General features: G+C 64.6%; 5 protein-coding genes across 15 annotated transcripts; 2 read left to right on the top strand and 3 right to left on the bottom strand.

Moving 5' to 3' along the window:
- Positions 1-2,081: 2,081 nt before the first annotated feature.
- Positions 2,082-9,338, bottom strand: LOC133762853 (uncharacterized). 8 transcript variants are annotated; one of them, XM_062195821.1, is made up of 5 exons: positions 9,226-9,338; positions 8,871-9,090; positions 8,525-8,595; positions 3,414-3,492; positions 2,082-2,884 (listed from the first exon to the last, which is right to left on the bottom strand). In XM_062195821.1, the coding sequence occupies exons 1-5, from the start codon at positions 9,228-9,230 to the stop codon at positions 2,657-2,659; spliced, it is 603 nt and encodes a 200-aa protein (XP_062051805.1). In that variant the 5' UTR covers positions 9,231-9,338; the 3' UTR covers positions 2,082-2,656. The 8 variants fall into 8 exon arrangements, 3 of the variants coding, with proteins under 3 accessions (XP_062051805.1, XP_062051806.1, XP_062051807.1); XM_062195822.1 differs by having other exon boundaries at positions 8,525-8,592; XM_062195823.1 differs by lacking the exon at positions 2,082-2,884 and having other exon boundaries at positions 2,999-3,492.
- A 245-nt stretch (positions 9,339-9,583) lies between these two features.
- KAT5 (lysine acetyltransferase 5) lies at positions 9,584-15,901 on the top strand. Of its 4 annotated transcripts, XM_062195817.1 has the most exons (14): positions 9,585-9,805; positions 9,905-9,971; positions 10,285-10,353; positions 10,444-10,580; positions 10,838-10,993; positions 11,081-11,155; positions 11,255-11,329; positions 11,603-11,851; positions 12,285-12,374; positions 13,880-14,020; positions 14,098-14,191; positions 15,239-15,398; positions 15,481-15,562; positions 15,682-15,901. In XM_062195817.1, the coding sequence occupies exons 1-14, from the start codon at positions 9,794-9,796 to the stop codon at positions 15,814-15,816; spliced, it is 1,542 nt and encodes a 513-aa protein (XP_062051801.1). In that variant the 5' UTR covers positions 9,585-9,793; the 3' UTR covers positions 15,817-15,901. The 4 variants fall into 4 exon arrangements, with proteins under 4 accessions (XP_062051800.1, XP_062051801.1, XP_062051802.1 ...); XM_062195816.1 differs by having other exon boundaries at positions 9,584-9,971; XM_062195819.1 differs by lacking the exon at positions 10,838-10,993 and having other exon boundaries at positions 9,587-9,805.
- Positions 15,902-16,148: 247 nt separating this feature from the next.
- RNASEH2C (ribonuclease H2 subunit C) lies at positions 16,149-16,933 on the bottom strand. Its single transcript, XM_062195820.1, has 4 exons — positions 16,748-16,933; positions 16,514-16,665; positions 16,324-16,443; positions 16,149-16,240 (listed from the first exon to the last, which is right to left on the bottom strand). The coding sequence occupies exons 1-4, from the start codon at positions 16,917-16,919 to the stop codon at positions 16,214-16,216; spliced, it is 471 nt and encodes a 156-aa protein (XP_062051804.1). The 5' UTR covers positions 16,920-16,933; the 3' UTR covers positions 16,149-16,213.
- Positions 16,934-24,987: 8,054 nt separating this feature from the next.
- Positions 24,988-31,971, bottom strand: AP5B1 (adaptor related protein complex 5 subunit beta 1). The gene is made up of 2 exons (XM_062195815.1): positions 31,741-31,971; positions 24,988-31,660 (listed from the first exon to the last, which is right to left on the bottom strand). The coding sequence occupies exons 1-2, from the start codon at positions 31,888-31,890 to the stop codon at positions 29,177-29,179; spliced, it is 2,634 nt and encodes an 877-aa protein (XP_062051799.1). The 5' UTR covers positions 31,891-31,971; the 3' UTR covers positions 24,988-29,176.
- Positions 31,972-38,570: 6,599 nt separating this feature from the next.
- Positions 38,571-45,231, top strand: OVOL1 (ovo like transcriptional repressor 1). Its single transcript, XM_062197763.1, has 4 exons — positions 38,571-38,670; positions 43,615-43,832; positions 44,566-44,755; positions 44,936-45,231. Exons 1-4 carry the CDS (start codon positions 38,571-38,573, stop codon positions 45,229-45,231), a joined length of 804 nt encoding a protein of 267 aa, XP_062053747.1.
- Positions 45,232-61,215: the final 15,984 nt, after the last annotated feature.

Raw genomic sequence — 61,215 nt, 5'->3', positions numbered from 1 at the left:
TTTTAATGCAAACCTGCTCTCCCGCGGCGTGGTCCCACCCCACGCACAGGGCTTATGCCCCAGCTCCCAGCAGCACTTCCTGAAGTGCTACCTCCTCACACCGCTGGCATTCCCCGTGCTGGACATTTCCTGTGGTCAGAGGAAGCTCAACACAGCTGCAGGCAGATGTGGGGGAGCTCTCCACCACGCAGAGGGGAGGGGGCCGTGGGAAGAGGGGGGCAGCACCTGCAGCGGACCTGTTGCATTTCTGCAACCACAGGCAGAGTGGGGTTTTAAGGACACTTGGGCCACGCTGTCGCGGCTGACGAGACCTGTGGGCTCCGCACGCTCACCTGTACAGAACAGCACGCCGGCCCGCACTCGCACCACCTCTGGGCGTTCCCCTCACTGTCCCCACGGTGTCTCCCATGGTCTCGCTCCTTCCGTCTGCACAGCCCTTCCGCGAGGGGCAGAATCAAGCAGGGACCTCTGTGCTGTGGTGTTTGTGAACCTCCTCTTTTTATTTAATTTGAAAGGCAGTGCGAGGGAGGAAGGGCTCCTCCGCCCGCTGTCCGCTCCCCACGTGGCCAGGATGTGGTGGGGGAGCGGAGCAGCCACAACTGGAACCAGTGCTCCTACAGGATGCCGGCACGGCGGCTGGTGGCCTAACCCACTGTGCCACAGAGCCCGCTCCTGTGCTGTGAGATTCAGAATGGAATTTGCTCAAATCAATACTTAATTAAAACCCTTCAAGCCCAAATTCTTGGAGCTAGTGTAGAAGGTGTGGGTGCTGGCTTTTTTCTCTGCTGGCCACCAAATATGTTGCCAACAGGGATGGTGACACTGTTGGGTGGATGGGGCTTTATAACGGTTGTGTATAATCAGAAAAAAAGATAAAAACATATTGTCTCTTTTTTTTTTTTGACAGGCAGAGTGGACAGTGAGAGAGCGAGAGACAGAGAAAGGACTTCCTTTTGCCGTTGGTTCACCCTCCAATGGCCGCCGCAGCCAGCACGCTGCGGCCGGCGCACCGCGCTGATCCGAAGGCAGGAGCCAGGTGCTTCTCCTGGTCTCCCATGGGGTGCAGGGCCCAAGGACTTGGGCCATCCTCCACTGCACTCCCTGGCCACAGCAGAGAGCTGGCCTGGAAGAGGGGCAACCAGGACAGGACTGGTGCCCCGACCGGGACTAGAACCCGGTGTGCCGGCACTGCAAGGCAGAGGATTAGCCTATTGAGTCGCGGCGCCAGCCATATTGTCTCTTTTTTAAAAAAGATTTATTTATTTGAAAGGCAGAGTTACAGAGAGGCAGAGGCAGAGAGGGCTTCCAGCTGCTGGTTCACTCCCCAAATGGCTGCAATGGCCGGAGCTGCACCAGTTCAAAGCCAGGAGCTTCTCCCACGTCTCCCACGTGGGTGCAGAGACCCAAGGACCTGGACCATCTTCCACTGCTTTCCCAGGCCATAGCAGAGAGTGAGATCGGAAGTGGAGCAGCCGGGACTCGAACTGGCGCCCATACAGGATGCTGGCACTGTAGGTGGCAGCTTTACCTGCTGTGCCACAGCACCAGCCCCAAAGGTATTTTCCAAAAGTGCTTGGTCCCATGTCCCTCTCGTGGGAGACCAGGATGGAGCTCCCAGCTCCTGGCTTTGGCCTGGCCCAGCCTTGACTGGCGCAGCCATTTGCAGAGGGAACCAGTGGAGGGAAGATGCTCTCACCCTCTCTGCCCTCAGCATTGAAATTAAAATTAAAAATAAAAATAAAGTTACCCATTCTTAAATGAAAAGCTGAAACCTAGAAGCCACCACTGCCTGACAGTCACGATCCGTGTTTCACAACAAGCACTTGAGACGCACACGTCTCATTGTCCACAACCCCGGCCAGGCGTCCGCAGACCGTCAGCCTGCAGCGTCCCAGACGCTCACTTCCCCCCCTTTTTTTTTGGTTAAGATTTATTTTTATTTACAGGAAGGCAGAGTCAGAGAGAGAGGAGGAGACAGAGAGGTTGCCCACCTGCTAGCGCACTCTCTCTGGCTCACAACTGTTGTAGCTGGGTTACAGCAAAGCCAGGAGCCCGGAACGCCCACAAGGCTCTCCCTGGGCGGCAGGGGTCCAAGGCCTTGGGGCACCTTCTGCTGCCTTCCCAGGTGCACTGGCGGAGAGCTGGGCGCGAAGTGCAACAGTGGCCACAGGAACTGGCACTCCGACGCGGCACGCCTGTGTCCCAGGTGGTGGCCTGAGCCACTGTGCCCCAAGGCTGGCCCCTCGCTCCCCTTCTCTAAAGAGGAAAACGCTTCGTCAGCCGGTCCTGACCCAGCTTCTGTCTTGAAGTCAGTTTTGGGAAGGCGGACCGCAGATCAACTCCTGGTTTCCGGCTGAAGCATTTCCTAACGGTCACAACTCCTCCTGGTACTCCTCCTGTCCAAGTGTTCACAAAGCATCGCCACCTATGGCGACCGCGGAGACGCTGTCGCGGGTCGCGGGTGGCAGCTCAGGGCCGGCATTTGTACTGCCAAGACTCGCGTGCTGCGCAGGATCTTGCGACAAGATGACCCACAGAAGGATTTATTTGGCTTCCAACTTTTTTTTTTTTTTTTTTAAATTTTATTTGTTTATTTGAGAAGCAGAGTTACAGACAGGGAGAAGGAGAGACAGAAAAACGTCTTCCATCTGCTGGTTCATTCCCCAAACAGCCACAATGGCCAGAGCTGTGCTGATCCAAAGCCAGGAGCCCAAGTTCTTGGGCCATCTTCTACCGCTTTCCCAGGCCATGGCAGAGAGCTGGATCGGAAGTGGAGCAGCCGGGACTCTAGCCAGCGCCCATATGGGATGCTGGCACTGCAGGCGGCTTTACCCGCTACGCCACAGCACCGGCCCCGAGACAACGAACTCTTGGACAAAAACTCCTGCAGCAAATGAGGTGTCCGGAGATCTTTTCCGGAACCCTCAGCTGTCCGCCCACACCCACCCCCCAACTTTGACTCTGCCATTCCCTCCCCAGGGAGCAGGCCTCCCAGCAGCCACCCCACCCCTCTCCAGCTGTAGCAGCCACGATGCAGGAAAGGCCCCTGGTCTGGTCCAGCCCTTGGCCACAGGACTGGCTGAGGCCGCGGCACACCCTCTAACACGGCTCAATCCCAGGGAGCCCCAGGACGCTCCCTCCACAGTGCGGGCAGGGAGAGGCCTCTCCTTGGACGTGGCCTTGGAACATGAAGGCCCCAGTGTTGTGGGGTGCAGGAGGAGACCCCAGGAGGCCCGAGCAGAGAGAGGGGGAGCCAGTGGTGACACTGCTGAGCCCCCAAGGTGTCCCGAAGCATCGCGTGTCTTCACACTAGGTGGCCGAGACCGTCCCTCATCAGCCAGCGAGTGTGGCGCTGGTGGGAAGCCTGCCGGCCGCCCTCAGAGGGCCCCACCCCGGCGGATCACGGTTCTCACCGTCGTCGCAGGGGGTCCTGAGCGCTGGGTTGCAGCCGCTTGCTGATGCGGGGGCTCATCTGTGCTTGTCCCTGTCGCCCTGGAAGGCAGTGTACATAGTTGGCGCTCAATTAATGTCGTTCAGTGGCCCCGTTTCTTTGCTCCTTTCTCTGCCTTTGCTGATGCTGGCGCCACCGCCTGGAAGGTCCCCAACCCCTCATGATTACCAACACTTCCCAGCCGCAGGGCAGACGTCAGAGGTGCCGACTCCCGCCGGCAGCCCCGCGCGGGCCTCCAGCTCCTCCCGGGGAAGCCCCGGCGCACATCCTGGGAACTGCGCTCCATCCACCTGGTGTTTTATTTATTTATTTATTTTTAAGATTTATCTATTTATTTGAAAGTCAGTTACACAGAGACAGAGTTCTTTCATCTGCTGGTTCTCTCCCCAGACAGCTGGTCAAGGCCAGGAGCCAAGAGCTTCATCCGGGTCTCCTACATGGTCGGCAGAGGCCTAAGCGCCTGGGCCGTCTTCTGCTGCTCTCCCAGGTCATTCGCAGGGAGCTGGATCGGAAGTGGAGCAGCCAGGATGGGCCGGCCCTGCAGGCGACAGCTTTCCCTGCTACTCCACCACGCCAGCCCCACCTGGAGGTCCTGCTATGAGCCAGACACTGCTCCAACAGCCCGGGACACAGCAGTGGACACAACGCCACAAATCCCAAATCCACAGATCTCACACTCAGGGAGGGAGGGGTCGTAACTCAGTGACTAAGGAAAGCACAGGGTCTGAGAGCCGGGCACGGAACCGGCAGAAAGGTGAAGGGAGCGGGGGAGCCGGGCGTGCAGGCTGTCAGGTGTGTGTGTGGGCAGGTCCAGTGGAAGGCCTCACCGGGCAGGAGACGCCGGAGCCAGGCACGGACGCACCGGGGAGGAGACGCCGGAGCCAGGCGCAGATACACCGGGGAGGAGATGCCGGAGCCAGGCGCGGACACACCGAGGAGGAGATGCCGGAGCCAGGCGCAGATACACTGGGGAGGAGACGCCGGAGCCAGGCGCGGACACACCGGGGAGGAGACGCCGGAGCCAGGTGCAGACGCGCCGGGGAGGAGATGCCGGAGCCAGGCGCGGACGCACCGGGGAGGAGATGCCGGAGCCAGGCGCGGACGCACCGGGGAGGAGATGCCGGAGCCAGGCGCAGATAGACCGGGGAGGAGACGCTGGAGCCAGGCGCGGACGCACCGGGGGAGGAGACGCCGGAGCCAGGCGCGGACGCCCCGGGGAGGAGATGCCGGAGCCAGGCGCGGACGCCCCGGGGAGGAGACGCCGGAGCCAGGCGCGGACGCACCGGGGAGGAGACGCCGGAGCCAGGCGCGGACGCACCGGGGAGGAGATGCCGGAGCCAGGCGCGGACGCCCCGGGGAGGAGATGCCGGAGCCAGGCGCGGATACACCGGGGAGGAGACGCCGGAGCCAGGCGCGGATACACAGAGAGCACTGCGGGCAGGAACTGGCATGGCCCTGGGCTAGCACAGGCCTGCCGTGTCCTCAGCCGGCAGGGAGGCCAGCCGGGAGCGAGGGGCAGTGGGAGAGGAGGCAGAGTGGCCGTGGTGGAGGTGGATTCGGATGACGCTGGGTGTCTGGGTAAACGAAAAACTACTGGTGGATTCGGGTCAGGGTGACCCGGTCTGCACAATGTTTTTAAAGGACCCCTCTCGTTCCTAAAGATTCGGCTACCGCGGTGGTTCTGGGAAGACGTGGAGTGCTCTGCCATGGAGTGCGGTGCCGAGGCAGGGAGAAGCGAGAGCTCAGGGCATTTGTTCCTGGATTTGAGGGAAACAGAGAAGTGAGAGCTGACTTTTCAAGACTTTTGGTCTCGGGGCTGGCATTGTGGCGCAGCGGGTCAAGCCACTGGCTGTGATGCTGGCCTGCTATATGAGCGCCAGTTCGAGTCCCGGCTGCTCCACTTCCAATCCAGCTCCTGCTAATGTGCCAGGGGGAGCAGCGGAGGACGGCCCAGGTGCTTGGGCCCCTGCACCCGCGTGGGAGACAGCGATGCAGTTCCAGGCTCCTGGCTTCAGTCTGGAACAGCTCCAACTGTAGCTCCCAACTGGGGAGTGAATCAGCGGATGGGAGATCTCCACCTCTCTCCCCTCTGCCTTTCAAGTAAAATAAAACGAATCTCTTAAAAAGATTTTCGGAGGCCAGTGCTGTGTCATAGCGGATGAAGCCGCCGTCTACAGTGCCAGCATCCCATGTGGGTGCCAATTCAGTCCGAGCTGCTCCACTTCCAATCCAGCTCTCTGCTGTGGTCTGGGAAAGCAGTAGAAGATGGCCCAAGTCCTTAGGCCCCTGCTCACGCATGGGAGACCTGGAAGAAGCTCCTGGCTCCTGGCTTCAGACCAGCCCAGCTCTGGCCATTGTGGCCATTTGGGGAGTGAGGAGCGGATGCCCTCCCTCTAATACATAAGTAAATCTTTTTTTTTTTTTAAGATTTTTGATCTAAGAAGCCAGCAGGCAGGAAGAAGCTGTTGCTGACAGAGGCAAGGAGGGGGGAGAAGCAGGGTGGAAGGACCCCGGGAGTTGGGTCTCAGACCCACGAGATGTCCCGACGGAGGCGCCGAGTGGGCAGCCAGGGTGCAGCTGAGAGATCGCGACTGAAGACGCACAGCAGAGAGCCCTCTCTCTCTGGGATGGAGCGGGCGTGGAGGGGAAGCTCAGACGGCATCTGGGCCTGCGCGCCAGCGGTCGGGGCCAGGAACAGGAAGCAGCGAGGAGAAGGAGCCAAGGAAGCCGGGAGGGAGGGGCTGACAGCCTGGAAGCCAAGGGCGTTTCAAGAAGAGAGCGTGGCCGGCCGTGCCAGAGCTACTGCCGTGGACGCACGGGTGCGTTGGGGGGGCTCACAGACGCCCTGGACAGGACGGGGGGCCATCACTGCTCACTGCACACTGCGCGGGCCTTGGATGAGCACTCACTGCTACTGTGAACGACGCATTCCAGAACCTTCTGATTGGTCTGTTCCGGTCTTACCTCCTGCTATCCAAGAACAACTGCCACCAAGGTGATCTCCTTAACATGCAGAACAGGGGCCAGCGCTGTGGTGTAGCGGGTAAAGCTGCTGCCTGCAGCACGGGCATCCCATATGGGCACTGGTTCAAGTCCTGGCTGCTCCACTTCCCATCCAGCTCTCTGCTGTGGCCTGGGAAAGCAGTGGAAGATGGCCCAAGGGGCCGGTGCTGTGGCGTAGCAGGTTAAGCCGTTGCCTGCAGGGCAAGCATCCCATATGGGCGCCAGTTCGAGACCCAGATGCTCCACTTCCAATCTAGCTCTCTGCTATGGCCTGGGAAAGCAATGGAAGATGGCCCAAGTCCTTGGGCCCCTGCACCCGCATGGGAGACCCAGAAGAAGCTCCTGGCTTCAGATCGGCTCAGCCCTGGCGGTTGCGGCCAATTGGGGAATGAACCACTGGATGGAAGACCTCTCCCCCTCCCTCCATCCCTCTCTTTCTCTTCTCACTGTGTAACTTGTATTTATTTCTTTAAAAAAAAAAAAAAAGAAGAAGATGGCCCAAGTCCTTGGGACCCTGCACCCACGTGGGAGACCTGGAAGAAGCTCCTGGCTTCAGACTGGCCCAGCTCCAGCTGTTGCAGCCATTTGGGGAGTGAATCAGTGTGAATCAGTGGATGGAAGACCTCTCTCTGTAACTCTGCCTTTCAAATAATAAATAAATCTTAAAAAATTCAGAACAGGTCTGCCCCACTTGTAGCTTCCACACAAATCAGACTAGGACAACTGTGCGGGAATCAAGAAAGCTCTCTGGAGCACTGTTGGAATCAGCTTATGGAGCAGCAAAGTGGCATAGCCGGCAAAGCCACTGCCTGTGACGCCGGCTACCATATGGCTGTGAGCTCGTGTCCCGGCTGCTCCACTTCCCACCCAGCTCCCTGCTAATGGCCTGGGAAAGCAGCAGCAGGTGGTCCAGCTGTGTGAGCCCTGCCACCCATGTGGGAGACCTGGATGAAGCTCCTGGCTCCTGGCTCCAGCCTGGCTCCACCCTGGCAGACAACTGGGCAGTGAACCAGCAGATGGGAGATCTCGCTGTCTCTCCACCTCTCTAACTTTCAAATGAATAAATCCATCAAAAATTTACCAATTTTGGTATTACCCAGTACATCGAAAGCAGGGACGGGAAACCTCATCTATAAAGCGCCAGTGGGGAACTGCTTCAGGCTCTGTAGACCAAACAGCCCTCCTGGGAACAGTCTTGCTGTTTTTTGATTTTTTTTATTTGGAAGGCAGAGGGGCAGTGAGGGGGTGAGACAGAGTCCTCCCATCCTCTGGTTCACACCCTAAATGTCTGCGCTGGCCACAAATGACCCACACCTGAAGCCTGGAGCCCGGAACTCCGCCCGGTCTCCCACACGGGAGGCCGGGCCAGGCGCTTGGGCCATGTTCAGCTGCCTTCCCAAGGACTTCAGCAGGAGCTGGATGGGACGGCTACGACGCTGGCCCCTCGCACCACAGGTTTCAATGTGAAAGGAGTGACGGACAATCTACAAACGAATGAGCGTGGCTACGTTCTAATAAAACTTTATGGCTGTGGCCTCCCCAGTTAACGCCGTGGCCTGCAGCACCAGCATCCCATACGGGCACCGGTTCGCATCCTGGCTGCTCCTCTTCCTATCCAGCTCCCTGCTAATGCTCCTTGGAAAGCAGTGGAGGATGGCCCAAGTCCTTGGGCCCCCGCACGGGAGACCGGGAAGAAGCTCCTGGCTCCTGGCTTCAGATTGGCCCAACTCTGGCCATTGTGGCCAATTAAGGAGTGAACCAGCGGATGGAAGACCTCTCTCTCTCTCTGCCTCTGTAACCTTCAAATAAATAAAATAAACCCTTAAAAAAATCCTTTATAGGCAATGAAATTTAAACTTCAAACAAGTCCTCCTGTTATGAAATTCTGTTTTGTTCCCCCCCAACCACTTCAACACGTCAACATCGCGGGGTTAGCAAAACGGCGCAGTCCCGACACCATCGCGGGAAGCAGGTGGCCCCCAGGCCCAGCCACCGCCGTCAGCCCCGCCCCGTCCCACGGGATTCGCTGCTCCTGCTTCCCTGCCCGCCCCGGCCAAGTTTTAAAAGGACCTGTTCCAGAACAGGCGGCTCTCCCTCCGTCTCCGGATCTCTCTCTCTCCTCTCTTCCTTCTTCGCAGCTGCTTTACAAAGACCAAGGGGGTGGGGGTCAGTAAAACGGCGCCGTCTTCCTAGCCCAGCCCGGCTCACCAGAGGTCGGGTTTCCCAAGGCCCAGCCGCGAGGGTCAGCTCCAGCCCACGCCGAGGGGCTCGGCCGGCCACGTCCTCCCTGCGCAGGGCCACGGAGGACCTGTTCGCCACAGGCCGCCCCCACAGTACCCCTGCCCCCTTACTCGGCGTCTGGTGTTCTGCGGTGGCCCACGGGCCGCGGGCCGCGCCGAGGCCCACACCTGCCTACCTGTCCATGACACCGGGCCAGCGCGTGCAGTGCGGCGGGAGACCCGCGGCTGTCGTCCTCCCCGTCCACCGTGGGAGGGACTTTCTGGAACTTTCTCTGGGTCCCTTCAAGCCTTCTTTCCAATAGTTCAGCTTTCAGCCGGTGCTGCCCCGCAACCCCAGCCCGATCGCCTGCGCCTGACCACCCTGCTCGGGTTTTCGGGGTTCCCCAACACTTAGCCCTGAAACAGAGGCAGCCACGGCCATTAACTCTCCCCTGCCCCCAGCTTGCGAGCTCCGCCTGGGGAGGGGTCTGTCCGCTCGCCCCCACGCACGCCAGGGCCGGCAGTGGAGCCCGGCACACGGCGGGAACTCACCGCATGTTTACAGGCCGCAAAAAAACGCACGCACCGGTTTTCAATCAGGAACTCAGGGTACGAGGTTAGACACCCGCGCCCCCGCGCCTCGAACTCGGCCCCGCAGCCGTCCCGCTACTCCCGCCCACTTGTCCAGCTTGGCCACGCCCACGGCCCGCCCCCAGGCCCGCCCCGCGCCCAGCACGCGCACCCGGCGCCGGGCGCCGCCTCCCGCCGCCACTAGGAGACTCCCGACCGCGGCCGCCCGTCCGAGCCCAAACACTAGTCCCACGTGACCCGCGCCGCAGCCACGTGACCGGCGTCGCACCCGGTGGGCGTCACGTGACGGACTCAGTTTTCCTCCAATCGCGGCGCACGTTGTGGAGGTTCCACCCAAGACCTGGCCCGAGGCTCCGAGCACCCCATTTTCGCGCCGGCCAAAAGGGCCAGCTCCCCGCTTCCAGCCGGGCGGCGGTGTCCCTCAAGGGTCCTTTACTAAACAGGCTCGGAGGGCCCGGGTCTGCAGCGATCTCGATCCCGGAAGTGACGTCTCCCAGAGGGGCCGGAAGTGGCAGTAGAGGGAGGGAAGATGGCGGAGGTGGTGAGTCCGGTGCCCGGGGCGGGGCGGCGGGAACCAGGGGAGGTGGGTAGAGCCCGCGGCCCCACAGTAGCCGACCCTGGCGCCGCGCTGTCTCCCCAGGGGGAGATAATCGAGGGCTGCCGCCTACCTGTGCTGCGGCGGAACCAGGACAACGAAGATGAGTGGCGTGAGTGACGTCGGGGGGCGGGGCTAAGAAATACGAGGCGGGAGGGAGTCAGCCGAATGGGGCGGGGCTTCTAGAATCCTGGTGCGGGCGGGGCGCTGGCGCTCCAAGGAGGGGCGTGGCTTCTAGCCGTTCCGACCTGGACAGGGCGGGGCCTGGAGAGTGGGCTGCACTTGGTGTCTGAAGGGGGCTTGGGCGCCAGCTGCCCAGTGCTGGGGCGCAGGGATCCGGCCGAGGGGTGGGGTTCGGGTCCTAGGAGGGTGGCGTCTCGGGGCCCTGCCCGTCTGAGGCCTCTCTGCCTGTGCCGTTCCCATAGCCCTGGCCGAGATCCTGAGCGTGAAGGACATTAGTGGCCGGAAGCTCTTCTACGTCCATTACATTGACTGTGAGTCCTGGGCCTGGCTGAGGTGGGGCTGCGGGGCGGGGGCGGGGGCAGCCTCTGGCATTCCGTCCTGAGCCATGCCCACCGCTGCAGTCAACAAACGCCTGGATGAATGGGTGACCCACGAGCGGCTGGACCTAAAGAAAATCCAGTTCCCCAAGAAAGAAGCCAAGACCCCGACCAAGAACGGACTGCCTGGGTCCCGCCCCGGATCTCCCGAGAGAGAGGTGGTGAGTAGGGCCCCACTTCACCTTTCCTGCCTGCTACTCTTCTCGTCTCTCGGCCTTAGGGGGCTCCTGGCTGGGCAGGAGGCAGCACCCCCCCCCCCGACTCCAGCTTGCAAAGGATGGGGCCAGGTTGCAGATGTAGCTTCCGGTCCAGTGGCCAGTCCTGTGGCCTTGAGAAGGCAGTGGGCGGGGCTCGGTCACTCCGCGCCCCCTGCGCCCCCCCCCCCCCCCAGAGGAAGACCCTGGCCCTATCTCTGCAGCCGGCCTCCGCCCCGGCCAGCGGGAAGACCTTGCCAATCCCGGTCCAGATCACGCTCCGCTTCAACCTGCCCAAGGAGCGGGAGGCCATTCCCGGTGGTGAGCCCGACCCGCCGCTGTCCTCCAGCTCCTGCCTGCAGCCCGGCCACCGCTCCACGGTACCCTCAGCACTTCAGGGACCTTCTTTCCTCTCAGGTCCCCCCTTCCCTACCTTCTCACCCACCGGCCTCGCTCTCCCTCCGCAGAAACGGAAGGTGGAGGTGGTGTCGCCAGCGACTCCCGTGCCCAGCGAGACAGCCCCGGCCTCCGTGTTCCCCCAGGTGAGCCCCGACCCGGCCCGTCTCACTTTCCCTTTCCTGCCCCCGACGGCGTCTCAGGCTCAGCTCATAGCCCCCCGCATTCCTGCTGTCTCTTCACAGAATGGGGCTGCCCGTAGGGCGGTGGCAGCTCAGCCAGGGCGGAAGCGGAAGTCAAACTGCTTGGGCACGGACGAGGTGGGTCTGGGGGGCACGGACAAGGCGGGTCTGGGGGCTGGGTGGGGACTGCCTGGGCACAGACGAGGCGGGTCTGGGGGCTGGGTGGGGACTGCCTGGGCACGGACGAGGCGGGCCTGGGGGCTGGGTGGGGAGGGGCCGTGGAGGTGGGTTAGCGGGCGTGCCCAGCCCTCGCTGCCTGGTCTCTGAGGAGTGGGGGTCACACAGCTCCTCCGGGGGCGCAGACGGGTGGTGCGTGGCTGCTGTAACTTGCCGTCTCCCCCGCCCCGGCAGGACTCCCAGGACAGCTCCGATGGAATCCCGTCGGCTCCGCGCATGACGGGCAGCCTGGTGTCTGACCGGAGCCACGACGACATCGTGACTCGGATGAAGAACATCGAGTGCATCGAGCTGGGCCGGCACCGCCTCAAGCCGTGGTACTTCTCCCCGTACCCGCAGGAGCTCACCGCGCTGCCGGTCCTCTACCTGTGCGAGTTCTGCCTCAAGTACGGCCGCAGCCTCAAGTGCCTGCAGCGCCACCTGGTAGGCGGAGTCCAGGAGCGCCCCCCCCACCCCTGCGCCCCCAGAATCCAGGAGCACCTCCCCCCCCAGCACAGCCATGGCCCGGAGTCCAGGAGCGCCGCCCCCACGGCCCGGAGTCCAGGAGCGCCCCCCCACCCCTGTTCCCCCAGAATCCAGGAGCGCCCCCCCGCCACGGCCACTGCCCGGAGTCCAGGAGCGCCCCCCCCACCCCCACAGAGTCCGGGAGCGCCCTCCCCACCCCCACGCCCCCAGAGTCCAGGAGCGCCCTCCCCACCCCCACGGCCCGGAGTCCAGGAGCGCCCTCCCCACCCCCACGGCCCGGAGTCCAGGAGCGCCCTCCCCACCCCCATGGCCCAGAGTCCAGGAGCGCCCCCCCACCCCCACAGAGTCCAGGAGCGCCCTTCTGCGCCCCTGACCCGTCTCTCTTCCCCAGACCAAGTGCGACCTGCGCCACCCCCCCGGCAACGAGATCTACCGCAAGGGCACCATCTCCTTCTTCGAGATCGACGGGCGTAAGAACAAGGTCAGTGGCTGCGGGCAGTGGGCCCGGCAGGTGAGCCGGGCAGTGGGCGGTTTCTTCTTGCTCGGGGACACACTGGCCTGTCCAGACAACAGCTTTGTTCAGCCCATGATTTTAAAAAAGATTTATTTGGCGGGCGCCGCGGCTCACTAGGCTAATCCTCCGCCTTGCGGCGCCGGCACACCGGGTTCTAGTTCCGGTTGGGGCGCCGGATTCTGTCCCGGTTGCCCTTCTTCCAGTCCAGCTCTCTGCTATGGCCCAGGAAGGCAGTGGAGGATGGCCCAAGTGCTTGGGCCCTGCACCCCATGGGAGACCAGGAGAAGCACCTGGCTCCTGGCTTCGGATCAGCGTGCCCCGGCGGCCATTGGAGGGTGAACCAACGGCAAAGGAAGACCTTTCTCTCTGTCTCTCTCTCTCACTGTCCACTCTGCCTGTCAAAAAAAAGGTTTATTTATTTGAAAAGCAGAGAGAGGGAGCGAGGCATCCACTGGTTCACTCCCCGGATGACCACAAGGCCAGGGCTGGGCCAGGCCAAAGCCGGGAGCCTGGAGCTCCATCTGGGTCCCCCGCGGGTGCAGGGCCCGAGCACTTGGACCCTCTTGTGCTTTCTCAGGCGCATTAGCAGGGAGCTGGGTTGGAAGCAGAGCAGCCAGGCGTGGCAGGAGACGGCCTGACCCGCTGTGCCAAGGCCAGCCCCGTGTTCGGCCTTGACCTCCTGCCGCAGGGTGGGCTTTGCCAGGGGATGGCAGACAGCAGCTCCTGAGAACTTGGGTTCTGGGAGGGCGACCGCCCTGCCACGGCCTCCCAGGGCCCAGCGTGTCAGGAGTCACCAGCAGAGCCTCCTCGAGGGGACGTGCAGGGGAAGGCGGGGAAGGGCCCCCCAGAGTGGGTTCAGAGGGACACAGGTCTTGTCATGGGGCAGAGAAGGGGGGAGGCGAGGCAGGAACGCAGGTGACAGGAGCAGGCTCAGCCCGGAGACAGGGTAACGAGCCTGGAGGGCGAGGCAGGGGCGGCCTGGCCTGCGTGCAGGGAGTTTGAGAGGAGGGTGCTGCCTAAGCACCCTTCCGCGTGCAGTGTGCACTGGGCCCCCGAGTGGCAGTGTGCAGGCGAGGTTTCTCCTGGAGTTGTGTGCAGAGGCAATCCCCTGAGGGTTGGGCCAGGGTGGGGTGAAGAGGCAGAGCCCCTCCCCTCCCTCAGGCACAGCCATGGGGTGGAGAGCTGGGTTTGCAGACAGACTCCCAGCACGCCACACAGGGGCTCCCTGTGTCCTGGCTGGAGACACTTCCTGTGTGCTATCCTATATACGGGTGTTCAGCGCAGCAGGGGCAGGGAGCCGCCCGGGCAGTGGGGGAGACCCTCGCAGTCCCAAGGGAGGCAGCTGGACGCTGTCACAGAGCGTGTCGGGCCCCAGGCAGGGATGACCTCCCCCACTGGCCGGGGGCAGGCGCTGGGCCAGAGGCCCCCCGGGTGGTACCGTAGTGGGAACGGCCCTCCCTCTCCCTCTGCAGAGTTACTCCCAGAACCTGTGTCTTCTGGCCAAGTGCTTCCTGGACCACAAGACGCTGTACTACGACACAGACCCCTTCCTCTTCTACGTCATGACGGAGTACGACTGCAAGGGCTTCCACATCGTGGGCTACTTCTCCAAGGTCAGTGCTCGCCCGGCTGTCCCCGGCCCTGGGGTGGACGCAGACCCTGCCCTCACACTCGCCCACCTCTCCTGCAGGAGAAGGAGTCCACGGAAGACTACAACGTGGCCTGCATCCTGACCCTGCCCCCGTACCAGCGCCGGGGCTACGGCAAGCTGCTAATTGAGTTCAGTGAGTATGTGGCCGCCCCCCAGGGCCCGTGCACTGCCGCACGCCCATGGCTGTCCCCCTGCTGTGCAGCTCGGCCAAGGGGGTCAGCCAGGAGCCAAGCTGGGACCCGCTGAGGTCTCTGCGTTCGCAGGTGACTGCTGGGCTCCCAAGTTCCCACCCCATCTTGGCCAGGGTCCCAAACCTCAGTCCACTCTTCCCAAATCCGGCTCACCTGCTGCTGCCCACGGCTGTGGCGTGAGCCTGCAAAGCTGAGCAGGAACCCAAGGGTGCCCACTCCCTCTGTGCGGGGTCCTTGTAGGCACAGCAGGTTGGGGGAGGCTGAGACTGGCCAACGTGCAGCAAGGGCAGGAGAGCAGGCAGCAGGACCAGCCCAGGGCCTTGCCACAGATGGGGAGCCACTCGGGGTCTGGTGGGGCCGAAGGGGCTTGCAAGGAGCTAACTTCTCGTGGTCAGCTGGAGGTGGGCAGGGGCAGGGTGGCCAAGGAGCCCCTGCCTGGTTCTGAGGAGCTGGAAGCGCTTGGTCAAGCTCCTTCCTCCTCACCACCACGCAGCCCGCTCCCTCCCAGGGCAGCTGACAAGCCGTGTTCCCAGCCAGAATGTCTGGGATGGAGGGTGGGGGTCTGCCCTGCCTCCCTCCACACCTGCAGCCCAGCCTCGGCCGACTGCAGGTGCACCCTCCCCCCAGCACCTAGGCAAAGAGCGAGTGCCTTGAGGAGGCGGGCAGAGAAGCCATGTGGCTCCAGTTCTTAAATGGTTTTCATTTTCATTTTATTTGAAAGGCAGAGAGGTCTCTGGTCAGGGGTTCACTCCCCAGATGCCCACAGCACACAGGGCTGGGCCCAGCTGAAGCCAGCAGCCTGGGGCTCCCCAGGGCCCCACTGGGCGGCAGGGCCCCAGGTCCCTGGTGCGTGCACCTGCCAGGCTGGTTAGCAGGGTGGAGCAGCGGGTGCCCGAGCCGGCCACCTGCTGCGGAATGTCCAAGCGTCCCCAGGGCCTGCGGTGCTGCTGTCTGACCACTCACCCACCTCTCCTGCTCCACTGCTTCAGGCTACGAGCTCTCCAAAGTGGAAGGAAAAACGGGGACCCCAGAGAAGCCCCTGTCGGACCTGGGCCTCCTGTCCTATCGAAGCTACTGGTCTCAGACCATCTTGGAGATCCTGATGGGGCTCAAGTCCGAGAGTGGGGAGCGGCCACAGATCACCATCAAGTGAGCCGCCCGCCCACCTGGGGGTGCATGGCTGTTCCCACCCCCGGGGCTGCTGGGAGACCTGACCTTTGCCCTCCCGCAGTGAGATCAGTGAGATCACCAGCATCAAGAAGGAGGACGTCATCTCCACACTGCAGTACCTCAACCTCATCAACTACTACAAGGTGGGGGCCGGGGGGGGTGAGGAGACGGCGGCCGGGGTGAGGGGTGGGAGACAGGCGGCTGGGGGGGGTGAGGGGCGCCCGGCCGGGCCGCTGACCCCTGCCGGCCCTCTCTCGCCCAGGGCCAGTACATCCTCACGCTGTCGGAGGACATCGTGGACGGACACGAGCGGGCAATGCTGAAGCGGCTGCTGCGCATCGACTCCAAGTGTCTGCACTTCACCCCCAAGGACTGGAGCAAGCGGGGGAAGTGGTGACCGGGCCTCCCGCGCAGTGCCGGCAAGCACGCGGAACTGGCGCTCCCAGCAGGCACCCCGCGGGAGGCGCGCAGGAAGCTCCAGACGGGGCGGCCCGGCAGGGGCCGCGGGCGCCCAGGCCAGCCAAGGGCTCAGGTTAACGCCCAGGCTGAGCTGGCTGCGGGCCCGGGCCTGCCCTGACCAGGGACCAGAGGAGCCGGGCGGCTTGTACAGTGCGGAGGGGCTGGGGCAACTGTACAGAACAGTCACTGTAAAAATGTCTTTTGTAAAGTGGGAGAGGGGGGTGGGGTGGCCCTGGCTGCGGGCCCCGCACCAGGCAATAAATCGTTTCCGTAGGCGGAGCCTCCAGGGTTCTCAGCGGGGTCTGCAGGTGCGGTGCGGTGCGGGGCTCCGGCTCTCAGTCCTCGGCCACCGGAGCGTGAATCTGCAAGAGCCGCCTGTAACCCTGCGGGGCCCGGCCGCCCCCACGGACCCCGTCCCGCGCCGCAGCCACCCCGCTGCACTCACCGCGGCCGCGAGGCTCGGCCAAGTCAGGGCCCCGCGCACTTTGGCGTCCGGGCCCGGCACGGTCTCCAGGCCCCACAGCGTGAAGCGGCCGAAGCTGGCGGCGGCGCCCAGAAAGCGGTCCTGGGGAGGGAGCCCGGCTCAGCCCCGGCCCGCCGCCGCGCCCGCCGCCGCCCGGGCCGCCCTGGCTCACCAAGTCCCGCTCCAGCGGCGCCTGCTCCGCGTCCCCGGGCCCCGCCAGCCCGTCTGCCTTCTCCTCGGCCGCCAGGACGTAGCCCGCGAAGCCGGCCGGCACCGCCACCTCCTCGCCCCGCAGGCCGCGTCCCCGGAACGACGCCTGGAGCCCTGGAGGGGGGAGGCGCAGGGCCCGCTCAGGACCGCCCGGGCCCGCCGCCACCGCCGCCGGGACTGCGGCTCCCAGGCTCACCGTCGGGGCCTCGCCGCACGGCGGGCGTGAAGAAGCGACGCACGGGGGCGGGCCGGCTCGCCAGGACCTCGCAGGGCAGCAGGTGCAGCGTGCCGGGGGCGGCGCTGCGCAGGGAGTCGGGGCGCAAGTGCACGCGGCGCCTCTCCACGGCCGCCTCGCCGGCGCCCTCCATTCCGCGCCGCTAGTCCGTCGCTCGCGGGCGGAGGCCAAAGCTGGCGCGTAAAGCGCGCGGGGCCTCTCGGGAGGTCGGGCGCCGCGGAGCGTCACGGGAAATGTAGTCCTTCCGGGGTCCCGCCACAAGCCCCGCCCCCCGGGGTTAACGTCCGGCTGGTTCATTCCGTCACGCAACAGGGCGGGCTCTGCGGGCAAACACGCGCACGCGCGACCTGCCGTGTGCGGGGCGCCCCCGCGGGACCCGCGAGCCGGCCGTGGAGAGTCTAACGGAAGCGGCGTCCAGGGCAGCGGCTGTGGCGGCGGGACACGCACGCCGCCCGCCCGTGGCCCTGTCCCCGCGGGCCTTGCTCCGCCAGGGGGCCCTGCGTGGGCTGTGTCGGGGCCGCCCGCCCGTGGCCCTGTCCCCGCGGGCCTTGCTCCGCCAGGGGGCCCTGCGTGGGCTGTGTCGGGGCCGCCCGCCCGTGGCCCTGTCCCCGCGGGCCTTGCTCCGCCAGGGGGCCCTGCGTGGGCTGTGTCGGGGCCGCCCGCCCGTGGCCCTGTCCCCGCGGGCCTTGCTCCGCCAGGGGGCCCTGCGTGGGCTGTGTCGGGGCCGCCCGCCCGTGGCCCTGTCCCCGCGGGCCTTGCTCCGCCAGGGGGCCCTGCGTGGGCTGTGTCGGGGCCGCCCGCCCGTGGCCCTGTCCCCGCGGGCCTTGCTCCGCCAGGGGGCCCTGCGTGGGCTGTGTCGGGGCCGCCGACGCCCGCGGTGCGTGATGGGGCGGCCGCTCCCGCCACCCCTGGGCCCGCCGTGCCCTGGACGATTCGCCGTGGAAACATCGGGAGACGCCCACGCGACGCCCACGCGCCTGTGCCAGTCAGACCGCCCACGCCCGCGGTGCGCTCGCAGACGTGAAGCTGCAGGGCTGACAGAGCGGCTGGGAAATGGGATTAAAGATGAGGGGTCAGGGCCGGCGCCGGGGCGCCCCGGGGAAGGCGGCCGCCCGCAGTGCCGGCATCCCGCGTGGGCGCCGGTTCGAGTCCCGGCTGCTCCACTTCCAGTCCGGCTCCCTGCTGATGCGCTTGTGCCCGGGCCCCTGCACCTGCGTGGGAGACCTGGAAGAAGCTCCTGGCTTCAAATGCAGCCATTTGGGGAGTGAGCCAGTGGATGGAAGTCTCTCTCTCTCTCTCTCTCTCTCTCTGTCTCTCTCTCTCTGTCTCTCTGTGCCTCTGCCTCACCCTGCCTGTAACTCTTTCAAAAACAAAGGTTATTTCTGGTGCAGATTTTTTTTTTTTTTTTGACAGGCAGAGTGGACAGAGAGAGAGACAGAGAGAAAGGTCTTCCTTTTTGCCGTTGGTTCACCCTTCAATGGCCACTGTAGCCGGCGCATCGCGCTGATCCGAAGCCAGGAGCCAGGAGCCAGGTGCTTCTCCTGGTCTCCCATGGGGTGCAGGGCCCAAGCACTTGGGCCATCCTCCACTGCACTCCTGGGCCACAGCAGAGAGCTGGCCTGGAAGAGGGGCAACCGGGATAGAATCCGGCGCCCCGACCGGGACTAGAACCCGGTGTGCCGGCGCCGCAAGCGGAGGATTAGCCTGTTAAGCCACGGCGCCGGCCTCTGGTGCAGATTTGAAACCCATACATTTTCTTTCCATAATACACATTCCCATGACCTTTTAAAGAACACGGCCCCAGCCCCCAGGCCAGACACTTACTAATTTTTTTTTTTGTTAAATTATTTTGCTGTTCCCAATAGTTTATTTTCTTGGTTTCCCCAAATTAGACATCTCTCTCTCAAATACAGATAACCGTGCTGCTTCGTTCCATCTTGCAGTTTCTTTACTTTTTTTTAAAGATTTATTTATTTTTACTTGAAAGAGTTACACACACACACACACACAGGTCTTCCATCTGCCTCACTCCCCAATGGTCTCAACGGCCAGAGCTGGGCTGATCTGGAGCCAGGAGCTTCTTCTGGGTCTCCCACGTGGGTGCAGGGGCCCAAGCACTTGGGCCATGTTCTGCTGCTTTCCCAGGCCATAGCAGAGAGCTGGATCGGAAGTGGAGCAGCCAGGACTAGAACTGGCGCCTACATGGGATGCTGGCACTGCAGGCGGCAGCTTTACCCACTAACCACAGCACCGGCCCCTTGCGGTTTCTTTTTGAATCGCCTCGGGCTGGGCTGGCGCTTCAGAACAATCCCAGGTGTTGCCGGCAGTGGGCAGGCTTCTCCCGGAGTCCTGCGGGTGGTTCTGCTGTGCCCCCGACCATCATCCGGCTGCCTTTTGATCTGTTACAGATGCCTCGCTAACACTACACTACGAAGGTTTCTTTTCTTTTCTTTTCTTTTCTTTTCTTTTTTTTTTTAACATTTTTGGTTTATTTGCGAGGTAGATTTACAGACAGTGAGAGGGAGAGACAGAGAGAAAGGTCTTCCTTTTGCCATTGGTTCACCCTCCAATGGCCGCCATGGCCAGCGCCTGATCCGAAGCCAGGAGCCAGGTGCTTCTCCTGGTCTCCCATGCGGGTGCAGGGCCCAAGCACTTGGGCCATCCTCCACTGCCCTCCCGGGCCACAGCAGAGAGCTGGCCTGGAAGAGGGGCAACCGGGACAGAATCCGGCGCCCCAACTGGGACTAGAACCCGGTGTGCCAGCGCCACAGGCAAAGGATTGATCCGTGGCGCTGGCCAATTACACATTTCTCTCTCTTTTTTTTTTTTTTGGACAGGCAGAGTGGACGGTGAGAGAGACAGAGAGAAAGGTCTTCCTTTGCCATTGGTTCACCCTCCAATGGCCGCCGCGGCTGATACGCTGCGGCCGGCGCACCACGCTGATCCGATGGCAGGAGCCAGGTGCTTCTCCTGGTCTCCCATGGGGTGCAGGGCCCAAGCACTTGGGCCATCCTCCACTGCACTCCCTGGCCACAGCAGAGAGCTGGACTGGAAGAGGGGCAACCGGGACAGAATCTGGTGCCCCGACTGGGACTAGAACCCGGTGTGCCGGCGCCGCAAGGTGGAGGATTAGCCTAGTGAGCCGTGGCGCCGGCCCAATTACACATTGCTAATCAATCTAGGTCCATTTCCGGATGCCAACACCACTTCTTGGGTACTGCAGGTGTCTTCTAATGAAATCCGGTCCGTGTGCTCTCCTGGCCGTTACTGTGGCCTGTGCCACTCAGTGCGCGGTTGGAGTGAGTGCGCAGTTACCTGATCAGCTAGGAATAATGAAGAGATTTTGTTGACCTGAATTTATTCATTCTCTGATGCGCTTCCTGTTTTATGTAGATCTGCGTTCCCGGCATTTATAATTTTCCTTCTTTATAAAATATAACTTTTTAAAGATTATTTATTTATTTGAAAGGCAGAGAGGAGAGAGAGAAGGAGGTCTTCCCTCTGCTGGTTCACTCCCAGTAGCCCAGGAGGGCCAGGCGGAAGCCAGGAGCCCTGCGCCTCGCTCTGGGCTCCCACAGGAGCAGATCTTCAGCCTCCTTCCCAGGGACGCTGGTAGGGAACTGGGCTAGAAGCAGAATCACTCGGACCCGGGACGCGGCATCTCAGGTGGCCGCTTAGCCCGCGGCTTAGCCCGCCGTACCCGTCCAGCCGCGCTTGCGAGGCGCGTCCACTGAGGACAGACACTCTCAGGGTGGGAAGGCCCCCATCACCTTGGGAGGTTAATTTTAATACACAGACAATTCTGCGTCGTCATTTTTCTTCTTTTCTTCATTTAATGCTTGAGAAATGTCCCTGCACTCGGACGAGATGAGGGCCTGGTGTGATTGCTGTCCTGTTCCTTGGCGGGGGGGGGGGGGGGTCCTTTCCCTCTGGCTTCTGTTAAGATTTTTCCAGCGGCGCCGCGGCTCACTAGGCTAATCCTCTGCCTGTGGCGCCGGCACACCGGGTTCTAATCCCACTCGCGGTGCCGGATTCTGTCCCGGTTGCCCCTCTTCCAGGCCAGCTCTCTGCTGTGGCCAGGAGTACAGTGGAGGATGGCCCAAGTGCTTGGGTCCTGCACCCCATGGGAGACCAGGAGAAGCACCTGGCTCTTGGCTCAGATCAGCGCGGTGCGCCGGCCATGGTGGCCATTTTGGGGTGAACCAACGGAAGGAAGACCTTTCTCTCTGTCTCTCTCTCACTGTCCACTCTGCCTGTCCAAAAAAAAAGATTTTTCCAGTGTGAATGCTCGGCCCGCAGCTAGGGTGGCCGCGGCCACGTCCGAGCGGCTGCATTTGAATCCCAGCACCTGCTCCTGACCGCGGCCTCCTGCCGGTGCAGTCCTGCGGGTGGCTGGAGTGCTGGGCCCTGCCACCCACACACGAGACCCCGGCTGCTTTCCCGGCTCCTGGCTTCGGCCCAGGTCTGGCTCTTACTGTTGCCGGCATTCGGAAGTGAACCAGTGCATGGGGATCTCCCTGTCTTGCCTTTCTGCCCCTCAAATAGTTTTTTAAAAGATTTATTTATTTGAAAGGCAGAGGGAGATCTTCCATCCGCTGGTTCTCTCCCCAAATGGCCACAACAATTTTTAATTTTTTTAAAAATATTTTCTCAGGGCCAGTGCTGTGGCATAGCAGGTAAAGCTGCTGCCTGTGGTGCCGGTATCCCACATGGGCGCCGGTTCGAGTCCTGGCTGCTCCTCTTCTGATCCAGCTCTCTGGGAAAGCAGTGGAAGATGGCCCAAGTCCTTAGGCCCCTGCCCCCACGTGGGAGACCTGGAAGAAGCTCCTGGCTCCTGGCTTCAGATCGGCGCAGCTCCAGCCATTGCGGCCATCTGGGGAGTGAACCAACGGAAGGAAGACCTCTCTCTGTCTCTTCCTCTCTTCTGTAACTCTACCTCTCAAATAAATAAATAAATAAAATCTTTAAAAAAAAAAAAAAAAAAAGGCCGGGGCACCAGATTCTGTCCTGGTTGCCCCTCTTCCAGGCCAGCTCTCTGCTGTGGCCAGGGAGTGCAGTGGAGGATGGCTCAGGTCCTTGGGCCCCTGCACCATAGAAATAAAAAGAATCATCAGAAATTACTACAAAGAGCTGTAGGCCAACAAACTGGGAAACCTAGAAGAAATGGAAAAAATCGGGCCAGCGCCGCAGCTTACTAGGCTAATCCTCCGCCTTGCATCGCCGGCAGTCCCGGTCGGGGCACTGATTCTGTCCCGGTTGCCCCTCTTCCAGTCCAGCTCTCTGCTGTGGCCCGGGAGTGCAGTGGAGGATGGCCCAAGTCCTTGGGCCCTGCACCCCATGGGAGACCAGGAGAAGCACCTGGCTCCTGGCTTCGGATCAGCGCGGTGCGCCAGCCGCAGCGCGCCAGCCGCAGCGGCCATTGGAGGGTGAACCAACGGCAAAAGGAAGACCTTCCTCTCTGTCTCTCTCTCTCACTGTCCACTCTGCCTGTCCAAAAAAAAAAAAAAAAAAAAAAAGGCCTTCGAGGTTTATCTGGTTTATCTATCTAATGTCCGAATGTCCTTCCTCTTTATGGGTGAATAATACTACATTTCCTGTGTACATGCCACTTTATCACCCAATCGTCTGTCAGTGGACAGTCTTGTGGTTGTTTTGCACTGTTTTTAAGTTGTGTTTATGTGAAAGGCACAGGAAGACGCCAGAGAGAGAGAGAGAGAGAGAGAGAGAGAGTCTTCCATCTGCTTCTTTACTCCCCAAATGTCCATGACAGCCAAGGCTGGGCCAGGCTGAACCCAGGGACTCAGACTCCTCCCGTCTCCCACGTGGGTGGCAGGGCCCACGGTACCTGAGCCTCACCTGCTGCCTCTCAGGGTGCGCATTAGTAGGGAGCTGGTTTGCATGGAGCCAGGACCCACACCCCCATTTTCATGCCAGCGTCCTGGATCAGAGCACCACCCGAGTCCCGGCTGCTCCACCTGCAACCCAGCTCCTCGCTAATGTGCCTGGGAAGGCCGTGGGTGATGGTCCAAGCACGATGCTGACGAGGTTAAAGGCACACAGAGTACGGCATCCAGGGGCTGGATTCCCAGGCACACGGGGGGCTATTTCTGCCATTTCTGTTCTAGTGCTCTGCTCTCTGTTCCCGCACCAGGTACAGCCTGGTGATTATGGAGGCCTTCCTGCCCCCACGACAGCGAGGGAAGGGGGACCGGGGAGTGGGTGAGGTCTGCGCTTCGCACACCGGTGTTTGTCGGGGGAGGGGGGTGGCTGAGCTCCCGCACCAGAGCGCAGGGGTGGGGTGGGGTGTGCGAAGATGGTTTTTTAAGATTACTTATTTGAAAGAGAGAGAGAGAGAAAGAGAGAGAAAGAGATAGAGAAAGAGATAGAGAAAGAGAAAGAGAGAAAGAGAGAGAGAGAAAGAGAGAAAGAGAGAGAGAGAGAGAAAGAGAGAGAAAGAGATAGAGAAAGAGAGAGAGAGAGAGAGAGAGAAAGAGAGAAAGAGAGAGAGAGAGAGAAAGAGAGAGAAAGAGAGAGAAAGAGATAGAGAAAGAGAGGGCCGGCGCCGCGGCTCACTAGGCTAATCCTCCGCCTTGCGGCGCCGGCACCCCGGGTTCTAGTCCTGGTCAGGGCACCCGATTCTGTCCCAGTTGCCCCTCTTCCAGGCCAGCTCTCTGCTATGGCCCAGGAAGGCAGTGGAGGATGGCCCAAGTCCTTGGGTCCTGCACCTGCATGGGAGACCAGGAGAAGCACCTGGCTCCTGCCATCGGATCAGCGCGGTGCGCTGGCCGCAGCGCGCCAGCTGCGGCGGCCATTGGAGGGTGAACCAACGGCAAAAAGGAAGACCTTTCTCTCTGTCTCTCTCTCACTGTCCACTCTGCCTGTCAAAAATAAAAAAAATAAAAAAATAAAAAAATAAAAAAGAGAAAGAGAGAGATCACTCTCCAATGAGCTGCAACAGCCAGAGCTGCGCCGATCTGAATCCAGGAGTCAGGAGCTTCCTCTGGGTCTCCCATTCAGTGCAGGGGCCCATAGACTTGGGCCATCTTCCACTGCTTTCCCAGGCCACAGCAGAGAGCTGGATCGGAAGTGGAGCAGCCGGGACTAGAATCGGCACCCATATAGGATGCCCGTGCTGCAGGCCAGGGCTTTAACCCGCTGCGCCACAGTGCTGGCTCCTTGCTTGGAATTTTTTAAAGATTTGGTTAGTATTTATTTGAAAGTCAGAGTTACAAAGAGAGAGAGAGAGAGAGAGAGAGAGAGAGAGAGAGGTCTTCCATCTGCTGGTTCACTCCCCAAATGCCCGCAATGGCAGCAGCTGGGTCAGGCTGAAGCCAGGAGCCAGGTGCTTCTTCCATGTCTCCTTCATGGGTGCAAAAGCCCAAAGGACTTGGGCCGTCTTCTGTTGCTTCCCCAGGCCACAGCAGTGAGCTGGACAGGAAGTGAAGCAGCCGGGACTCGAACCGGCACAAACATGGGATATGGGCGCTGCAGGCAGAAGCTTCACCTGCTGTGGCACAGCGCTGGCCCGTGGTCACCCCGCTTCTGATCCAGCCCAGGTGCGTGGACCCCTGCCACCCACGTGGGAGACCGGATGGAGTTCCAGGCTCCGGGCTTGGACCCGGCCAGCCCCCCGCTGTTGTGGCTACTTGGGGAGTGACCAGGAGATGGAAGACCTCTCACTGTCTTTCCCTGTCGCTCTGCCTCCCAAGTAAAGAAGAAATCTTTTTTAAAAACAGCAAGAAAGCAAGCACTCGTCGAGCTACTCTTGATTTTTTTTTTTCCACAAAAATGTATAACACTGTCTCCGTGTTTCTGGTGTTTGAAGTCAGCGTACTGAATAAGCAGGTCTCACCTTCCATTTAAATCTACCGCCACTGACAGAAGAAAGAGCTTTTAAAATTGTTGCAGGTCAGGGCCGGCGCTGTGGCACAGCAGGTTAATGCCCTGGCCTGAAGCGCCAGCATCCCATATGGGCACAGGTTTGAGACCCGGCTGCTCCACCTCTGATCCAGCTCTCTGCTGTGGCCTGAAAAAGCAGTAAGAGGACGGCCAGGTCCTTGGGCCCCTGCACCCATGTGGGAGACCTGGAGGAAGCTCCAGGCTCCTGGCTTCGGATCAGCACAGCTCCGGCCGTTGCAGCCAATTGGGGAGTGAACCAGCGATGGAAGACCTCTCTCTCTCTCTCTCTCTCTCTCCCTCTCTCTGCCTCTCCTCTCTGTGTAACTCTGGCTTTCAAATAAAATTTTTCCTACTTGTTATAACTATCGTTCTATGTGACTGCAGGTTGCACGGCCACTTTATAGTCGCACACAGCTGCGCAAACCTGAGTGAGTGTGTGTGTGCGTGTGTGCACGCGCGTCCATGTGGGTGCCGGCACTGCAGGCGGCAGCTTAGCCCGCTCTGCCGCAGCGCCAGCCGGTGCCTTACCTCCTGACTGAGCGTTGCATGTTGCCACATTTCACTCGGTCCTCACATGCATGACGTCGGTCTGTCGTTTTTGTCTGTCCTCCATCAGCTGTGTTACCAACATTGCATTTGCTTCCCTTCCCGTCCCATGAATGACTCTCGGCGCCCGGCGTGGCCTTTGTCAGAGCCCCCGTCTGGGCCTGGTGCCGGTTCTGCAGGGAGGTCCCTTGGTCATTCTGGCCGTATGCTGCGGGCGGCATGTTATCTTTCCCTGAGAAAGCAGTCGTGTCATGGAGGTTTTCAGGCTTCTTAATAACTTTCAGCATTAAAAAAACTGTTGGGGGGGGGGGGTGAGAGGCTGCTCGGGATGCCTGCAGCCCCCTCGGTGTCTGGGTTCGAGCCCCGGTTCTGGCACACCTGCGAGGCAGCAGGTGCTGGCTTGAGTGCAGGCCAAGCATTAACCAAACCTTGACATGGTTTAATTTTCTTCAAGAAGCCAGTTCTGTTTTGTTTGTTTTTAGGATTTACTTATTTGAAAGGCAGAGTTTTACATAGAGAGAGGTCTTCATCCACTGGTTCACCTTCAGATGGCCTCAACAGCCAGGACAAGACCAGGCCAAAGCCAGGAGCCAGGAGCTTCCTCCAGGTCTCCCACGTGGGTGCAGGAGCCCAAGGACTCGGGCCATCTTCCACTGCTTTCCCAGGCCATAGCAGAGCTGGATGCAAGTGGAGGAGCCAGGACTTGAACCGGCGCCCATGTGGGATGCCAGCACTGCAGGCGGTGGCTTTACCCGCTGCGCCACAGCGCCGGCCCCAGAGCTGTGCGTTCTTTATGTTGACTGAAGGGATCGGCACTTCGGAAGGCTGGCATTCTTCTTCTAGTGTCCCCCGGTGGTCTGTGAGCAGAGTGGGAGCCCAGCAGACGCTGGGGCCGTGGACGGAAGCAGCAGCACAGAACAGTGGCCCGGCTGTGTCCACAAAGGAAGCTCCCCTGTGGTGCTGAGCCGCCCGTGTGGACGGGGCCGTTCTGACCTCCAGCCAGGCCAGACAAACTGCAGGGTGTGACTCCACGGTGGTCTGGGCCGAGGGGCCGAGTGCAGCGCAGTCCAGACCAGTGTCTCCTGTAGGTTTTCTCAGTGGAACCAACAGCTCCACACGGCTGATCGCTGCCGACGCTCACGATGGAGACAGAGGAGTCCAGCGCGGCGCTGCGGGGTGAGCTGCTGCCTGCCAGGCAGGTGTCCCAGGTTCGAGTCCTGGCTGCTCCACTTGCTGGGAACACAGTCCCCCACTACTGCAAACCTCACAGGGGAGTTTCCCACGTTTGGGGAAGTCGCAGGGGTCAGCACGTCCCGAGTGCACCTGTGCCGGCCTGGCGTCTCCCCTGCCAGGTGAGTACGGAGGCCCCACACTGCCCACCCAGCTCCCTGCTAACGTGCCTGGGGAGTGCTTGGGCCTCTGCCACCCACGTGGGAGACCTGGATGGAGTCCCGGGCCCCTGGCTTCGGCCTGGCCCAGCCTGGCTGTTGTGCCGTTTGAGGAGAAAGCGGCAGATCTTTCTAACTCTGCCTTTCAGATCAAAAAGCCTTAAAAAGGTGGGGTGGGGGGTCCGCTGCCCCCTCGGGATCCTGACCACAGCTCTGGGGCAGCCAGGGATGCCAGGGGCCCACGAGAGGCAGGGGCCCAGACTGTGGGCATGAGGGAGGGCTCACCTCGCCAAGGACCCCTGAGGGCAGGACACAGAACGGGTGTGGGAGTTTTGAACACCAGGGCGGGGCTGACAGGCAGCACAGGATGCCGGGGGCGGTGTGAGTTTCGGGGGAGGAGTGATTTCCCATGCGGCACAGGTGCTCGCACAGACGCCCCAGGGGTCGCTTCGCTGGCCCTCGGGCACACGCCGTTCTTGTTTGCTGCATCCTACAGCCACCCTGGCAGAGAAGACCCGTCTTCTTCCTCCCGGTGAGACCGAGATCAGCCAACAGCCCCGCCCAGGGCTTCCCCTGGCTTCACACGAGCGGTCACTGCTGCTCAGCCTCCGTGGCAACAGGCGCCTGCCTCCCCCGCTGCCCGGGGCGTGCCGGCCTGGGAGTGCTCCTCCCAGCAGCCAGAGCTGGCCCCACGGCAGGCAGGACACCGGTGCACCTGCAAGTGTGCACTCAGCACGTCCACGCAGGTGGGCGAGTGACTGATGCGACCGCGGGTCCCCTGGGAGGACAGGCAGCCACGGGAGCACGCCGCGACTGCTGGGATCCCGGGAGTGAAGGGGCAGGCAGGTGGGCACCTCCGGCTGGCCACGCCCCCTCCATTCCCCAGAGTGCCTGTGCTGGGAACCTACTCATCAAAGCCCTGTCTTTGGGGGTGGGACTTGTGGGACTCGGGGTAGTGGATGGGCCAGGGGGTCACGGCCAGAGTGGCTGTCCGGGTGATGAGCGGGAGCCAGCACCGGTCTTGGACGTGCCAGGCTGTAGACCTAACCTACATTCTTCACAGGGACCCAGCCCGACTTCCTGCTACAGCAGTGGAACGTGGGCAAACAGCACCCCCAGTCGCTCAGAGACGCACGCGCCGACGCCGCCGTGCAGCCCAGGCCACAGGCCCCCTGGCCCCCTGGGGCGCTGCAGGAGCCGTCGCTGAGCCCAGTGCTGGCGTGGTGCTGCTCTCCAGTCCCCAGGGAGCAGGTGGATACAAGGGAAGCGGGGGTGGGGGGGGTTGTGGTCCATGCTTCTGGGGGTCTTCATTCCCAGCCAAAGGCTGCCACCACCTCTGTGTCTGCAGGCAAACAGAACACCAATCCATCTCCGGACTCTGCCATGAGTCTCGTGAGAAGTCGGCCCCCCAGCCAGGAGCCCTGCGAGGGCTGTGGGTGGAGGAGGGCAGGCGACGGCTGTTTGTCCTGCAAGCCCCGGCCGGGAGAGGTTCAGGCTCTGCGCAGCCCAGGCCCCCGGCTTTGTGGGTGTCTGGGCCACGGTACCAGCCCCCCCCCCTCCAGGGTCCAGCAGTTCCAGTGGTGGCCTCCAGGGGGCGGACTTCCCCAGCCCTCCCGGGAATGTGCCCTAACAGGCTGACACCCTTTTCTGGCCCCTCCCTCGCTTGGCAATGGCCTCCAGGTGACAGAGCAAGTTCCCGCCTGCCACCTTGACCTGGGACAGCTCCACAGGCCACCCGTGCAGGAGGGGCCGCTGGCAGCGGCAGAAGAGAACCTGCCCCTTGGAGCAGCAAGGGCCCAGCCGAGGTCTCGCTTCCGACCCAGTGCTGCTGACCGCAGCGTCCTGAGGGCTGCCCAGGCCAGAGAGGGCCGCCCACTGCTGCCAGGGGATGACAACACACCACTCCCTCCAGCCAGTGACCTTAGGAAAATCGCAGAGTTCCTCGTGGGCCGGACTGTCGCAAGGGTGCAGTGAGGCAACGCACGTGGACCCCGGCCAGCTGCCCGGCAGCAGAGCTGGCCGCGATCACCCAGCGTCCCGCCTGTCGGAAGAACTAGGGGGGCCAGTTCCCACCCAGCAAGACTCCTGAGCCCAGACTTCCTGGGGGCTGGCTCCAATCAGCACAGCCAGGGAGAGGCCTCCCTCCCTGAGACGGGGCCGCACGGTCTCCACGGCCTCCCCTCCAGAGTTCCGGCTGTCAGTCCGGCACCCCACCCGGCCCGAGCTCCTGAATCACCGAGGGGGCTTGGGCAAGGCCAGACCCTGCCTGGCCAGGGTCCCTGGAGAACCACAGCCTAACTGGGCAGCAAGGAACCGCGGATGGACGCTGGCAGTGCTGGCGTGCAGTCTGGAAGCTCTCCTGGGCCTCTCAGTCCCAGCCCAGAGGCCTGCTCCCAGCTCAGGCCCAGAGAGAAGCAGAGGCAGAGGGTCATCGGCAGAGGCAGGCTTTATGGGAAAGGGGCCCTCGGAGCACCCTGACGCTCAGCTGCCCTTAGGCAAGCCCCCTCTCCCCACCAAGCACCACAGTCCTGTCCCCCGACACGCGTCTCCCGGCAGCTTAGGCAGCAGCCGACAGGCCGCGGAGGTAGTCCCCGGCCAGGGGCAGCAAGGCCCAGTCGTCGGTCCGCAGGGCCACAGGCACCCCGTCCTCCTGGGGCGCCTCCAGCCGCAGCAGCAGCTTCGAGTCTGGGAGCAGGCGGATGGCTACGTGGTAGCTGGCAGGAGGCCGCGCCGCCACCACAAACGGCTCCAGGTGGCGAGACACCAAAGTCTCCAGCCCCTGCGGCCCCAGTGCACACCACACACGGCTCTCGGCACCCCCCGGCAGGCAGGAGTCCCAGAGCGCCTCGAAGAAGCCCGGCTCGGCACCCCTGGGGGACTGGGGGAAAGGCAGGAAGAGGTGGGAGAAGGTCACAGTCAGAGGCGGCAGGTGGGCGTGGCACGTGAGGCCAGCGGGCGTGGTGTACAGGGCCTGGACGTGCAGGCGAGCGGGGGCCGGGCGCCTGGGCCGCAGGGGCAGGAGCAGAGGGCTGGCCGGGCGGCTGGGGCACAGGCAGGGCACGTGGACGGCCCCCAAGGGTGCATAGAGCCGCCCTTCCACCCGGAAGCGCAGCTCCAGAGAGTAGGCGGGCTCCAGCGCCTCCACCTGCAGCTGCAGCACCGGGCACGGCCCCGTGACCACGCGCGGCCCCACGCTCAGCCGCATGGGGGCTGCGGCCTCCCGCACCATCAAGGCTGCCGCGAAGCCCTGGTTCTCGGCCACCAGTGAAGAGGCCATCGCTGGTGCAGCGAGTGAAGGGCCCAGGGCCACCCCCAGCTTGGGTCCTGCCAGGTGGGCCAGGAGGACGTAGTAGAGGCGGGCGTGTTCGCGCCCGTCGGGGTCCTCCAGCCGCCGGGCCAGCGCCTGCAGCAAGTCCGCCAGGCCGCCGCCGCCGCCGCTCCCCAGCAGGGCCCGGCACACCCGCAACAGCGCCTGCTGCAGGCCCCAGTCAGGGCAGTGGGCGGCCGCGGCCTGCAGGAAGCGGAGAGTGGTGCTCTGGGGACCCCCGCCCACCACCTTGGCCAGCACCTGCAGGTGCCAGCCAAGAGCTGCATCCCCGCCTGGCCGCGACACCACTTCCCGGCACAGCGCCACCCTCAGGGGCTCCCCCAGCTCAGGGCCTACCGTGTCCAGGAGGTCTACAAAGTGGGGAGCCAGCACAGGCCGGGCCCGGTACAGCTGCGCCAGCCCGCGCACCAGGGGCGTCAGCACCGCAGGCTGCCCCGCCAGGCAGCGGGCAACCAGGTACGAGGCCTGGAAGCAGAGCGTGGCCGAGGCCCGGGGGCCGCCGTCCAGGGCCGCCCGCTGCCGCAAGCCGGCCAGCAGCTCCTCCAGGTAGCGCTGCGGGCTCCCACCCTGGCCTTTGTCGTCCTCTTCGGTGTCCTCGGCACAGAGCAGGCACAGCAAGTGTAGGCGAGCCAGGAGGGCCGTGGGCTCGTGCACAGGGCTGGGCAGGAGGCCGTGGCACAGCCGGAGCCCTAGCAGCAGCGGGGCGGCCTCCTCGCCTTCGGGGCCCAGCGGCCAGTTTTCGGGGAAGCTCAGGAGGCAGTGGAGGTAAAAGAGGTGGGTGGGGAGGGGCAGGGCTGGGTGCTGGGCAGCCAAGGTGAGCCGGCGGAGCAGCAGGGCCTCGTCCTGGGCTGTGAACAGGGCCTCGCCGAAGGCCGCCTTGAGCGCCAGAACCGCGTGCAGCAGCGCCGGCCGAGCCGTGCCCAGCAGCCGGACCAGCTGCGGCTTGAAGAGCGCCGGCGGCTGCCCCCGCAGCCCGCGCAGGGCCCCACAGAGCAGCCACAACAGCAGGGCCTGGGCCCCGGGGGCCAGCAGATAGGACGCGTCCAGGAGTTGGGCCACGGTGGCCCTCAGCTCCCGGGACTCCTCGGGGCCGAGCTCTAGTGCGAGGAGGCCACGCGCCCCCTCCTCAGCCACTGGCCAGCTGGGTGCCTGGGGCTCAAGGGGGACATCACTGTCTGCGGCCTGCATCCAGCTCCAGGGAGAAGCCCCGGCAGCGGCGACCCTGGCGGTGAGCAGGCCCTGCAGGCCAGCCCCAGCCCTGGGCCGCAGCGCCAAGGCGTTGCGCAGAGCAAGCGCCAGCAGCAGGCTGAGGGGCTGCACGGGGCCCTCCTGGGCCAGCGCGGCCCGCAGCGGCCCCAGCGAGGCCCGCAGCAGCCCGGGGTGGCAGCTCTCCAGCTCCCGCAGGCACTCGCACGCGGTGGCCTGCAGGGGGCGCTGCTCCGAGGCGGGGCCGAAGCCTCGGCCCGGGTCGCGGCCCAAGGCCAGGCCGAGCAGCAGGGGCAGAAGCCGGCAGGAGGCCCCCGAGGCGGGGCCCAGCGCTCCTCCGGCCGCCAGGGCGGTGGTGGCTGCCAGGAGCAGGGGCCGCCGCAGGGCCGACGGCCGCGGCGGCAGGAGGACCAGGGTGTCCAGCAGGGAGGCGGCGGCCGCCTCGGCCGCGGGGGCGTCGGGCCACAGCTGGGCCGCGTATTCCAAGCTCAGGGCCAGCAGGGAGACCTGGCACGGGGAGTTCAGGGGAGCCATGAACACGGGGTGCGGGCCTGGCGGGCGGGCCCGGGCCCCCGTGCGGGGCCTACCTTGGTCTGCTCGCTCAGCTTGTCGCCGCGCAGGTCGCTCAGCAGCTCGCGCCCCAGCTCCTCGCCCTGGGGACCGGCCAGGAAGGCGCACGGGCTGGCCCGGAAGGCGCCCAGGCGCTGGGCCCAGGCCTCGCGGCTCGGGGGCCCCATGGCCGGCAGGGGGCGCCAGGGGCGCGGCGGGGACCCCTGCCCAGCGAGCACCCCAGGAAGGAACCGGCCCGCCGCGGGGGGCGACGCCGGCGCGCGCTGCTGGGGCCCTTGCGGGGCCGGGGGCGCGGGCGAGGTGCCCGCGGTAACGGGCCGGCCGCGCCGCGCGCCTGACTCAGCGGCCGCCGGCTCCTTCCGGGCGCGCGGGGCGGGGCGGGCGCGCGCGGGGCGGGGGCGCGCGGGCGGGCGCGCGCGGGGCGGGGCGTAACGGGGCCGCCGCCCGCCCGGCAGGTGCCGACTCGCCGGTTTCGCTGGGGCTGAGTAACTGTCCCGCCGCGCGGGGCCCCCTGCCCCGAAACCGCCGCGGGCCGGGGCCGGGCCGGCGCCCAGGCGCCCCGCACCGCGAGCCGCGCGGGGGTGCAGGGCCGCGGGCGAGGGCGGGGGGCGTGCGAGGTGCGGCTCCGGGGCCCGAGCGGGACCGGTCGGACGGGCGCCGCGGGGCCTGGCGTGGCTTCCCTGACGCCAGCCGGGCCCCCACCCGCTCGGCTCGGGGGCGAGCAGCCGGCGCCGGGGTCGCGGGCGGGCGGGAGCCGCTGACCTCTGCCCTCGGCCGCGTCCCCGGCCGGCGGGATCCTGGGGTGGGGTGGGGGCCCGGGAGACGGCGGGATGCAGCTTCGGGACGCGCGGGTTGGCGGGGCCTGGCGCGGCGCGGCGCGGCGCGTCCCGCACGGCCCGGGAGGCAGAGGCTTGGCCACCCGAGACCCGGGGCCACGCGCGGCCGGAGCGCGGCGCTCGGGCCTCCCGGGGGCGCCGGGTCCGGGGCTCCCGCGCCTCCCCGCCTGCACTGCCCCACCGACCGCCGGTTTCCAGGACACAGAACCGTGGGCGTGGGGGCCCCGCCGCCCGCAGCCCCTAACGCCTCTGGCTCCAATTAGCCGCTTTGAAGATGAGGCAGCCGGAGCCGCCGCCGCGCCAGCCACAGCCAAACGGGCGCGCGGCTCCCCTTCCTCCAAGCCTGGCAAGCCCCTCCCTGCCCCGGCCCATCCGCCGCCCCCACTGGGAGGGCGCTGGGTAGGGAGCGCTAGAAAGGAGGTGCCCAGGGTGCTGGTGGGGGGTGGACGCCGCCACCCGGAGCGACAGGTCCAGCCGGAAGGCCTGGGCGCAGCTCCTGGGGTCCTGGCTCCGCGGCTGAGTCACAGGCGGCAGCCCCAAGCCACTTCCCTCTGGGTGCCTCAATTTGCCCATCTATAAAATGGGACTGATGACTCCTGCCCAGGAGGCTGCAGGGTGGGGTGGCCCGGCTCATTAAACCCGAGATGAAAGGGGCCAGGGTGAGACCAGCGCTGGGGAGGGCCGGAGCCTGTCTGGTGTCCCGTCTGAGGCCACGGAGGCTGATAGCTGCCTATGTGGCCGCTGCCACGCACACAGCCAGGAACGACACACACACACACAGCACACAGGCAGCCCGCTCGGCCTGTCTGACCCCTGGCTCCCTGGGACCCAGGGTCTTGGGGGAAGAGGACAGACCCGTGGGGTGGCAAGGGTGGGCCCTGCTTACACCGGAAGGGGTCATTTCCCACGGGCAAAGAGCTCCCTGGAGTGGAACGTGGACTTTGGCAAACAGCTGTGGGCTGCACCTGCCTGCTCCCCCACCCCCCCCCCAGCTGCCCGCTGACCTCTCAGGTGTCCGGGCCCCGGGATGGGCCCTGCCCTCCTGTGGGAGGGTAGTGCTGCCTTGGTCCCTGGCCCAGGCCAGGCTGGGCCCGGCAGGCCCGGCTCCGTGTCCCTGCCTCATTCCTTCCCCATGCTGTCCCCCTTGCAGCCTGGGCCTGAGGTCAAGCCTGCACTCGGGCCTGGATAAAGGCAGGTCAGCTTCCGGGGGAGCCGCGAGCCGTGTCCTCAGGGTGGGTGTGGGGACACCCAGGGCAGCCTGGGCCTGGGGGAGGGGCAGCAGAGTGACAGCTGATGGATGGACCTGCTCTGTCAGCGGCCATGCGTGTGTGACTGTGAGGAGACCCCCCCCACACACACACACACTCACGTAAGGGGGGATTTTGAACTTTTTGAATTACATCCTTTTTTAATTAATTAATTAATTTGAAAGGTGAGGTTACAGAGGCAGAGAGAGAGAGAGGTCTTCCATCCGCTGGTTCACTCCCCAAATGGACACAACGGCCAGAGCTGGGCTGATCAGGAGCCAGGAGCTTCTTCCAGGTCTCCCATGCGTGTGCAGGGGCCCAAGCACTTGGGTGATCTTCTACTGCTTTCCCAGGCCACAGCAGAGAACTGGATCGGAAGAGGAGCAGCCGGGACTCAACATACGGGATGCCGGCACTGCAGGTGGCAGCTTTACCTGATACACCACAGCGCCAGCTCCTGAATTAGATCTTTTAAAAAATCTATTAAAAACGGGCAGCAGGAGCCTCAGAAGAGGTCTCGGCCTGGACCAGGCCTGGCCTGCTGGGGGCCAGGGGAGCAGGCGGTGCGGCTGGCACGTGGGGAGCCAGTGGGGAAGGGGCTGGCTGGGCGGTCAGCGGGGGGCAGGTCGCGGGACGGTGTGGTTGCCATGAAGCCACCTGAGGTTTGAACGGAGGGGAGCTGTGGTCGGACCCGGATCTTTTTTTTTTTTTTAATTTTTTTTTTAAAGTTTTACTTATTGGAGAGCTCCCACCCACTGGTCCAGGCCCAGAGGCCTGCAATGGCTGAGCTGGGCCAGGCAAACCTGGGAGCGAGGACTTCACTTTGGGTCTCCCACGTGGGTGGCAGGGACCCAAGTACCTGACCCTCATCACCTGCCGCCCCCCAGGAAGCTGGGATGGGAGACCCAGCTGCTCCCATCTGCAATGCAGGTGCCTTACCTGCCTGCGCCCAGCACCTGCGCTGCACTGGGGTTGGAACCACGGACAGCTGCCGTGGGGGCTGCTCCATGGTGCGGGGGCTACTGTGGAGATGGCACAGCCCTGGCCAGTGGGCGAATGTGTGGGGTGGGAGGAGAGCAAGATGGGGGGCTGGGGGCGTGGGGCTTTCAGCACCTCGAAGCTGAGGGTTCCAGTACCTAAGACCGAAAGGGCTGTGGGAACCGTGCACTTGGGATAAACCGGCAGGGGGACCGGTGGCTGCTGTGGGGCAGCCTGAGCCGGCTCCCAGGACCCCCGAGCGGAACCCGCTCGCTGCAGCTGCCCCCGTAGCACCTCGGCCGCCTCCCCCAGCAGCCCCAGCGGCCCTGGCCCGGGTCAGGAGGCCAGAGGCGGGATCTCAGCATGTCACTCAAAGCCCTTCGGTTTGTCCGGCTGTGCCTATCAGAGGGGCAGTGGGTGGCAGGCAAGGAGCTGCTCGGCGAGTCGGGGGGCTGCTGGCCGTCGGGGCACAAGCAAGCGAGTGGCAGGGCTGCAACTGACAGCCCCACTGCACAGACCGGGAACGCAGACCGGGGCAGCCATCGCTGGTCTCTGAGCCGGGGCTGGCCCCTTGGTCCTTCTGCCTGAGGCCTCTGCCGGCTGCCAGCCCTCTCCCCACGCCCACCACCTCCCAGAGGCCTTGCTGGGGGACAGACTTGGGGGGTTTGAAACCTTCCGCCTCCACCCAGCTCCTGCTCGCTCTTCCTGGGCGCCACTCTTGGGGAGCCAGGTCCTTGCCCGGCCTGTGGTTCCCCATCCTACCCTCCCCGCCCCGTGACGCCATGGTGCCAACAGAGACGCCTTGGCAGAATTGCCCTGGGAGTGGCCCGCTTAGCTCAGTCTGCAGTGTGGCCCGGGCCACCACTGTGCCCTGCATGGTGGGCTCCTTGCTGGTCCCGCCACCCACACCCATTGTGCAGCCCCTTGCTCCCCACCACCCTGAACCCTGTGTGCTGTGGCCGGCTGGCCTCCGCCCCCTGGGTTCCTACACGCCCCTCCCCAGCCAGCCACGCAGTCTCGGGGTTCCTTGTGGCTGCTCTGGGCCATCCACGCTCAGCACCCCTGCCACCGCCACCTCTGGCTAAATGCTTACCCCAGCGTTCCTGTCTTTTGTCCACGCGCATCACAGCTTGGCCATCCCCAGCAGAGAGGAGGCGCCCAGAAGTACTGACTGAACACAGGGATGGATGAGTGAGATCAGCCCACAACGAGGCCTGTGGTGTAGCAGGTAAAGTCGCCACCTGCAGTGCCGGTATCCCAAGTGGGCGCCGGTTCAAGTCCGGGCTGCTCTCTTCCCTTCCAGCTCTCTGCTATGGCCTGGGAAAGCAGTGGAAGACGGCCCAAGTGCTCGAGCCCCTGCACCCATGTAGGACACTGGGAAGACGCTCCTGGCTCCTGGCTCCTGGCTTCAGATCTGTCCAGCTCCGGCTGCTGTGGCCATCTTGGGAGTGAGCCTGTGGACGGAAGACCTCTCTCTGTGCCTCTCCCTCTCTCTGTAACTCTGCCTTTCAAATAAAATAAGTAAATGTTAAATAAGAGCTGCCTGCCCTCACAGAGCTGTTTACCTCCACATTCACCCATGTCCACACTCAGCACAGACTCCGCAGTACTGTTTTCCTTACCTTCAGATTGCTCTGTGCCCATGTCTACCACAAGCAGTAAGGTGAACAGCAAATGGGTCCCATGAGCCAAGAAAACGGGGTATTCATTCATTCAGCAAATATTTACTAACGACCCACCTGGTGCCAGGCACAGCTGCAGAGGCCATGAACGGGGCCATGAGCAGCCTGGACCAACACCCCCCACTCCTCAGGCCAGGGGCCTCCGTCCAGATGCTCTGGCCAACCGGAGGCACTACACTGGCTGCTTCACCCTGGACGTCCCCACGAGAAAGGTCCGTCCACGCAGACTCCACGGTATCCGCTGAGCACCCGCTGCCCACCAGCCGGGCAGGTGGGTGCTCAGGGCGCGTTTGCCAGGTGAATGGACTAAAGTCACCGCTCTCCCAGACAGGTGTTGTTGCACCGGCCTCCCGGGAGAAGTGCCCAGCAGGTGCCCAATTTAATGTCAGGGGAAAGAAAGCATCAGGCTGGGGCGGAGGCCCCACAGGGGAAGGGTGGGCTGCACAGAGCCGGGGTGTGTCCCCGTGGCGGGGTGAAGAGCAGGGGCAGGGGGCAGACTGCTGGCCGGAGCTCCTGTCCCTCCCAGCGTCCCAGGAGGCAGGAGGTGGCATTCTCAAGGGACGGACGGACAAGGAAAGTCCCTCGGACATACAGGCCGTGGAGTGAGGACGAGGAGGCCCATCTGGGTGCTCTCCCCACACACCCAGGAGGCGCCCGGCAGAGGGTGGGGGCGGGAAGGGACTCCCTGCCCTTGAGAAAACCAATTTCCACCCGACACCCGGAAGCCGGCCAGCAGCAGCCTTCTCTCCCCACTGCTGACTTTTGAACTATGTGAATTCATTTATCAGGCTCATTTCCTCTCAATCTGTTCCTTGTTCCAGCTGCAGGTAAGACTCCCTGGGGAAGGCAGCAGGTCAGGCCGGAGGGACTCTTATACTGGGGAGGGGGGCGCCGGGGAAGGGGAGGGTCTCCTCCCTGCCCTTGATGGATCAGATGGGAAAAGAATGGCCCTGGCCAAAGTGTCACAGGATCTCCACGGTGGCCCCCAGCAGGGCCTGGGGACCCAGCAGAGCCGATGAATAGGGGGAGGGACCCGGCTGAATCAGCTCCAGGCGGTCGGTGGTGGCTGCATCGGGCAAGAGCGGCTGACCAGCTCTGGGTCCTGGGCCCCAAGCTCTCCTCTGGCCTCGCCGCACCTGAGTGAGATCCGGCCACGCGGGACAGGAAAAAACAGTCTGTGCGGGTGTGTGGTCAGGCCGCGGACTCGTGCGCCCGGAGCCCGTGCGTCCGGCCTCCCTGCCCACTGACCGGCGCGCTCCTGCGGCCCCCGCGTGCCTTCCCGCACGAAGCCCGACAGCAGCTCACACCCGGGCTCAGCCCGGCCTTTGGGATCCCCGGGGCCGCCGGGGCGCAGACCCGGTTCCCGCCCCGGCGGCTTCGCGCCTCCCCAGGCGCCCTGGGCGCGCCAGGTCGGGCCGGGCCCAGCCGGGCAAGTTGCATTTCATCACCCGCGGAGCGTGCGAACGCGGTGCAAATAACGTTGCCCCGTGCCCGCCCTCTTCCCCGCTCCCTCCGAAACTCCCCGTTTGCAGACGCCAGCGTGCCCGGCGGGGGGTGGCGGGCGGGCGGGCGCCGGGCCCGCAGCGCAGCCGGTGCTGCCCGGCGCCCGCCCCCGCCCCCGCCCGGGCCGCGAGGCCACCTCACCGGCAGCGGAATGGAAACCGGTTCGACAGGTAACAAATAGGTGGGTTGTCACCGTTATTTCCCAACGCATGCGCTGTCGCTCCTCGGGCCACTCCAAGCTAATTAGATCCGAGTAGATCGGATCACACCCGCCCCCCCCACCGACACACACCGCCGGGAGCCAATAAAGCGTGAACCCGTCCGTCCGGCTCGCACTTTTAGACTTCCCGGGCGGCCGCGGGGACGCCAGTCGCTCCGCCAGGCGCTCACCTGCCCCTTCCTCCGCCGCCCGGCGCACCTGGCCGCACGCGCCCTGGTCCGGAGGGCGGACCGCGCCACTCCGCGGAGTCGGACCGTCTTTCCGCGGAACGCGGGTGCGCCTCGGAGACCCCGGCCCCGCACCGGCCCCGCACCAGCCCCGTCCCGCGCCGTCCGGCTCCGGGGACCGAAGCGCACCGGCCCGGGAGAGGACGGCTGTAAAATGCCCCGCGCGTTCCTGGTGAAGAAGCCGTGCGTCTCCACGTGCAAGCGGAACTGGAGCGAGCTCCCGGACGAGCAGCGCGGGGAGATCTACGTGCCAGGTGCGGCGCGAGGGCGGTTCGCAGGTGCGCGGCCGCGGGGACCCCGCGAGCTCGCCAGGGGCCGGCGGGTCGCCCCTCTGCCCGGGGGGCGCGCACCGGGCTCCCGCGTCGTAAATCCAGAAAGCCGGGACTCTCGGGAGACGGGCGGGGGGCGGCCTGGAGTTTCTGTACGACCTGAGCCGCTTCGCTGGGTGTCGCCCCCCACCACGCCGAGGGTCCCGCGCGGCACCCCGCTGGCCCCGTTAGAGGAGCACCTCCCCCGGCCTCACGGAGCCAGGGCAGAGCTGAACGGGCTGCAAGGACCCCACCTCCCCCCCACAACTCCACCCCGGGAAGCCGGTGCGCCCGGTTTATTTTTGGAAGACGCCCCGACGGCGTCCGCGTCGAACTTCGAATGAGTAACCCGAGGTGTCCCTTCCTCCTCCGGCGGCATCTTCCTGGGTGGTGGGGGGGCCCCACGGGGACGCTCCCGCGCCTTCCGCCTCCCCGCCCCCCGCCGAATCCTTGGTCCGGAGAGGGCCGGCTTCCGTCGCAGCTCCCCCTCCCCGGGCTGGGGGTGGGGCGGGGGCTGCAGTCGGCCCGGTGCCTGGTGGGGGGGAGCGGTTGTAATTAACCAACCGACGTTGACCCTTGATCCACACACAGGCTGGCTGGCACCGCCCCAGGCCTTGTAGGAGAGCCAGGAAAAAGCTCTTGGGTGAGGGGCCCCGGGAGGGCTCTCGCCTCGGTTTCCCTCCCCGTTTCCCTCCCCGGGGAAGCTGTTGCTGACAGCGGGGAGGCGGGGAGGCCCTCGGGGGCCGAGCTGCTGTGCCTGTGGTGCCGCAGGGAGCAGTGTGCCAGCAGGCATCCCCACTGGGGAAACTGAGGCACTGCTCCTAGGGTGTGGGCTCGGAACTCTGCTAACACAGCTGCTGGCTCTGCCAAGCCCCCTGGCTGGCTGGCTGGCTGGCCCCGAGGCCCAGCCGGGGCGGGGACAGAGCCCCTTCCTGGCTCCGGCCTCCCCCGTGCTGCTCAGCTGCTCCCCGGAATCTGATAAACTGAACTTGGACTGTGGGAAAGGTGACCGCGGGTGCGGTTATTTTTAGTCCCATCCCGGTCACTAACGGACTGGACCGTGTGTGGACTCTCACCGGGGACAAAGGAATTCCGCCCTCCCAAGTCATTGGCCTCCTTGCCGGGTGATCCCCCCCCACACTTCCCACCACACTTCTGGTAGCCACAGTCGGGGGGGGAGACCTGTACCCCAGGGGCTGTCCTGTGGGTGGCCGCCTGCTGCTGCTGTCCAGGTGAGGGCACAGGCAGGCGCTCACTCAGGACGGTCCCCGCCTAGGGGGCTCACCTGCCGGCCATGGCTGAGGCTTTGCCCTTATCCTGGCCCGGAGTGAGTCCTGTGGGGTCCAGGACACAGCTCACCTCTGCCCGTAGAAGCCGTGCGGTCCGCGGGAAAGTTTCCCACTGTTTTTGGAGCTGAGAGAGGGAATGTGCTCCGTGCACGCCCCGCTGCCTCGGAGGGCTGGGGGGGGGCAGGGGGCAGGGGGTGAGGCTGCCTGTTAAGCCATTCCATCCCCAGCCAGCCATGACCCGAGAGCCGGCTGGGCACGTTTTGGCCGCCCCCTCCCGGCTAAGCACTGACCCTGTTCCCACCGGGCGGGAAGGTGGGGGCCTCTGAGGCCTGACTTCCTGCTGGGGGTCTCAGAGCCTCAGAGCCTCTCGGGGACCACCTGCAAGTGGATTCTGGAGTGCTGGGCGCGTCTCCCCAGGCTCCCCCTCCCAGGGCGCACTGTCCTCCCAATACGGGAGGGGGAAGGGTCCGGGCGATTGAAAGGGGGTGGTGAGGAGTTCACGGCCAAGTCCCGATGGTGCCCCTCCCCGTTGTTTCCTCAAAGGTGACTGCAGGTCTTGGGGATGACCCCAGGCACCTGTCGTTTCAAGAAGCCCCAGAGAAAGGTTGTGGGATCCAGGACGGGTGTGGAGCCACATAACCAAGCCCCCGGCCCACGGAGGGAACTCTCACGGCAGGAAGGCACTTGAGGGGAGACCAGGCCCCAGCGTCCCCTGCAGGCGTGGTACGGCCGACCCTCTGCAGCTGTCGGGGAGACCCACGCGCTGGCCGCAGCAACGGGAGGCCCTGGGCAGCTCTGTGCAGGCCCAGCCGGAGAGGCTGAGGACGCCGGCTTGGAGCCCGGAGTGTGGGTGCAGGAGGGGGTGGGGGGCAGCAGAGGCTAGCCCTCCGACGAGGACGATGGTTCTAGCAATTCCTGGGAAGTGTTCGCAACAGCTGCTGTTTGGCCGGCCATGCCCTCCAGGGAGTGAGGCTTGGAGAGCGGACAGGCAGCCAGCGCATGGGGGCCGAGGGGCAGCTTGGCCCCCGGGGGACGGCCGGCCCCGTGGGGTGCTGTTGCCCAAGCTGCTAAGCCGGCTGCCGGGACGTCCCGGGGCAGAAGGTGGCCAGGCTGTTTGTCTCAGAGAGCGGGGAGGGCACGTCCTCCTGGCCCAGGGAGGATGGGGGCAGGCGAAGCACGGTATCGGGGTTCCTGTGCTACACGTGTCGTACAGAGTCCCACGTGGTACCCAGGCCCTGCTCTTGGGAGTGCTAAGGGGGCCGCTCAGGGCTGACTGCCCAGTGGATGCCGAACGGGGGCAGAGAGTGCCCGGGAGAAGGATGTTGGCAGCGGCAGCTTGCGGCTGCAGGCCCAGGGCGCAGCCACGGCGCTCCCGGGCTGGTGGCCTGTGCCACTGCCCTGCCCTGCAGGGATCAGAGGAGGTGGGCACGGAGGACCCCTTCCTGATGAGGGTGCGACCTGAGCTGTGAGGTGCACTACCCCCCTTCCTGATGGGGGTGCGACCTGAGCTATGAGGTGCACTACCCCCCCCCCCACACGCAAACACTTGTTTCCCCGCCTCCCTGATCAGCTCCCAGGTGATCAGCTGGGGTATCCAGCTGTCCCCAGAGAGCTAGGGACCAGGCCTCATGCCCTGCCCCGTGGGTAGACCCACACCAGCATCCCACGTTTGGACCCGTAGCTTTCAATCCAAGAGAGGGTGAGGCAGGAGAGTCGGGGGGGGGGGGCAGCTGCCCTGGACATGGCCCCCTTCTGATAACTCAGGGCCTGGGCCTGGACCCACAGCCTCATCCAAGCAGGGACAATATGGGCCAACAAGAGGAGAGCCCAGGTGTCCCCTGAGGGCGGAGGCCTGGCTGGTACAGCGTTGCCACACTCCACGGGCAGCCGTGGGCGTCTGATGCGTGGCCACTGTGGCCTCCACCTTGCCGGAAACACCTAATTAGGGGACAGCGGCACAGCAGGGCCCGACCAGTTCTGCTTCCTGCCTCCCTCCGCTGGGCACCACTCAGCATGGGCGGCCCCATCACTCCCTGTGCGTGCGCCGTGGCAGGGGCGCCCTCACGGGGGTGGCAGGGAGACAGGTTTGGCAGGGTGGGTGCGATGAGGCAACCGTCCCCACCCTGGCAGCCTCACCTGCCCCTCGCTCAGGGAGGGAGGCGGCACGGCGCCAACCCGGGCAGGCTCCCCGGCTGGCCCCAGTCCCTAGTACCAGCCTTCCCAGGTGTGCGAGAAATGGGACCAGCAGGCAGAGGACATGGTTCCCCCACACACAACCCACCCCGAACTGGCTCAGCTCCTCAGAGCCCCAGCCAGGGAGCCCAGAGCGATGGCCACCACATCCCAGGCACCTGCTGCCACGCCTGGCTCTGTGGCTGCGTGTGCAGGCGCTGTGGCCCAGCCTCGGGGCGCTCACAGCAGAGGGGAGAGCTCCCGGGCTGTCTCGGCCCCAGGCCCAGCTCCAGCCCGTTCAGGGGCCAGGCTGGGGCCGGGCGCTGGTGAATCAGCTCCCTGAATGAGGTGGCTGCCCTAGGCCCCCGGCCTGGCCGACGCCAGTGCCAGCAGAACGGGTTCTGGGCAGCAGGCGGCTGTGTTCCCCTCCCAGCAAACCTTTGTTGTGTTTTGAGGGGGCGAGAGCCGGGGCCTCTCCCGAAACTTTGGCGCCTTCCCCCGCTGCTGTGTTCTTCCGCCCCGCCCCAGGCCCCGGCCCTCCTGGGTGGGGGACAGAGGGCAGTCCCCCCTCCCGGCCAGCCTCAAGTCCCAGGTTGGCCTCGGGGTGCTGCTCCCTGCCGCCGCCCCGGCTTCCCTGGGCCCCCTGGGGAGAGCCGCTTTGCAGGTTCCACTTTGCGCCTGCACCGTCAGGGTCTGAGGCCAGGCCTCCCCGCCCCGTTGAACGTGGGGAGCGTGGGGAGCGGCTGTCGGAGGCTGCCCTGCCAGTATCGGTGCCACCACCGCCGGAGGGAGCCCAGCCCGACCCACGGAGCCCGCTGAGCGGTCCTGGCATGGGGGAGGGTTGCGTCAGCACAGGGCGGGCTGCCCGGGGACTGTTAGGCCTCATCCACCTGCTGCTCGGTGACCTCCTGCCCACGCCACCCACCTGGCCTGTTTGCCTGCGGAGCTGAGCAGCCGCGGAGGGAGCTTGGAGGCCCGGTGGGCCCGGCCCATCTCGGGGAGGCGGGGGCCAGGACCACTCTGGCCCCCAAGGCCAGCAGCTGAATCTGCGTGGAGGAGGGGCCTAGGCCACCGGGAAGCCCTCTGAGCCTCAAGGAGCGGGGTGGGGTGGGGTGGCCTGGCCTGGAACCCGGAGGGACTGGCCCAGGCGGGGCAGGCAGACAGCTCTGCGGGGACAATCGCCAGGGCTGTTCGGGCCTCCCAGTCCCGCTAAGACACAAATTACTCAGCGGGTGGCGCTTGGCTGGCGTCACCTGTCATTACCTTAATGGGACAGGAGGGAGGTGCGGCATGTCGTGGGGTGAGAGCAGCCCCAGCCTGCCGCATGCCTGCAAAGGGAGGCACCGGGCCCAGGTCCCCGGCACCTCGCTGACGCCCCCGCCCCTCCTCCCTGCCCGTACCCCTCACCTGGCCGCCTTCTCTTCCCCAGTCAGCCTGGGCTTCTGCCCACCGCAGCCCTACCGGGAGCCGGAGCCGTCCGTAGCCGAGCCCCCCGCCTGCCCCCTGGCCCTGGACATGAGCACCCGGGACCCCGGCTACAGCCTGGCGCCGGGACCCTGCGTGGTGGCCCAGCTGCCCTCGGAAGACATGGGCCGCGTGGTAGACGTCCAGAGCCGGGAACATAGCTTCCTACGCACCAAGATGAAGGTAACCTGTCCCAGGCCGTCTCTGAGGACCGGGTGCGTGGGGACCTGTGCCCGCGGGCCGTGGCTCGCGTCAGACGGAGACGGAGACCTGCGCCCAGAGCCCGGGTTTCTGCAGAGAAGTGAACCTAGCTGGGACGTGTAGGAGGAGCTAGGGCCTTCACTGGCAACAGGGCAGAAGAGGGGCCCCCGGAGGACGAGGCGTGGCCTGCTGTCCCCAGGGGTTAGGGCCGCTCGCAGTAGCAGCAGCCCCCGGAATGTTGACAGAGGCCTGGCCCCCGGTGTGCCAGCCGCAGCTCCTCTGGGCGGTACACCTGCAGAGACGTCTGTGGCATCTGGGACTTGGCACCCGGCGGTCCTAGGTGAGGCAGGCGGCCGCAGGCAACAATGCCGGCCCCGAGTGCCGGCCGTCGGGCTCTAGGATTCGGCCTCTCCGGCTTTGTGTGACTTGGAAATTTCCCGTCATTAAAAAAAAAAAAATCAAAAAGGTTGATAGGCAAGAGCACCCTCTGGGTGCCAAAGGGTTCCAATCACGTGGGGGCCTGGCAGGCCGCGGCTCTCCATCCCGCGCGGGAGAACAGGGGTTGGTGAGGCCTGCCTCCCTCAGCCACTGTCTAGCAGGTAGAAGGCTGCCCGTCTCTAGAAACCACAGAGTAGGCCTGGGTGACCACCTGAGCCGGGGGGGGGGGGGGGGGGGGCTCCCGGGCCCCTGGCTCTGACCCCTCCCCGGCCCACAGGTGACCCTGGGGGACGGTCCCGGCGGCGACCTCTTCACTTGTCACATCTGCCAGAAGGTGTTCAGCTACCAGCGCATGCTGAACCGTCACATGAAGTGTCACAACGACGTCAAGAGGCACCTGTGCACCTACTGCGGGAAGGGCTTCAACGACACCTTCGACCTGAAGCGGCACGTGCGCACGCACACCGGTAAGTGTGTGCCTGGCTGGCGGGGGGGGGGGGGGGGCGCCCCGTCCACCCCACCCCCCACGCCCAGGTCACTGCGAAGGCTTTGGAAGTCCCTGGGGAAGCTGGCCTGGGAGGAGCTTCCGCCCACCCCTTCCCGCGTCCAGTGGGTCCCTGACTCGGCCCCCTCCCCCGGCCCCGCAGGCGTGCGGCCCTACAAGTGCAGCCTGTGCGACAAGGCCTTTACCCAGCGCTGCTCGCTGGAGTCGCACCTCAAGAAGATCCACGGCGTGCAGCAGAAGTACGCGTACAAGGAGCGGCGCGCCAAGCTGTACGTGTGCGAGGAGTGCGGCTGCACCTCGGAGAGCCAGGAGGGCCACGTCCTGCACCTCAAGGAGCTGCACCCCGACAGCCCGCTGCTGCGCAAGACCTCCAAGAAGGTGGCCGCGGCCCTGCAGAGCACGGTCACCTCCCTGCTGCAGGGCAGCCCCCGCCTCTGAGCCGCCCCCCACCCCTGCAGGCCTGCGCGCTCACGTGGACCGGGCTCTGGCCCCTGCTCTACCCTGCGCGTCTGCCTGCGGCCAGAGACTGAGCTGAGCCCCGGGCAGTGGGTGCACGGCGGCGGGCCTGGGGGTGTGCACTCGGCTCGCACACGCGTGTGCAGACGGGAGGCCTTTCCACGGATCACCTCGTGTTTAAGAAATCAGCTACAAGGTGCCAAGGAGGTTTTAGTTCCTTTTTTTTTTTTTTTAAAGATACAGTGTACAGATAGTAATATATTTTTGGTGCCAATGGCGACTTTTTAAGAGAGGGATGGAGCTGGCTTTTCTCCACCCCCGCCGTTCTATTTATCCTGCACATTTCTGACCTCCTGTGTGCCTCGGCTCTGGGGGGCGGCCGCCTCCAGGAATACCAGGGCAGCCTTCAGCCGCCCAGCGCGCCTCCTCTTCCTCCGCTCCCGCCTCTCAGGGAGGAGCCACCGTCCGGGGGGCGGGGCTCTGGGGCCAGCCAGGTGGGATGAGGAAGGAGCTTTGACGGCTGTGGGCCTGATTGGGTCGGCAACCCTTGCACCGCAGGGGACCAGCAATAACCAACACCTCAGAGGTATTAGATGGCCTTTTATTTTTGTTTTGACTGTTTTTCCCTTGGCCTCGCTGGGATCCCAAAGTCTCTCCAGGCTGGGCTTGGCTCTGGCTCCTTTGATGAGACTGGGTTTCCTGCTGATAAGCAGAGACCTGCAGGGGCTAGGGGCAGCCGCTGGACAGCCACGGGGGCAGACACCAGAGACCACAGAGCACGCCAGGCTGGGCAGCCCTGGAAGCCAGACCCCGCGTGGAGTCAGCGGGGCCCCGGTACTGGCCGGGTGCGGGGAAGGCGCCTCCCGGGGCTGTCTGAAGGGTGTGGACTGACTCGGAGCCTCTCGTTCTGTGTCCAGGGAGCTGCTGTATTCTGAAAACGTTATCTATAAAACCCGCCTTATCTGGAAGCTCTGTTTGTGTTTACATTTCTGTATCCCTGGGTTCAGCGTGAGGCTGTGTTGTCGGTCTCATTTATCACCTCCCCCCAGCTAGCCAGGGGACTGATGGCTCCCAGGGTTTCCGACTTTTCTGCTTTATGGGCCACGTCTTCCCGGTACCATGAAATCCAGCACAGCGAGTGATGCGCTCCAGCCGAGGCAGGGGCCCAGCCCGCCGGCTCCAGCAACGTGGGCTGGGATGCCTGACCCTCGTGCGCCCCGTCCGAGGCCCCGCCAGCTGTAGCCTCCAGGCTCTGCAGCCACTCGGGCTCCCAGCCCCAGCCTCTCTTGCCGGCAGCACTGCAGCACAGGGCTCAAAGTCCATGGCACTTCCAGGCAGGCACCTTGGGGTGACGCCCACACTCTGGTTCCGGCCCCCTGGCATGGCCGCTCAGAAGCGCTGGCCCCTCCAGCCGCCCCCACCTCAACAGAGACAAGAAAGCAGCCCCAAGTCTCACCGCTAACTGGGGGAGGGGCTGGATTCCAATCCTGCAGATCAGGGGAGGGGGGCACTCAGCCGGGCACTGCCAGGCTTTCCCCATCATCACCCGGCCCGGGTCACAGCAGGGAACCTGGTCCCTGAGCCTCAGCTGAGTGTCGGTCCGTCGCACCCGGCCAGCTGGACGAGGAGGGAGGAGTGGGTGACAGGAGCCAGCAGGCCCGACCTTCACCATGTGTCTAGCAGCGGCCAAGGAAGAGTTCTCTTCCCCGTGAAACTCCGGCCACATCCGTTTCCCGTCCCGGGCTGAGTTGAACACAGCCCGGTGCTGGGGCCGCAGACGTCACGGCTTGGGGAGCAGGGGGGGCAGCTTACAGGGTGCCAGGCCCACGGTGGGGTGGGGGCTCCCGGGTCTCCCCTCGGCCTCCACCACGGCGGGGTGGGGGGCTCCCGGGTCTCCCCTCGGCCTCCACCACGGCGGGGTGGGGGCTCCCGGGTCTCCCCTCGGCCTCCACCACGGCGGGGTGGGGGGCTCCCGGGTCTCCCCTCGGCCTCCACCACGGCGGGTGGGGGGCTCCCGGGTCTCCCCTCGGCCTCCACTCTCCCTCCTGCTCCTTGGACAAGCTCAGGGTGGGACCCCACGGGCCCTTAGCAGGGGCGCACCGGTCACACGTCGAGGGCCCCAAAAGCTCTCCAGACCTGGGCAGGGGGCAGAGGGCAGGCCCTGGCCAGGAAGTCACCACATGGCCAGGGACAAACGACCTGGCCAGGCTCCAAGACCAGGGAGCCCCGAAGGCGTCCTTTGCTTTGACAGAACTAGCGCTCCCGGGAGGATGCAAATCCCAGGCTGGCCGGAAGAGGGGAACATGGGATGGAGCAGAGGCCCATGGAGGCCCCCCGGGGGGGCTGCAAAGCTGGGGTCAGAGACCCGAGGACAGGAGCCCGGCAAGGGGTGGGCGGGGCCTCTGACGCTGGCTTCCGCAGGCAGCCTCACCAGCCCTGCCCAGGAGCCAAGGGCTGGTAGCAAAGCAAGCTTCTAGGAACACTGTTCGGGGCGTGGCCTGGTGGGGGAGGACGCAGGGTCGCACCGCTGGACCCAAAGAGCGAAGCAGGCGCCGGCGAGATTCAGTCTCTGCGGGTGTTTGTCTTTTCTATCGTGAGCACACGTTGTTTGCACAACCAGAGCGGCGTCAGCTATAAAGCAATTCTGGGGCTTCCTGTCTTGGGGCCCACCACGGCGGTCACGGGCCCGGGGCTGCCTCTGCCCCCCCCAACAGGGCTCGGGGGATCCGCGGCAGGGGTCAGAGGCGCTGGGGAGGCTCCCCAGGGCCCGTGGGCGGCCACAGCCCACACTCCCCGCTCTGCGTGACCTTGGGCGAGTGACAACCTCGCAGTTTCCTCGTGTGTAAAATGCGCGGGTCCAGAGTCCGAAAGGCCCTTTCCACTGTAGAGACTTTATGTCTCCAGGCCCCCGACTGGACGGAACCTGCCGGGAACTCGCGGGCTGCGGCCAACCCGGGGGCACGGAAGGCTGGGAAGGGGCCCCGACGGCGCACGGCTCGCTCAGCGGCCTCCATGGGGAGAGCCTGTCCCCCAGCGAGAGGGGCCCCCCGGGGCGCTGCTCAGGGAGGGAGGAGCCGAGGGTGCTGGGTCCCGGACAAGGGCCCCCATAGTCCCTGTGTGGAGCCACAGTGCACTGGTCACGCCCAGGCCCCATGGCCGTTCCCGCAAAGGCAGAGCCAACGTGAGAACGGCATGGAGAACACACTGGCAAGGCCAAGGTCAGTGGGGTGGCCGGCCCTCTCCGGCCTGGGGGGGTGGAGAGCTTGCGCCCCGTCCACGTCGGCCTGGGCCCATCCGTCTGTCTGCTCCCTCGGGCGGTGGCAGTCACCTGACCCAGGAGGTCGCGCCCCTCTCCATGTCCAAAACCCATCTGCTTCCCTCGTGCCTCCCGCCAGCCCCTTCCTGGCCCAGGGCCCTCCCACCCCAGGCCAGCACCGCGACCCAGCCTCTCCAGCTCCTAGGAGCACGCCGTCAGCTCTCAGGCCCCGGCAGGCGGGGTGTGGGCAGCAGGCTCAGCACCTGGGTCGCAGGGCTTGGCTGGGGAGCAGGTGGAGTCAGGCTTGGCGCTCCCAGTCCTGGGCAGGCCGGCTGCCTCGCAGACTAGAGCTCCCAGGCTCCGCCGCCAGATTTCCCCGGCTGGGCTCAGTTCCTCGGGCACCTCCATCTCCACGGTGGGACCTGGGTCCGGGCCTGGGGACTCTGCTGCCTGGGAGGCAGCCGGTGGGGGACCAGGACGGAGGGCCTGGCCTGGCCCTGCCCTGGCTGTTGCAGCCATTTGAGGAGGGAACCAGATGGAAGAACTCTGTCTCTCTGTCTCTCTCTCCTCTCTCTCTCTCTCAATACAGAATTTCCCACTTCATGTTTTCAGAGCGTGGTTGACCTGTGTTGGCTGGAAGCATAGCAAGAGGAGCTATGGAGGCGGCGCCGCGGCTCACTAGGCTAATCCTCCGCCTTGCGGCGCCGGCACACCGGGTTCTAGTCCCGGTCGGGGCACCGATCCTGTCCCGGTTGCCCCTCTTCCAGGCCAGCTCTCTGCTGTGGCCCGGGAAGGCAGTGCAGGATGGCCCAAGTGCTTGGGCCCTGCACCCCATGGGAGACCAGGAGAAGCCCCTGGCTCCTGCCATCGGATCAGCGCGGTGCGCCGGTCGCAGCGCGCCTACCGCGGCGGCCATTGGAGGGTGAACCAACGGCAAAAGGAAGACCTTTCTCTCTGTCTCTCTCTCACTGTCCACTCTGCCTGTCAAAAATAAAAAAATAAAAAATAAAAAATAAAAATAAAAAAAAAGAGGAGCTGTGGATAAGAGGAAGCCACTGTAAAACTGTTACCCGCACCCTTACCCAATCCATCTTTTCAAACAGAATAAAACACAAGGCAGGTCCCTGCACATGCTCAGACGTGAGGGCGCTGTGTAGCCAGCCTCCATCGCAAACGGGGCGCTCTCACCTGTCCTCAGACTCGAGGGGCGGCTAACACGTGTCCCCCACCTCCCACAGAGAGGAGAGCTGGGCAGCACTGCCCGCCAGCATCACGGCGGCGAGGCTTAACCCCCAGCAGAGGGACCCTGGCAGTGGGGAGTGAGACCAACCCAGCAGAGGCTCCGGGACACCCAGAGAGGCCCCGCGTCCCTTCCTGCTGACCCAGAGTTCCTGCAGCAGGAGCTGTCGCCGTGGACGCACGGGGCCGCTGTCCTAACCATGGCCCCATTACAGAGCTCCTACTGGGCGCCAGGTCACAGGCCGAAGGCTGGGCTTCCCTGTGGCATCACCTCCGGTCCCACAACCCGCCCACGAAGCAGCCATTACTGCTGCTGTTCTTAGACGAGCAAACTGGGGCTCACGGCGGGTGAGGGACGCAGCCGGGCCCTGACCCCGGGGTCTGCTGTGCGCCAGCTTGGACTCTGGCCCCTCAAACCCCCAAAGAGCGTGGAAGGAACGAGCCTCTCCATCCAGGTCTCCGAAAATGCTCTGGACACAGAGCGCCTTCCCCGTGCCGGTGCCAAGCTGTCTGAGGCGGCCCCTATCCAGAAACCCACCTGGAGGGGGCCATACGCGGCTCAGTGCCCACCAGGGAGCAGCTGGCCCCACCAGCCGGGAGCACGGAAGATGGTGCTCGCGGGGTACTCCGGCCTGGAGCAATCTCTCAAGCTCCCCGCTGTCCCCCATGTCAACAGCCATGAGACACCCGGAGAGCAAAGCCCAGGCACCGCGGTCGCCTCGCTGAGTGGAGGCTCCCACAGCCCTGGCCTGATGCAGCCGAGGTCGCCCCGCGCTCCCCAGCCGAGCACCACGCCGACACCCCAAGCCCAGCTGCAGGGCCGAAAGGCCAAGGCCGTGCAGGGAGACTGAGGGCGCTGGGGGCGCTTGCTCTGCCGCCGTCGACGCCGCCGGAGCTGTCTTCCAAATGTCTCAAACCTGGGAGAAGGGGCAGGCGGGGACAGCTCCACCACCACGCTCAGGGCACCCAGAGCAGGTCGACGCTCCGAATCCGCGCACTCCCCACGCCCGCTCCCCCCCCCTACAGGCCCTGACCTCCTCCCTACAGGCCCAGTTCTCCCGCATCAGCAGCTCGGCCTGGCCGGTCTGGCCACTCCCTGCCCGGGGACTGCAGGTAACAGGCCGGCGCGTCCTCTGCCCCCACACAGGGCAGCGCCGAGCGGCTGAGGGCGACCAGGAGAACTGGACGGGCTTGCGTGCCTCTGCCAGCCGCACGGCGACGCTGCCAGTGGTGATCAGAGGCCGGCGGAGCAGGCCTGCCCGGGGCACAGGGAGGGGGAGGGCCCAGGACCCTGCTGGGGAGCGAGAGGGGACCCCTGAGTCGGCCTCCTCATCCTTGCCACGAGGAGACGCCTCTGACGCCCCCCCCAGGAGAGCACGCCCCTCCGACACGGCTGCCACCTCCCACCCTTCTCCCCGGGGCCTCTGACGCCCCCCCCCAGGAGAGCACGCCCCTCTGACACGGCTGCCCCCTCCCACCCTTCTCCCCGGGGCCTCTCACGTCCCCAGGAGAGCACGCCCCTCTGACACGGCTGCCCCCTCCCACCCTTCTCCCCGGGGCCTCTGACCCCCCCCAGGAGAGCACGCCCCTCCGACACGGCTGCCCCCTCCCACCCTTCTCCCCGGGGCCTCTGACCCCCCCCAGGAGAGCACGCCCCTCCGACACAGCTGCCCCCTCCCACCCTTCTCCCCGGGGCCTCTGACCCCCCAGGAGAGCACGCCCCTCTGACACAGCTGCCCCCTCCCACCCTTCTCCCCGGGGCCTCTGACGCCCCCCAGGAGAGCACGCCCCTCTGACACAGCTGCCCCCTCCCACCCTTCTCTCCGGGGCCTCTGACCCCCCCAGGAGAGCACGCCCCTCTGACACAGCTGCCCCCTCCCACCCTTCTCCCCGGGGCCTCTGACCCCCCCCCAGGAGAGCACGCCCCTCCGACACGGCTGCCACCTCCCACCCTTCTCTCCGGGGCCTCTGACCCCCCCAGGAGAGCACGCCCCTCTGACACAGCTGCCCCCTCCCACCCTTCTCCCCGGGGCCTCTGACGCCCCCAGGAGAGCACGCCCCTCTGACACGGCTGCCCCCTCCCACCCTTCTCTCCGGGGCCTCTGACCCCCCAGGAGAGCACGCCCCTCTGACACAGCTGCCCCCTCCCACCCTTCTCCCCGGGGCCTCTGACCCCCCCCAGGAGAGCACGCCCCTCCGACACGGCTGCCACCTCCCACCCTTCTCCCCGGGGCCTCTGACGCCCCCCCCAGGAGAGCACGCCCCTCCGACACAGCTGCCCCCTCCCACCCTTCTCCCCGGGGCCTCTGACGCCCCCAGGAGAGCACGCCCCTCTGACACGGCTGCCCCCTCCCACCCTTCTCCCCGGGGCCTCTGACCCCCCCAGGAGAGCACGCCCCTCTGACACAGCTGCCCCCTCCCACCCTTCTCCCCGGGGCCTCTGACGCCCCCCCAGGAGAGCACGCCCCTCTGACACGGCTGCCCCCTCCCACCCTTCTCCCCGGGGCCTCTGACCACCCCCAGGAGAGCACGCCCCTCTGACACAGCTGCCCCCTCCCACCCTTCTACCCGGGGCCTCTCACGCCCCCCCCCAGGAGAGCACGCCCCTCTGACACGGCTGCCCCCTCCCACCCTTCTCCCCGGGGCCTCTGACGCCCCCCAGGAGAGCACACCCCTCTGACACGGCTGCCCCCTCCCACCCTTCTCCCCGGGGCCTCTCACGCCCCCCCCCCCAGGAGAGCACGCCCCTCTGACACGGCTGCCCCCTCCCACCCTTCTCCCCGGGGCCTCTCACGCCCCCCAGGAGAGCACGCCCCTCTGACACGGCTGCCCCCTCCCACCCTTCTCCCCGGGGCCTCTGACCCCCCCAGGAGAGCACGCCCCTCCGACATGGCTGCCCCCTCCACCCTTCTCCCCGGGGCCTCTGACCCCCCCCAGGAGAGCACGCCCCTCCGACACAGCTCCCCCCTCCCACCCTTCTCCCCGGGGCCTCTGACCCCCCCAGGAGAGCATGCCCCTCTGACACGGCTGCCCCCTCCCACCCTTCTCCCGGGGCCTGGCCCCCCCAGGAGAGCACGCCCCTCTGACACGGCTGCCCCCTCCCACCCTCCTCCCCGGGGCCTCTGACCCCCCCCAGGAGAGCACGCCCCTCTGACACGGCTGCCCCCTCCCACCCTCCTCCCCGGGGCCTCTGACCCCCCCCAGGAGAGCATGCCCCTCTGACACGGCTGCCCCCTCCCACCCTTCTCCCCGGGGCCTCTGACCCCCCCCAGGAGAGCACGCCCCTCCGACACGGCTGCCCCCTCCCACCCTTCTCCCCGGGGCCTCTGACCCCCGCCAGGAGAGCACGCCCCTCTGACACGGCTGCCCCCTCCCACCCTTCTCCCCGGGGCCTCTGACGCCCCCAGGAGAGCACGCCCCTCTGACACGGCTGCCCCCTCCCACCCTTCTCCCCGGGGCCTCTGACCCCCGCCAGGAGAGCACGCCCCTCCGACACAGCTGCCCCCTCCCACCCTTCTCCCCGGGGCCTCTGACGCCCCCCCCCCAGGAGAGCACGCCCCTCTGACACGGCTGCCCCCTCCCACCCTTCTCCCCGGGGCCTCTGACGCCCCCAGGAGAGCACGCCCCTCTGACACGGCTGCCCCCTCCCACCCTTCTCCCCGGGGCCTCTGACCCCCCCAGGAGAGCACGCCCCTCTGACACGGCTGCCCCCTCCCACCCTTCTCCCCGGGGCCTCTGACGCCCCCAGGAGAGCACGCCCCTCTGACACGGCTGCCCCCTCCCACCCTTCTCCCTGGGGCCTCGGAGACAGCCTGGTTGGGAGAGGCGGGGCTTGGTGCCCCCGCACAGGCAGAGCTGGGGTATCAGTGAGGCTACATACACACAAGACCCAGCGTGAGCCAGAAGCAGGCAAACGGCGTGGATAAGCTGCTCGGGAAACGGCTTCAAATCACCGCACGGCACCAACCCCATTCCTCATCAAAGAAAGGAAAACGGAAGGGGCCAGCAGGTCAAAGCGACCCTGGCATCCTGCATCCCGGTGCCACTCTGACCCCAGCTGCTCCGCTTCAGATCCAGCTCCCTGCGAATGCACCTGGGAAGGCAGCAGAGGACGGCCAAGCACTCGGGCCATGGGGAGAGCAGTGTGGAGTTCCTCTCTCTCTCTCTCTCTCTCTCTCTCTGTTACTCTGCCTTTCAAATAACTAGCTAGGTGAATCTTTTTTAAAAAATGAAAATTAGATATTCTATTTATTTATTTTTAAAGATTTATTTTACTTGAAAGAGTTACATAGAGAAGGAGAGACAGAGAGAGAGAGGTCTTCCATCTGTTGGTTCACTCCCTAGTTGGCCACAATGGCCGGAGCTGTCTCCCACACTGGGTGCAGGGGCCCAAGGACTTGGGTCAACCTCCACTGCTTTCCAAAGAGCATTAGCAGGGAGCTGGATAGAAAATGGAGGAGCCGGGTCTAGAACCAGTGTCCATATGGGATGCCGGCGCTTCAGGCCAGGGTGTTAACCCGCTGTGCCACAGCGCTGGCCCCTCTGTTTATTTATATTTTTAAGATTTATTTATTTATTTGAAAGGCAGAGTTACAGAGAGGCAGAGGCAGAGAGAGACAGAGTCTCCCATCCACTGGTTCATTCCCACAACGGCTGGAGCTGGGCAGAATTGAAGCCAGGAGCCAGGAGCTTCTTCCGGGTCTCTCACGCAGGTGCAGGGGCCCAAGCACTTGGGCCATCTTCCACTGCTTTCTCAGGCCACAGCAGAGAGCTGGATCAGAAGTGGAGCATGCTGGGACTTGAACCAGAGACCATATGGGATGGCAGCACTGCAGGCGGCGGCCTTACCTGCTACGCCACGGCACTGGCCCCAACACATTCTATTTAGAAACAATCGCCTGGCACTGGCGCTGGCACGGGCACTGGCGCTGGCACAGGGGATTAAACCGAGACTGCAGCGCCAGCATCTCATACGGACAACTGTTTGAGTCCCGGCTGCTCCACTTCCGATCCCGCTCCCTGCGAACGCACCTGGGAGAGCAGTGAAACATGACCCAAGTCCTTGGGCCCCTGCACCCGTGTGGGGGACCCGGAAAGGGCTCCTGCTCCTGGCTTCGTTTCAGCTCAGCTCCGGGGCCGTTGCAGCCACTTGGGGAGTGCTCTCTCTATAACTCTGCCTTACCAATAAATAAATCTTTCATAATAAAAAAGGGAAACAAAAGTCGATCATAAAGATTATTATAATAATGAACAAGTAGAGACAACCTAAATATTGGACTAGAGTACACCAAAAATTATAATGAAATATATGTACCCCCTAAATGTGATGTTATAAAAATATTTCAGGAAGATGTTTACAATACATTGAATTAAAAAGCAGCTTCCAAAAACAGTATTATGGGGGCCAGCACTGTGGAATAGTGGGTAAAGCCACTGCCTGCAGTGCCGGCATCCATACAGCCACTGGTTCGAGTCCCAGCAGCTCCACATCCAATCCAGCTCTCTGCTGTGGCCTGGGAAAGCAGTGAAGATGGCCCAAGTGTTTGGGCCCCTGCTCCTGCGTGAGAGACCCGGAAGAAGCTCCTGGCTCCTGGCTCCTACCTCTTGACTTTGGATCAGCCCAGCTCTGGCTGTCGGGCCAGGCTAAAGCCAGGAGCCAGGAGCTCCATCTGGGTCTCCCACGAGGGCGACAGGGCCCCGGTACTTGGGCCAGCACTCGCCGCCTCCCAGAGTGTGCATCGGCAGGATGAAGCCGAGAGAGCCGGGGCCTGGACTCAGGCACTGGCACGGAGGATGCGGGCACCGCAGGCGGCATCCTGACGGCGGCCCCCAGCGCCTGTTCTCGGCGTGTGAGTGACCGTGAGTCAGTCTGCGGCCAGCACGCAGGCTGTGAGGGCTGGGTTCCACGGGGCTGACAGGGCTGTGGACGGCTCAGTGACGGCTCTGTGAGCTGTAGTTCCTTCTGTTTTGCCATGTTCCGTGCCACGTTCCTGCGCTGCCTTCCTAATGAGAAGCCAGCCTCGTGGTGAGTCACCTGCTTCACCCAACCGCTCCTCGGAGAAGTGGAGCTGCTTCTCCCGCTTAGGGGTGGGGGCGGGGAGGGGCAGGAGGAGGCTGTGCGGCCGCGCCCGCAGGGAGGCCCCGCGTCCTATGGACAGCACGCAGGGTTTGGCGTCTCTGAGGTCAAGTTCGAACCCCGGGTCTGGGGCTGGCTCTGGGGAAGACGTCCACGTGGGGGAAGGGACAGGGAAGTTGCTTTGTGAAGTAGGACGCCCTGGCCCAACGCTGGCTGCAGCAGTTAATAGCATTCTGCGTAGGTTTGACTTTGGCGAGCAGGGTGGCCAGCGGCTGCAGCCTGGACCGCGCTGGACACGGCGGGTCGGGCAGACTCGATTCCCGGTCCGCAGGGGCAGAACGTGAGCATGAAGGCCCTCTGAGCTGGGAGGCGGTCAGCGGCGGCCCGAACGCAGTACAGCCCCTGCGGAGAGCTCCCGGTGAGTGGTGAGTCACGTGCCGGCACTGGCGGGGAGGCGTCTACACCCGTGACCTCCTTCACCCACACCTGTTTACTGATGCCGTGGCACGACGCTTGGGGGCTGAGCCGGGCGGACCGGGGATGCCACAGCTGGTCATCCAAGGAGCCTGGGAGGGGCTGGCCGGGGTTCCGGTCGGATGGGTCCCCACCCTGCACGAGACAGGCGCACGCGCGCTGAATCACAAGCCCCTCCGTGCGCTCTCTCTGCTAGCCTGCCTGCTGGGGGGCCGAGCTCTCCAACCTGCTCCCAGCCCTGCACGGGAGGGGCGCCGCCCCCCCCCCCGCAGACCCCTCCCTGCCAGGCTCGGCCTCTCCCCGCGTCCACCCAGCCCTGGCTCTGGGTCCAGCCAACACCTTCCTCTGTGCGCTTCTTCATCTCACAGGCCCCCAGGGGCCCCCACCCCCGGACCAGGTGTCCTGAGCTCAAGCAGGAGTCGGGGGCGGGAAGGGGGCGGCCCCACGGCTGAGGCTCGGGAGCGTCTGTATTCCAGGCCGCACACAGCCCCTTCTCCGGCTTACCCAAGGAGTCGTCTACACCCGTTCGGGACCTCGCCTGCCGCCCCGCCCCCGCTCTCCCACCGCTCCCTCTCCCGAGGGAGCCCTGCTGGTGCTGACAAGCCCTGGGCTGCAGGCGCCCTGGCAGGTGCGGCGCCGCCCGCCCGCCGGCCTGGCCCGGAATCCGCAGAGGCTCGGGGTGGCAGAGGCGTCGCGGGCCGGCCGCGCTGGGTTCAGCCGGCTCGGGGCCCCCTCCCAGGCCACGCTGCGCTCCGCCGGCTGTGGCCAGGCCCCGCTATCCAGCGGAGCGCCAGGACCGGAGTTTGTGCTGCCTGCTTCGTTCCTCCCAACCCCACCCATTGTGTTTTTTCTGATCCGAATCTCATTTCGAAATCTCCTGCCCAAGGGGTTTCCCAACTCCTCCTAGTTTTGAATCAACCTGCCCATTACGATTACGGCACTCCCCAGTGAGAGATGTTGTCGGTGGGGCCTGGCCTGGAGCCGCTCTGGGCAAGGGAGCTCCAAGCAGGACCCACGCTGGGCGAGGACTCACCCGAAGGTGCTCACCAGCCCGGCCTCGACCTACAGCGGCCAGGGCTACAGGATTCGGGGTGGCCCCTTCCAGGCCGCCCATGTCCCCTCTGTCCCCAGCTTCGTCTCAGTGAACGAGGTCCACTGCACAGGAAGAAGCCTTTTGCCTACCTGTGGCTTGCTGGCCGGGCTTCTGGCAGTAGAGGCCCTGACCTGGAGTGACCCTCAGAGCAAACTCCGAGGACCGGCTCTCTTTCCCTCAGTTCTGCTGGGCTCGCCGCGGTGCAGTCGCTCTCTGGAGAGAGCCGAAGGGCAGCCCGGGCCTTGCACCAAGTTCTAACCAGCAAAACGCTGCCCCTTGGGGTGTATTTTAAAAATCTACTCGGGGGCCGGCACCGTGACGGAGCAGGTAAAGCTGCCGCCTGCAGTGCTGGCATCCCATGTGGGCACCGGTTCAAGTCCTGGCTGCTCCTCTTCCAATCCAGCTCTCTGCTATGGCCTGGGAAAGCAGTGGAAGATGGCCCAGGTCCTTGGGCCCCTGCACCCATGTGGGAGACCCGGAAGAAGCTCCTGGCTTCATATCTGCCAGCTCCGGCCATTCGGGGAGCGAACCAGTGGATGGAAGATCTCTCTCTCTCTCTCTCTCTGCCTCTCAAATAAATAAATCTTAAAAAAAAAAAAAAAAACACTATTCAAGCAGGAGGTGTTCATGTAGCAGGTAAGATCCCCACATCCCCCCATGTCCCACATCAGAGCGCCCACTCCATCTCCCGCCCGATTCCAGCTCTGTGATTGCACGCCTTGGGAGGCAGCACGTGATAGTGCAGGTAGCTGAGTTCTTGGCTGCCGGCCCTGGGCTGTCCCAAACCCTGGCCACTGCAGGTATTTGAGGAGTGAGCCAGTATATGGGGGTTCGCTCTGTCTCTCTGCCTCCCAAATCAATTAACAAAAATAAAAATAAAAATCTGTTGAGACCCTCTGGTCAGCATTCAACTCACAGAGGGCCGGTCGCTGTCCATATGAGCAGCACGGACACTGACATGGAGCACCCTGGTGGCGCCAGCCCCTCTCGCTGACACTGATCCGAGTGTCAGCGCCTTCCCCGAGTACAGCCGCCTGCAGCGCCGGCATCCCATATGGGCGCTGGTTGGAGTCCCGGCTGCCCCATTTCCGATCCAGCTCTCTGCTGTGGCCTGGGAAAGCAGTGGAGGATGGCCCAAGTGCTTGGGCCCCTGCACCCACATGGGAGACCTGGAGGAAGCTCCCGGCTCCAGATTGGCTCAGCTCCAGCCATTGTGGTTGTTTGGGGAGTGAACCAGCGGATGGAAGACCTTTGTCTCTCCCTCTCTGTGTCTGTAACTCTACCTCTCAAATATATAAATAAAATCTTTAAAAAGAAAAAAAAAAAACCAACCAGCACAAACACACAGCAGCCGAGGGCGCCTTGGTGGCAGAAGCACAGCCAAGGGCCCAGGGTCAGCCGTGGCCTGCCGCCCTCCCTCCTCGGGCCTTGGCTGCCACAGTGCCACCGTGCAGATTTCCCTCTGCTCGGAACCGGATGGGAGTCCCGTTCCCCTCCAGCCCCCATAACCCAGGAGTGTGACTAAGCCGCCCCGCCCCCGGGCCCGGGCCCTCTGCCCTGCCTTCAAGGTCCCTCCCTTAAGCAGCTGCCAGACCCCGATGGAATGAGTTCCCTCTGGGCTCCGGGAGCCTCCTTTCCAAGCCCTCCCCGCCCCCCACCGTCGCCTCTAGAAGATTCCCGTGGGTGAGAGAGACCCACCTGGGGTACACAGCCATGACAATCTCAAAAGAAACTCAACTTGGAGCCGGCACGTGGCACAGTGGCCAGGGCAGTGCCTGGGGAGCCTGCGTCCCATGTGGGGTACCTAGTTCCAGAGCTGGTTACCCCACTTCTGATTGGGCTTCCTGCTAACGGCGCACCCTGGGAGGCAGCAGGCGATGGCTCAAGGACTTGGGTCCCTGCCACAGACGTGGGTGACCCAGGCTGAGCTCCAGGCTCCTGGTTTCAGCCTGGCCTAGCCCTGGCTGTCACTGGCATTTGGGGAGGAAACCAGCATACGAAAGATCTGTCTGTTCTCTGCCTTTCAAATAAAAATTATAAAAAAAAGGCCGGCGCCGTGGCTCAATAGGCTAATCCTCCGCCTTGCGGCGCCAGCACACCAGGTTCTAGTCCCGGTCGGGGCACCGGATTCTGTCCCGGCTGCCCCTCTTCCAGGCCAGCTCTCTGCTGTGGCCAGGGAGTGCAGTGGAGGATGGCCCAAGTGCTTGGGCCCTGCACCCCATGGGAGACCAGGAGAAGCACCTGGCTCCTGCCATCGGATCAGCGCGGTGCGCCGGCCGCAGCGCACCAACCGCAGCGGCCATTGGAGGGTGAACCAACGGCAAAAGGAAGACCTTTCTCTCTGTCTCTCTCTCTCACTGTCCACTCTGCCTGTCAAAAAAATAAAAAATAAATTAAAAAAAAATTATAAAAAAAAATGTTTAAGAAATCAACTCCCTGTCACTCGTGACGAAATGGGGCTCACGGTGGAGAACGCTGACAGCTTAGTGAGGCGCCAGGGCCCAAGCAAGGGGAGCTGGTGGGGGCCAGGCACCGGCCCAAGCCACCAGCGTCCTCCAGCCTTGATCCTGCCTGCAGGGGGCCAGGGCATCCACCGGATAGGCACAGCCGTGGGCAGTTAGAGGGTCTGAGCTTGCCTGCATTCCCGGCGGTCCGCAGCAGGCTCCGCCCAAAGGTGGGGCTTCTGGGCCACCTTGCGCCCTGTCAGGTGAGCAGGTTAACCACTCCCCTGCTGCCTGGGCTTTGAAAAGCTCTTGTAAAAGTGCATCAGAGGAAACAGTGTTTTCATGCTACCTATTATTAGCTCCCGGAACAGTTGCCTGGGGATGAGGAGGTGACCAAGGGGCTGACCTGCCGTTCACCCTGCTGCTGGAGATAAGGCCGCTGCTGTCACACACAGGAATGACAGCTCCAACCACGTGGGACAGTGCCTGTGGCACCCTGTCTTTCCCGGGACACCACCTCCAGGCAGTAGATGGAGACCCTGGCGGGGGAATCTGTGGCCTGACCCCAGTGCGGTGAAGACTTGGGGGCGCCCTCCCTGGGGCAGCTCAAAGTACTTATGACCGCGCTCTTGGAGCGGAGGGAAAAGGCAGAGCCTTCTCACTTCACCACGGCAAACCAGCCACGAACCAGCCTCCACGGACCCCTCACATCGGGGGAAGGTGCAGAGCTCAGAACGCGGGCCCAGGCCTTGGGGCCACAGCGAATGAGAGCGACTTCTGACTTTTCCGTCTGGGGTGGGTTGGTTCTCGACGCCTCCCCGGGGCGGTCCCTGGTGGTCTGACAGCTCAGAATGGTTACAAGATGTGGGCTGAACTTGAACCCCCTGCTCTGAAAGGGGACCGAGTCACGAACTTTGTAAATAACAGAGACGCGCACTCGAGCAATTAGAGGAGAAAAACTGTCGGCTAAGTGGTTTGGGAAGGCTTAGGTGTGGCTGGCGGCATTCTGTGCATGTTCTCAAGGCTGAGACGTCACACAGTCACAAACAGGACTTTAATGAGCTTATAAATCTGGAGTGACTCCATCTCACACGAGCGGGGCTGCGTGGGCCCCGGGTTCCCTCCCAGAGGCCACCCCGACCACTTCCTCCCGCCTGCTTCGCCATGCCTGCCCCACGGTTTATTCCTCTACCCAGCCAACTGCAAACAGCTTGACTCGCATCCCGAGCCTCACACAGGGGAACGGATAATGACCGTAGCCAAGGACGCCGTCCGGTGTTCGCCCGGGTCCTGCCCTCCTTAGCTACCGGAAACGCCTGCTGACCAGAGCGCCCACCCCGGGGCTCGCGCACGCTTCTCCGGCAGCCGGCTACTTGTCCTGGTG

The sequence above is a fragment of the Lepus europaeus genome, chromosome 7 (genome assembly GCF_033115175.1).
Source record: "Lepus europaeus isolate LE1 chromosome 7, mLepTim1.pri, whole genome shotgun sequence".
NCBI lineage: Eukaryota > Metazoa > Chordata > Mammalia > Lagomorpha > Leporidae > Lepus > Lepus europaeus.
The sequence above is the reverse complement of the archived record's forward strand: the minus strand, read 5'-3'. Positions and strand labels throughout refer to the sequence as shown.

Bases quoted from the DNA above. Each gene is read 5' to 3' on its own strand.
- AP5B1 (XM_062195815.1), bottom strand. From the start codon at position 31,890: ATGGGGCCCCCGAGCCGCGAGGCCTGGGCCCAGCGCCTGGGCGCCTTC. The intron at 31,661-31,740 runs GTAGGCCCCGCA...TCCCCGTGCCAG, and splicing joins AGCTGAGCGAGCAGACCAAG to GTCTCCCTGCTGGCCCTGAG.
- OVOL1 (XM_062197763.1), top strand. From the start codon at position 38,571: ATGCCCCGCGCGTTCCTGGTGAAGAAGCCGTGCGTCTCCACGTGCAAG. The intron at 38,671-43,614 runs GTGCGGCGCGAG...TCTCTTCCCCAG, and splicing joins CGGGGAGATCTACGTGCCAG to TCAGCCTGGGCTTCTGCCCA. The intron at 43,833-44,565 runs GTAACCTGTCCC...CCCGGCCCACAG, and splicing joins TCCTACGCACCAAGATGAAG to GTGACCCTGGGGGACGGTCC.
- KAT5 (XM_062195816.1), top strand. From the start codon at position 9,794: ATGGCGGAGGTGGTGAGTCCGGTGCCCGGGGCGGGGCGGCGGGAACCA. The intron at 10,994-11,080 runs GTACCCTCAGCA...CTCCCTCCGCAG, and splicing joins AGCCCGGCCACCGCTCCACG to AAACGGAAGGTGGAGGTGGT. The intron at 12,375-13,879 runs GTCAGTGGCTGC...CTCCCTCTGCAG, and splicing joins TCGACGGGCGTAAGAACAAG to AGTTACTCCCAGAACCTGTG.
- LOC133762853 (XM_062195821.1), bottom strand. The intron at 8,596-8,870 runs GTAGGCAGGTGT...GTCTTTGTAAAG, and splicing joins TGGCCCGGTGTCATGGACAG to CAGCTGCGAAGAAGGAAGAG. The intron at 3,493-8,524 runs GTCCTTTTAAAA...ACTGCCTTCCAG, and splicing joins AGCCGCCTGTTCTGGAACAG to GGCGACAGGGACAAGCACAG.
- RNASEH2C (XM_062195820.1), bottom strand. From the start codon at position 16,919: ATGGAGGGCGCCGGCGAGGCGGCCGTGGAGAGGCGCCGCGTGCACTTG. The intron at 16,666-16,747 runs GTGAGCCTGGGA...TCCCCCCTCCAG, and splicing joins CGTGCGGCGAGGCCCCGACG to GGCTCCAGGCGTCGTTCCGG. The intron at 16,241-16,323 runs GTGAGTGCAGCG...CGGCTCTTGCAG, and splicing joins GGCCGAGCCTCGCGGCCGCG to ATTCACGCTCCGGTGGCCGA.